Genomic DNA, 60,948 nt, shown 5'->3' with positions numbered 1-60,948 from the left:
CAAGCTCCACGTGAGGAGATTGTCCGTATTATGTGGGAAGATTATATTAAAGACTAGTATACTACAATTTATGTTCAATTTTTTTTTATTGAATTAAAGTTAGATGAAACAATTACTTAAGTGGAGAACAAATAACTTTGTAATAATTTATTATGCGATTTATTTGGTAAGATTGAATAAATAATTGGGGCTATTTTAATAGTTTTACAATTTATGAGATTCTTATGTTTATAAGAAAATATACAACACAAAAATTCTATAACGCATGTCCAAACAAAACTTTAACTTCATCTCATAATTTTATATTATGATATCATATCATGATTTCATACCGCATGGTCAAACGGGCCCTAAATTTCTAGGAATATATGTGAGACTTTTATAACGATTAGCTAAGAAAAAATAAAGTTTAAAGCCATGATTATGAAAGTGAAAGATGCAACTGTTCAATTAGCCATTGTCCTATGCAAGGATACTTATAAGTATGAGGACATGACTCTAAATAAGAAAATTATGATACGGAGCTTGAGTCATAATTTGCTCTTCTTCGCATACTTGATTTTGATGTGCTTTCTTGATCAAAAATCAATTAAAAATAATTTTTCTATCTTTACAAGGTAAAAACAAGGTTGTGTACACATCACCCTCATCAAAACCCCACTCATGAAATTATATTCCATACTTTATTGTTGTTGTATATTCCAAATACTAGTGGAATTTCTAGATCCATGTATTGTATAGCTGATTTCCTTTCAACAAGACTTCTTTCGTTTCTATTTTTGTATTCTACATCGTATGAAACTAAAATTCCACCAAGTATGCAACCTCAAAGATGAAGCAAACCTAATAAATTTTCTTTAAGCAACTACAGAGACAAACCCAAAATGACTCATTAAACTGCAAAGATCTATGTTTATTTCATACTTTGCAATGCTCCAACACAAGTACAAACCCTTGAATGGCACATAAGCTCTTTTATGCTTTATATACCTTCAATAGCATCCAAACAATCACCCCATAACAAAAAAACTGAGCTATAAACACAAGTAAAGAACCTATGCATGCCTATCCCAATCAAAAATTTACATAGCCACGGTTACAAACTCCTAAATGTTATGAGAAAATCAAGTATGATGGTAAAGAGTTCCAAACTTTTTTCTGATGTTCACCATGGATAAAAACATTCTATCTGTGCAATATATCCAATCTGAGAGTCTGATTCAATATTATCGCCAAACAGTCTCATTTGCATCGGTAAATATGGCATTATGATGTTCGATTAAGCATTGAATGGCATCAATAGCACCCAAGTCGATTGGCTGTCCATCATCCAAGGGGATGGGAGAAGATGCATCAGCATTTTCATCTTCATCTGGATGCAAAAACAATCACAGGTGAAAAATGGAGCAAGATTTTTTAGCAGTTGTTATAAGTTGCAAATAACAATCTCAAAATGCAATGATTTTACTCCAAGTAACTAATGTAAATAGAACATACTCCCAGATATTACCGTTGAAAGAAAAATATGTCTCAATAAACATAACTAACTCAACCTGTTACTAGTTCTGGCTTAATTGTTTTTGCAGAGAACCAAGGAATTCAAAGCAATTCTTTACCTACTCCTAGTTTACATTAACAAATGTAAGAAGTGGAAACCTCCACTAGCACAAAATCTCCATCCAAAAGAGAAATGAGAAGGAACATAAAACAACATATTCTACCCTGGGTGTCTTCAGAAAACACAAATCTTTTGGAAATAGCCGTTCAACGGGCTACACATACTCCAATAGAGAATGTACACTAAAAATTAAGGTCTCAGTTGCAGTAGTAGAAATATTTCATTGAAATGCAAAACAAGCTAAAATAGCAGTTATAGCACACAACTTAAGTTAATCTTTGCATAACTTCTTTCTACAATTCATTCTAGCCGAACAATTTATTATGTTTCTGATACACATCTAATAATACAGATACATGTTTCAATATTAACTTCCATACTTTCTCAAAATTTTCTTACATTTATCTTTTTTTTTTCAAAATTTTGAGTCAATATATAGCCTATTTGAAGTCTTTACGTACTTGTATCATATCTACCTACTTATATAATTCATCATTACTAATGTGAGAGATCTTTCTCCCATCACCAGCAATCTCCAGGTGTGGGCCTGCAGTTCCACTTTTGAACTTCACACATGGTACTTTAATATGTCAACTGGTTTCTTACCAAATAAAACAGGGTCACTAGTCACAATACATTGTTTTAAACTTTCTAAGTCTGTCTGTAACAGAAGAAAGAGATTCAACGTGCTAATGTTCAAAATTTATTTGGATACTGAGGTATCCATTCACCCCTCATTTAATATGATTTGTGTTAAAAATTATAAAGATGAATGAAATATTATACTGCCCACTAGAAAACAGAAAGGAATAAACAAAAACACAGACCTTCAAGCATCTCCCATGCACTAGAGTTAGAGTTGGAGTCCATATGTTTCTTAGAAGAAGATTTTGCTGAATGGTTCCAGAACTGGTCATACTGGTGTGGACTCTGTCCTCTTTGCCAAATAAGGATTGGAGCCATTTCCGTTGCAAGAGTTCTAGCATCCATCTGCCAGGAAGAAAGTGTGAGAAGCATATAAACCACAGTGAAGAAAAGAATTCGCACATTTGTACAAGATAAAGGCTCATAAGGAGCAAGATTTTTGGATCTCAATCATCTGGTGATAAGGAAAAAAAGAACTCGCATTTTTTTATTGATGAAGATTTATTCGTAACAAGTTTGTTAGATCTCAATCAAGTGGGCAAAAAGAAATAAAACAAAATTCAGAATATGCAAAGGCTTATCATAGAAACTAGGCACCTCAATTAGCGAGTTCAAAACCCAAGTGTTAAAAATTGTATCACGTTTTACAATTCCCCACCACACAATTTCTTCATCTTAGAAGAAGGCGAAGTTTCCATGAACATCAACTCCAAAAACCAAGAGGATGACAAGTACACTAAGACAATTTCAAATCCAAAGATCTGCACATATCCAGATCGACACAGAGAGAGAGGTGGGTGCTAATTTTGTTCATTCAGAAAGGGAATAAGCTTGCCTTGTTAACCAGAGATTTCTGGCTTACGCGGAGTAGCAGCGCAGTGATCAATTCCAGTGTCATGTAGTTGACAGTTGGAATCTTCTTTAAGGTATTCTTCATTGCGTGTATGCTTGAGCGAGCATCTCTTATTTCATTATAAAGCTCGAAGGTTGTCAATGGCTCAGGTAGACTTGCAAGGTAGCACTTCATCAGAGCTGCAATATCTACTGGATTTACCCCCTCAGGTATTGGTGCATTTTGATCTACAACACAAATGAGCAAACTAAAGAGTAAATAGATTGATCCCTTGACAAATAAAATATGTTTGAGATTAGAAACTGAATACCTTGATTGTAGTAAGAAACCAATTGATGTATGACCTTTTTATCCCCTTCAGCCTTGAATAGCTCAGGTGAATTCAGCCCTAGACCAAAAGTAGGCTCCCATAACATCATTTAGATGTGTCTGCGAAAATTTACATAACAGTGATGACTAATGACAGTTTGCTGTATGTATTGGTACATCTCTCACCTGATAAGACAAGATAATCTGCACATTTCACCATGATAAAAGGAACGGATCTAGTTGATTGCTGCCTCTGCACAAGGATATCGATGGGGACTCCAAACACTGGATAAACCAAGATATGTCACTATAGCCAGAAAAAAATGTCTCCTGAGAGATTTGTGGAAGCAAATAATCATATGGCTCATTCCATATTCATAACTGTTGAACTGATTTCTACAACTCATGGACATGGTGTAGAAGTGCTAAAGAAGTGTGACAAAGTATAACAGACATCTGCTATTACACCGTCCTTTATTCTTCAATGAACTAAAAAAGAATCCAGTAAAAGAGTGGCAAGGACAAATTAAGCAGAAGAAGTTTCGGAGTTGTTGGATACCAACAAAAGCCATCCCATTCCCCCCCCCTCCCCCCCCCTCCCCCCCCACCCCCCAAAAAAAATGAGGAACACAAATCCTTATAAGAAAGTAATGCAATGATCAAGAGAGAAGAAACTTTACCATCAGTGCTGGCAACTCCCTGCATTTCAAATAAAAAAGATAAGATACTTTAAACTCCAAGCCATAGAGAAATTTGAGAGGAAAAAGGAAAAGAGTGAGAATTATCATGCACCTTCTGCCACCGCTCGATATCAGTCAGCAAAGTCTTGCTTTTCTGTGCAGTTTTCTTTGCCACCTGGAACAAAAAATTATTGCATGTGTGTCTAGTTCAGACTAAAACTGCTTTGCAAAAGATTCAAAAATATCATATCATGTGTACTTTAGGTTTTTAACTACTGGTATCATAAGATCAACATTCCTCATCCATTCCTCATTTTCTTCCCTCAAAGATATACAACAACAATTCCATTAAAGTGCCAAACATGGGAACTATACCCTGTATATTTTGAAACCAAATTTGTTGTCTTAATTAGGTATTTGATTGTGTGGTTTCATATTAGACTGGACTTTAGAAAACATTGCCAGCACTTAATGATCACTATGAAGATCGTAGCTGTATGACTTCTTCCATTCACTAGTGACTAGACACCTAACATTTACAAAGACAAAAAGTTGACCTACCATCAAACGATTCAAACCTACACTGAAAACCAAGGTGAACACCTTTCACAACCTAAATAGAAGTCCTCGTTGAGTAAAAGCAGATACTTCTCTGTATCCCTATTTACAACTCCAACAGAACAGACTGTAAATAAGATTTGATTGATATATAATAGCTCTTTTACTAGGAAATACTACAAGGACAGAATCTCATTGGAGATCTATGCATAAAGAATCAAAGAGGTCAAGCCAATAACTATAACAGTAGAAAAATAAACTCTTCTATTTAACTTCCCTTGGCTTAGTTGATGACCTCAAATTTCAAAATACAAAATTTCATACTCTCCTAAACCCAAATCTCTCCATTTATGAATTGGCGGGGTGGGGAGTGGAGGAGAGGGTCAATAGTAACTGTCCTAGATCCAAATCTTGTAACATCAAAATCTGCTAGTGATGGATGAGCTTTGAACAGAAGTCACATAGTAAAAGCTTCATGATTCTGTTTCTAGTAAGAAGGTTTAGTACAATTTCCCCTTATGTTTTAATTGAATCACAAAACCTTCTGCTATTTAAGGATAGGCTCATGAACCCCATCAGTATCTAACTAAAGCACAACAGTCACTTCTGAATGCCTCACAACTCTAGTGGCCATCCCGATTCCCGAGTGATACGTTGACATCACCTAGTGTTCTATAACAAAGTAAAGGCTAGAAAAAACCACAATGGTTTCTATTATGGGTATGGCTAAATCAAGAATACGGGATATGTTGATTATTCACAATTGGGAAATCTTCCACAAAACTGCTGATGTTTGTAATACCTCCTCAACTTTTGTCTTTCCAACAGCAACCTTATCTTTTGTCTCCAAAAACCCCTTCCTCAAGAAGAAGCTGGTTGTAGCAGCCGCAGAGATAAAGCGCTCCTGCATGGCATGTCTTGTTGATGGCTGCTGTAGGAGCGACCATCGACTTTTGACTACTGATCCAACTTTCTCAGCAACCTCGCCAACATTTCCCTTTGCATCTTTCGCAACTTCACCAACAAATGATCCTGCAGACTGCCCAGCTTCTTTCAACTTCACCCCTGCATCAAAGATTCAGTTATCAAACATACAAAATCAAAGTAAAGGTAGAAACCAAAAATTGGATTTCCAAATGAGTTACCCGAAGATTGAAAGAATCCATTAGCTTTCTCTTGCCACTGAGGCGAAATTACTGAAGGCATTGAAGTTGCAACAAGTAGTATATTGACAGTAAACGGTATCAAATCACCTAAAAATAAAGACAAACAACTACAGGTGTTAATAAAGTTTTTATATCACCAAATGCTTTAGCTCCATTTCGACAACTATACAATTTCGTAACAATTCCAGCCAACACCATTTGCATCAGAAACAACAAATTAACAAGAAAACACTAGTGAAAAAAAAAATCCAAAATCAAATTATTTCTGTTAACCAAATCAAAGTTGGATTTATAAAACAGTACTTCCATGAGAAAAATAAGCAATTGTTTCCAAAATCCAGATATCATCACTTTGACGAAAAATTAAAAACTCCACCATCGGATCAATACAGAAAGTTATAAGCCTAATCCGCAGATTCAAAACATGATAGCTCCGATAAATTCCTAAATCATTACAGAATTGAGAAGAAATAAATGCAGTCAGTTTCAATTACTAAACCTACTCCCGAAATTAACGATAATTTAACTCAATTCCAAAAATTAACAAACAGAGAAACCGAAAAAACTGCAACAGGGAAGATTGATGACCCGAAAACAATAATCGGGTTAGGGTTTTACCTTTGATCAACGGTGAAAACCTTTGGAAAAAGAATCGTTGAAGAAGAAAAAGAAAATGAGAGGCCGATGGAGAAAAATAGAGTAGGAATATTATTATTAATTTTAATTAATACAAATACTAATAATGAGTTTATTTTGTGATGATTATTGGGTCAACTTTTTTATGCTTTTGATAGCCAATAAAAAGGAATTACGTGGATTTATTTTCAGACAAAAAGCTATTTTTTCTACTACTCTCGTTTCTGTACGCTTCCAACGGACATAACGGCTATGTGCCTCTTCCGCTATTTTCGTAAAACTAATATTGCCACACACAAAAAAAAACATTATACTAGTACTGTTTTTTACGTACACTATGTATTATCCATTTTAATGTAAATTCATAATATAAATTCAAAGGAAAAAAATATTATATACTAAAAACGTAAAACTAAAGATTGATAATTTAGAGGGTAAAATATATTCTCTTCATCCAATAATAGTTGTACACTATACTATTTTGGGTTGTCCAACTATATTTAACCACTTTATCAAATCAATGAATAATTTTACATTTAGTTTCTAATTTATCATTATCATTAATTATAGTTATTTTCCTATTACATTTTTCAAAACATTGTATTTATTATATTCAAAGGGTGATATAGTAAAATTAACCTTCTAGTTATAGTTTTTTAAGAAGTGTGCAATATCAATAATAGACAAATATTATTGGATAGATGGAGTATATATATATATATATATATATATATATATATATATTTGACTGGTTGAAGAGCCATCCAAATGTTATAGGCATAGTTAATGATTTTTTCTATAATAAATAAAAATATAATATAATTTTACTTAGTACATTTGAATACATAGTTCAATGATCCTTTGAGTAATTAACTTTAATTTTTTTTTTGTATTCTTTAAAATATATTCATTGTTCGAGTTCACACCAAAATTTGAATGTTAGCAACTCTTACGCTTCATATATATGTGATATTTATTGTGAATAAGGTTATGAATAATGATGTTATGTTGAAATTTATTGTTATACAACAATAACATGTTTAGTGAAATTTCACAAATAAAGTTTGGAGAGCAGATTTTATCACTATCTCGTGAAAATATATATGTTATTTTCGAAAGACCTTCAGCACCTCAAATACAACAATTTCAAATACAAAATAAATATAGAAAGTCATAAAAAAATGCAAAGTTACCAACAACAAAATAATACATTAATCAAACGACTTTGTTTGGTAGACGTGAGAACAAAAACGAAAAAAGGTGGAGTGGAGTTTAGATTTCTATTTGACGTGTCAAATGCATTTTTTTGCAAGTTATGATGAAATTTTAGAAGTAAATTCTTTATATGATTTTTTTAATGGTTAATAAATATAGCAAGAAATTGCATTCAGTAATAAACAGGTGCAAGGAGATCATATTTACCCCATAAATCACAATCTTCTGGTAGTACCCTTTTTTTAAAAATAGAACAAATAGTACGACTCAAATGTTTATGTCTATATAGAGTAAAAATTTGGAAAAACGATACTACGTAGGAAAAACGGTTGTTCTTCTTAGCTTCTAAATCATGATTAACTAAACTACATAAATGCATTTTTTTATATTTATAATTTAATCCGTGGATACATTATCAAGAGATACTTTAAAAAATCCATTCATTTTTACTTGTGCATTTTGAAATTTGCACGTTCCTTAAAAATTGATATGAGTCTTTTTTATATTATTCATATTAATTAATGTTTAGTATTAGATCTTAAAAATATTTTTAAAATACTAAATATAATGCTAAAAACAAATTAATAAAAAGAATTAAATATGTTAAAAATGATTAGTATTATTTTTCTTTTTGAAATGATGAACTAGTAAAATGAACAAAGTGTGCAATTTAGTAATTTTTCAATATTGGACAGACAGAAATGAGGTATGAAAATCAGTCTTTTGGAAAAAGTGGATCTTAAGGCATCATGGGCAACACGTTTAATTTTACTATTGACCAATAATTTTGCATTAATGCTCATCGACCATGCGCTAAGTATAATTAATTAAGAAATTTTTTGAAAAGAAGAAGATATATTACATTACATTACATTACAATATATTAGAAGAGAGAGTATCAGACAGTTGCAACTTTTCAACAATTGGCAAATAGGGGTATTCTTGTCATTCTAATTTTCCATCTGGAAGTGATAACCCAGGCAGGGAAATTATTGCCATTTCAACTTGTCAAAGGCTGCATTGTCTGTGCACGTGTCTTTCTCTCTATATAATTCATCAAACACGTACTCTTCTTCAATTGAGCTATAATTTTGAAGGCTTTGGCCTCATCTCCATTTTGTTTTCTCTGCCATACTTTTTGTTTCTGCTTTTGCAACAATAACCACACAGTTATTTTTTTATTTTTTTTTGTTTAGTTTGGTTTTAGAAATTTTAAAAACCGATAAGATTTGTTTAATTTTAATTTTAATCAAAATAATCGATCCAAATCGAACTACGAACATCCCTACGCATATGTAACTGTTTATAAAAAGCGAGATTAATATTATTATTATTATTATTATGAGAAATAAGGTTAGATACATGCTATAACTTTTCAACAATTGGCAAATAGGGGTATTTTTGTCATTCTGCTTTCCTATTTGAAAGTGATAAGGCAGGCAGGGAAATTATTATCATTTCAACTTGTCAAAGGATGCATTGTCTTGCACGTGTCTTGATCTTTATACATTCATCAAACACCTACTCTTCTTCAATTGACGTATAATTTTGAAGGAATTGGCCTTATCTCCATTTTCTTTTCTCTGCTATGCTATATACTTTTTGTTTCTGCTTTTGCAACAATAATTAAATCGACGGTTATTTTTTTGTTTGGTTTGGTTTCGTTTTAGAATTTTAAAAAATCCAATAGATTGATTTAATTTTAATTTTAATTTTAATTAATAACCGATTCAAATCGAACCACGAACATATGTAACTCTTTATAAAAAGCAAGATTAATATTAATATAATATGAGAAATAAGGTTAGATACATACTATAACATGCGTTAACAAATATATATATATATATATATAGCCTTCCAACATCTCTGCTATTGGTCATTCAATTGCCAAGGATATTTTTGTCATTCTGATTTCTGAAAGTCATAAGGTCAATAGGGGTATTATTGTCATTTCAGCTTCTTAAAGGTTGCCTTTTTGTATATTATTATTGCTCTCTGTAAATTCTTCAGACACGTACTCTTCTATAATTCAGCAATAATTTTTAAGACTTTGGCGGTCACCTCCATTTTCTTTTTTCTGCTTTTTGTTTCTGCTGTAACTTTTTACTTTCTTGTATATACCAAAAAAAGGGAAAATTGTTATGTGTTTTGTATAATATAGAAGAAAAGCTTGCCGTTCTGTCGAAGTTGCTTTGTTTATACTGCTGTTATCAGGTCTGCAATTTCAAGTTGTTGTTTTTTCCTTTTTCAATTAAATTTCCATATTTGTTTCTGCTAAAATTAGGTTGGATTATAAATTTCGTGTGGTTAACTTCTATGCTATACCGAATTATGTTTTTGGAATTTCAAGTTTGTTTGATTTTATTTGGGGCCTGCTAATTTTTGCAAGCTCTTGAAATTACAGCTGAATCGAACTTTAACATTTTGCCTCTGCATGCGTTGCATCGACCAATCCCTTTTCATTGATTAAGCTTATGTGTTAGTGTATATGTTTGTGTCTGAGTTGTTGATGGGTTTTGGATGAATTGATATTATTCATTGGATTTGGTTTATGTTTCCTGGATCTTAATATGTTGAAAAAAATGAAAAAAAATTGCTACGTTTATGATGGAACTTTGATTGCGTACTCTTCTATAGTTGGACTGTGTATATGCTGGAATGAGGATTTTTCTTACTGTTAAATCACAGAGAATGATGGAATTTCGATTTTTTAGGAATGAAGCTTGTATTTTTAATGTTGATTTTGGACATGATTTTCTACTATTTTTAATAGTTCTCCTGTAACTACATAAATGGAACAAAATAACCAATTATTTAATTACAGTTCCATACCTCTTTATTTTGTTAGTTCGTGTAAGCATTTAAGTGCTTCTGTTTTGTCTTTTTATAGTTCGCAGAGAGACTTACTTATTTTGTTTTCTTTTTTTTGCATATCAATGACCAATTTTAATACTTTAGAAAACTGTTACAAAAATTTCATTCTTTGGTAAAAATGGTATTGGTAATAGAAGAGAAGTGAACTTAGTTTCTGGATTTGCTGGTAAAAAAAGGCATAGACAGATTGGATATTCTTGATGATGATATGTAGGTGAGTGTATTTATTGTTCTTGATGCTGATCATAGTTTCTTGAACTTCAAATCTGTTATCACTTTGCATAAGGATAAATAAGAAGATCAAGAAAAATGAGATATAATTGGTAATTACTATTAGATAGTGGCTACACAGTCATATGTTGTGAATAACCTGAAATCATTACTAGAAAATAGGTCTGTTGCAACACAAGAAAATTCATTGCCATAGACTCAAAGAGTGTTGCAATTGCATTATGGCAACGGAAGATGGTGTGTTGCATATAAGTCTGTTGCAATATGTCTATAGTAACGGTTTTCTGGCAACAGTTGCAAACCATTGCAATACACTATGTATAGCAACATTTATTCTTTAGTGTAGGCCGACATTATTCTATGGTTGCTGCAATGGCTGCGAACCGTTGCAAACGATATATCGCAACAACTTTATTGTACAGCTCGATCTAAGCTATTACAACGGTTCTGCTAAACTATTGCATCAATGTTATTAAGCTATTGCAATAGACTTTTTTAATGGTTATTGCAGGCTATTGTAGGCACTGTGTATATTCTTTATTTTTGAAATAAACTATAATACAATGATAGAAAATATTAAATCAATATGTACTTCAACTAGTAGCATCCATATATCAAAGATAAAAACACATGATCTTGATTTACAATTCAAGAGTTAACATACATGATGTTCACAAAAATTAAGCCCAAACATAAAAATAGTCCTATAATGTCCAAGAGTTGGCATTCATTTAAGTTCACAAAAATTAGGCCAAAAAGTAAAAATAGTGCTAGAATGTTTGTAGATATGTAGATAAACCAATTCTCTTTAAGTAACGTCTTCACTGCTTTCATCCCCGCTTTGCTCATTTTGTTCACCTACAATTTCAAAGGGGTTAACAATTAGGAAAGAGGAAGTTCAAAAATGAAAAGGAAAAATAAGACACACAACTCCTAATTTTTACTCTTTCTGGACATAACCTATACTACCACATCACTTTTTTAAAAAAAGAAAAATGCAAAGTTACTGATATTGTAGTTTGGAAGGGAGCAGAGAATTACAATAATGTGGACTTACCAAAGGAGGACAAACTGTTTAAGAACAACGAGTAGATTAAAGATATAAGGGGCCATGATGAAAATAACTCACAGGAAACCAATGTTGACACCCAATTTTGGCTCTCCACATCTAACAATAATAATAATAATAAAATATGTGTTATGAAATTTTATAGGAATACAAAAAAAATAAAAATTAATTATTTATTTGACTTGATAAATTTATTTCTTAAATGTTATTTCTTATAAAATATTATATTACCACTTACTTTCTCATTTTTTAAATAAATGTTGTTCTTCTTAAGAATTGAATCTATTGTGGTTCAAATATAATTCCTTTTGTCGCAATAGATATTTTTCGTACATTTATTAAAATTTGAAAGCTTAGTTAATGGATGATTTACTAATTTATATTAATTTAATTTTAAGAGTGACTAATTTTATCAAATAAGCTAATCTTGCAAAATAATTATCACTTATGGCTATTTAATAAAGAAAGTAGTTATAATTTAAATGAATTTAATTTGAGCAAATTTGGCAATCCAAGTCTTATTAAACCGGCCAATCCATGTATGACACGTAGGCAAGCACATGGATTGTGCTTCTTTAGATTCGATCTCAGCCTTACAATCTAATCTAATGGCCTTAATTAATTCATTCTTTTACTATTTTATATATATATATTATTTTTTAATTCTTTATTTTTACCAACCGTCCGATCAAATGATCGGACGGCCCAAATTAAATCCCAAAAATTCATCTTTTCCAAATAGTACAACCCATCATCCGCATACTTTTCTTTTTCCAGAACCTCCTCCTTCCCCATACGTTTCTCTTCCCAAAAAATGGCCCCTCTCCCATCAAACTCTTATCCTCTCCTCTCCCATCGATCTCTCTCCTCTGCCATCGTTTCCGCCTACAGACCACCGGAAAATGGCAATTTCCGGTGGTCATCAATATATCTCCCCACGTCGTCCATCAATCACAGCCCCCTTCTCTATCAACTTTACATCTTTTCCGATTTATATTGACCCAAAGAAGGCCTAGAAGTCTCGACCATCATCATTGCTCCGCCTGAAAAGTGGGGGATGCGAAGAACCATCGGATTTTTGGTTCGTCTTACCCTTAATCTTATGAGTATGAGAGTGGAATCCTCTCCCAAAATCGCCTATAAAAGGCAGGCGTTTTCCAATTCGGAAAGGATTAAAAGAAAAACGTCCAAAGTAATCCACAAAAGGGGAGAAAAAATTGGATCAATCCAAAAACCGAGCAACAATAAAAAGATATAAGAATTTAAATAGAGGTTCAAAAGGCGTCTGAAAAAAAAAAGATTCACACTTCTCTGTTTTTGTTTTTTTTTTAACTTCGAGTTTGAGTTTGAACTTTGAATCTTGACAACAAAGTCTTAGTTTGCTGCTCAACAAAAGGTGAAATCCTTTCTCTCATTTATTTTTGTCTTCCTTTATTGTCATATAATATAGTCATGTGAAGGGATGTTATGTTGGGTGTAATCTGTTCTATTTTATTTATGTATTATTAATATTCACCTCTTTGTTTCTCCAAGAATTGAAAATGAGGAATAATATGATTTCATCTCGTCTTTGTTTGAACCTATAGTTGTTTTGCATCCTGAGATATATTTGATATGTAGTATACAATTTTGAAAGTCCAAGCCAAGTTCACTGCCATGCCATATCAAACTAAAAGTAAAATTATAATTTACTTTCATATGGAAAAGGATGCTCTAGCTTATATAATAAAAAATGTCAAAATCTTTGACTTTCAGCTTAAAGTTAGTATTTTTCAAATCTGTCTATGTATAAAGTTTAATCAAATATTTTCGTGTCATCTCTTAATGCAGTGATACTAAAAATAAAGTGCTCATTTTCTCCTTTTAAATAGATATACGAATGTTTTCATTGGTATTTTCTAGTTCCTCGCGCTCTTCTTGCCTATTTTCCTGAAGATAGATTCCAAACAAAATCACATATGATATTCATGTGATATGATCATATTAAATGTTAAGTAACAATCATACTTGTTTAGATATCTAAAGAACTACTCATACATTGTTAAAGTAAAATAATCATATGTCTTGCAACTCGTAATACGTGTTCTCTTTGATGTTCTGATCATATACAAAATATTTTTCCTTATGTGAGAAAATTAGGACATTTTGTTATTTTGACGTTTCTCTTTAGAGGTTGCAGCCAATGTATCTTTTTCATCAATATGTACATAATTTTATATTTTAGATTGATTTTGGTCATTATTTTTTATGGTTACTAGTCTGCTGGGATTTTAATATCCTTCACATTATCACAAAGTTAGTAAATTCTTGTTATATTTTATTTGAATCCTTTGAGAAACCAATCATGGAATTATCTAGTTGGAGAGTTCTATGAAGTATCTTTTTCTTTTCCTCTCTAGGTTGAATTTATGTGTTGAATCTCGAAATTGCGTAGGCAAAGCATGACATTTATTCTATTGGGACCCGATTAAGCTATTTATTTTCTTAGAATTGAGTAAGGCATGTTTATATGTATTCTGTTTTAATAGGATTGATTTAAGAGTGTGTTCTGCCATTCATCCCCCACCCCTCAAGTGTTTGTTTGCAATTATTTTCTTACTCTTAAAGTTTAAAATTTTTGGGTCAAGATAACTAGAGAGAGTATTTGATATTCATTTCGACATATACTTTATTACATAGTTTTTGTATCCTTACCATTTTCTTTCTTACGTTTCATGTACAACCGGAGAGCCGGAGTTTCTACTTTGAAACTCGTTATTGGCATAAGATATTAGGCCAACAGCAAATTAGGATCATCGCAATGCTTGGAGCCTCGCAAATTAGGAGTCCAATATTTCTTAGTCCTCCCCTTTTGAGTCTTAATTATATTGTTTGGATATATTGGCTAATCTTTGCTTACAAGTTTTAATATATTATTTGTCTTTTATTTCGAAGCTTATTTCACATGAACTAACATTATTTGTTTATGAATTTAGTTGAGACCCCTTTAGAGTAAACGATGCAAAAAAATATTTTCTTAAAAATGGGTTAGCATTTTTACTTAAAACATTCCTTGGGGCCTTTTAAGTTGAAAAGAGGCCTATAGTTTAAGAATTTTCCAAACAAAGTTTCAAAGGTTAAAATAATACTAGTGTTTCAAAATTGGGGAAAAGAAGTGTATATCGACTTAGTCACTTAAGGAATAGGAAAACTTATTGTCTAAAACCCTCTTTGAAATTTTAAAAGGGTGAAATAATTTTCATTTAGGTATCTAAGTAGGAAAAAATAAAAATTCATGAGTTGGGACTTCCAAATGAATTTAGAGATACATAAAGGTTAAAAATAATATTCATTTAGGCCTACTCATCGCTTAGGACCTTCAAATATTTTGCAACTAGTTTAAAGGCTAAGAAAAATTACATTTAGAAATTAACTTAAGGCAAATATATTAATCTTTAGATATACATTTTTTTAAAGAAAATAAGTAGGGAAGTAGGCTTATATATTTAACGAAACAAATGTAACTATAGAATAAGTTTCAATAGTTAGGCCTATTTTTACTCTTTACATCACCCCTTTATAAAATGTATTGACTATACTTACTTTTTTATCAAACATTGCTAATAACATTTTAATCTTTTTAACATGCTATTTCAAATTTTAGATATGCAAACAGGTTCAAATACAAGGTACACATATATATGTCATACACATAAAGGTATATATTTTATATTTTCTCTACATAATCAATTATATTTTATCTACTATTCCGAATGTTACTTATTTATTTTATAAATTTATTCCTACACTTTACACATTATTTTACCAAATACAATTTATCGTCAACTTATCCCTACATGTAAAAAGAATGATAAACATTCATATGTTTTGAACAACTTATATGTATATATTACACTTCATAATAAATATATTTAAGATCACAAGCCTTTATATGATATTTTGACATTTAGTATCATTTATTTTATTTTATTTTAGAAAATTCCAATTTGTATATTTTCATTCAAATTACACATCACATATTACTACGTATTCACACCCAACTACTATCTTATTTTCATTTCATGTCTTAGATAAGACGACAGGTTCTCGCAAATTCAACATCTACATATTTTTAGGATAATTTTACAACTATATATATTTTTACACACAAATTTATCATACATTTAAGTACATTTATTTATTTATTTCTACAATATGATAAAATACTACTATTAAAGCTATTTTATAAGACTAATATATGTCGTACCTTGTATTGTACTCTTTTCTTAAATATAATAAAATTTACTTATCATTGATTTTAAAACAAATAAATAAACACGTTTTCCTAATTATATTTTCCTAAATTAAGTTTAAGGACTATCTTCGGATAGGCTCTGAGGGGTGCTTAACACCTTCCCCTCGAGTAACCAAAACCCTTACTCAGAATCTCACTGGTTTCGCATATCAAAATAGAGTTTACATTTACATATTTAAAAAATGGTTTTCCTAATATTTTCCTTAAAATTTAGGTGGCGACTCTAAAACAAACAAAAGCAATTTTTCCAAAATCAGAGTGTCAGCCATATTATGTTGTGAACTGTTTTGGCCGGTTCGAAATAGGGTGCGACAACCAAGACTCTAAGTGATAGTACTAACATAGAGAAGCTTTAACTGTTCATGAGGATGAGCCAAACCTATCAGGAAACAACTTGAAAAATATAGCTATAACAGTGTACACAGATGAGGACAATTTAGCAGCCAGTAAACACTTAGAAGAATTAGCACTAGGTGAAGAAGCTGAGAGGGAACAACTAAGTCAGAAACAAATCAGTTAGCTGACTACATTACAAGCATTGCACTTGAACAAGACAACTCAATCCATTACCACAGTTTTCAAGCTCTCCCCACCAAAGGACGGAAGACATTAAATTCCGATAAATCAGAAATTACAATCCTCAAAATCAGAACTAGAAAGATGACACAGTCATAAACATGATATTTGTTCATCAAAATAGAACAGTTAAACACAAGAGACAACAACAAATAGGGGCTACATGAAGAGGCAATACAACAAGAACAAAGTCGGTCACTATACATCAGAAACAAACGATGAATCAAAAGGGAAAAACCAACAAATAGGGTCAATATATTTTTACTAGAAACCAACAACACCTAAAATCAACCCAGATCTTGAGCACACCTTTTAAAACCTTCTTAATCAATTGATGTTTTAAGTTTAGTTCAATACTCCTAAACTATGCAAACAACAGTAACACTAATCTCGATAATATCAACTTCGATAAAAATAAAAAGATGATCGCAGTTGCACCAACAATAATACAAGAAGATTGCAAGTGTAGTAGCACAAGAAAAAAAAGTAGAAGCAGATTAACATAATAGGCCATAAATGAAGATGAACCAAACAAGAAACTGCAAAAGCAGTAGTAGAAGAAAATGAAGAAGAAGGAGGAGGATTCTGACCTTGATTGTTGCGACTGGTAGATGAACGATGGATTGGCCGAATATTTGTTTCTCGTGTTGACGAAACATCAATTAATGTTGCCAAAACATCAAGTAATGTTGCCAAAACATTAACATCAATTGGTAGGCCTGAACGTTGAAGTTTTGTTATGACATCTTCTACAATTTCTTGTCTCATCATGGTCTTTTGTTGGTCAAATTGTTCCTTCCGTTCCTCAATTTTTTCCTCCATTCTCAGCATTTTGTCTTCCATTTTTTTCAGGAGGTCATTTGTTGCATTTGATGAGGCTTCAAAATTTCCCACTTTCCCTTTCAAAGTAGTTTTTCTAACCCCTCTTCCATATAATCTCAAACGTCTTGGATGTTCTGATCCCATGACAGAAGCAAATGCATCAATTGTCTCATTACCATCTTCATTTTGTTGCATTTCAATATTCTCCATCTCAACCTATAATGCAATTTTATTATTAAAAAACAAGAGAATTCAAGTACACATATAAAGAGTAAATATGAAAAAACAAATTCAAATCAAACAAATTAGATAGAAATCTCACAATTTTACTAGCTGTATCTTCATCTGTATCCTTGTATGATCGATTGGGCTTTCTTTTTCTTGTAACCACAAAAAATTCCTTAGGTGATAGAGTATCATTAGTTTCCCTCTCTTTTTCTTGTACACATTAAAAGTGGATATCAAACATCTTCTTTAAAATGCAACATGTTTTTATTCAATGTTACGCGGGAGCTCATACCAAATCATTGCGAACTAAAGCAAATCTTTTCTTGCCAACAGTATGTGGATTCTTCAACTTTTTCAGATTCTCACTGTTGGCTTTTGACATTTTCTACAAATAGAAGAGAAGTTCCACAATGATCAAGTGATTTTTATAGAAGAGGAAGGCTTTTTGCCAGTGACTAGTGATCCGTAAAAAAGATGAGAGCTCAGTGGTCTCGCAGAAAGAAGAGACACTACAGTGATCACTTACAAAAGAAAAGAACTCTTTATATAGCTTAAAATATTTTGAAAATGAAGAGCAAAAATAACCACCAAATCAGCTAATCACAATATTCTCTTACTAAAAGAGAAGTAACTCAATCCATAAGGAATAAAATTCGACCAAGAAACATGTATTACAAGTTGTTCTCGGATCCAACAAGGACAGAAGGGAAATGATAATATAAATCCCAACTTACCATAATTGAACCACTACCAAAGTTGTCATATAATTAAACCAAGTAGCAAGGATGGAAAGAAAACAATCGTTTAAGAAAAATATTATATACTCAGAAGTATCAATTTAATAGTGGGATAAAGGTTCAATTACCATATTTAAGCAAGTACTATGACTGCCACAATTAATTATGGGAGTGATAAACTAGAATCAATCACAATATAGAAGTAAATCAGTAACTTTCTTTAATTAATCTAAAATAAAATTGTAAAGAAGTTGGACCCATGAAACACTAAAATGAAGGAGATTTTTTTATCTTTTCCTAAGATCGATGAGTCAAATAACTCTTATTTCGTATTACCAACTAGTAAGACTTGCCTAAAATTTTTCTGAGTTCCAATATTTAAGAAGTTCCTTAAATTGAGATGTTGGAACATCATCAGGCTTTTTTTCCATCCGAATTTGATCATTAGCGTAGGCATCAAAGTGGTGTGTTTTCAAATCAAACTTACGCCTTCTCCAAGCTTCTTGAATTGTTTTTAAAGTCCATCTATTTTTGATTTCTGGAATATCATATTTCTCCTGAAAATTTGGACATTGAGTTAGTGCAATAAATGTTAAATATATTTAACTTAACAGAGAATTGAAAACTTCAAACCTTGGTATAATCCCACAAATCCTGTTTTGTGTCAAACAACTTTCAATTTTCTATATCAAGAGGATAAAGGGTCGCATTCCTAGCAAGTGTACCGAGGAAGCTGCTCAACTCTATCACGACATCATTACTAGGACCAACTGGTTGACCAGCTTTATTCAGTACAATCAGTTTATGATCATGCCTTCCATGTACAAATAACATCTTTGTTTGACCTCTTTGTCTTTTTTTAGTGGAAGAGTCTACAATAATACACAAATAAAGATAACCCTTCCAAAGTAGTATTGTAATTTGATTTTATAATTAAAAAAGAAAAGTAATATTATAAATAAAATATGGATGTTCTTCACATTGTTCATTTACTTTAAGAGCAGTAGAATTCAATTGAAGTTGTTCTTCTACTGGTTGCACTACATTGTTAGTTGAGTCAGCTTGTATACGAACTCATGCCTCTGGATTGTGTGATTCTAGCACATCTTGTTCTTCTATTACATATGTTAGACGCTAATGCTTTTCGATCAGTAGATCCTTTCTTCTTCTAGCTAGCAACAACTTATTTTGATTCGCCAAAGATGTGAGTGTTCCAGCTGGAAAGTTTCTCTTGTTTCTTTATTCCTTATTCTTGAAGACTCTCGCTGTTTCATGACTACCAAGTATTGCCTGCTATAAAAATAGAGATATAAAGATAAGGAGTTAGACATCCCAACATAATCAAGAAGATAAAACAGAATCAGTGAAAAGAAGATTGCAATCGCAATAAGACGAACTAGTAAAAAGGAAAAAGGGTGAAGCAGAAATCAGAATCACCACTTCTTGCTACCTGATTCACATAGGCTTTCTAAAGAAAAATCACTCATATAGTTTCAGCAAATGAAGCACTAAAGCAAACTCTAATAATATTTAGATAACCCAAAAAGACAGAAGTACACAATAATAATAAAATAGGCAAAATCAACATTCTTTCAATTGACTTTGAAACCAATAGTACATATAAGAAAATGAAATAGGGATATATAAGAAAAATCCCTTTGTCAATCATCAGCCACCATCCAATCCCAATCGACGTCATCAAAGTCCTCATCTTCTTCTGATGTGTCCATATCTTCTTCCATATATTCTGAATGTTGATCATGAGTTGACATATCAATGACATCACCAGCTACATCTTCTCTTGACCATCTGAGATCAACATCAACATCAGGTATTCCGTTTAATGGTCCAATGTCATTGTCTGGCTCCCCAAAAAATGTGTCTCCAATATTAGGGCAATTCTCTTCTTCTAAATCAAATAAATCAACATGAACTTTGGTCCTTGCATAATAAACATCTTTCTCAATTGGATCCTCTACATAGAAAACTTGATGCACTTGCTATGCAAGTACAAATGGATCTTTAGTACTGCATAACTTGTTGAAGTATACCCGAGTTAATCCATATTCGTCTACTTCATTACGAAACCAATCACATTTAAACAACACAACACTAAAGCAACCCCAATAATCAATCTCTTGAATAACTCCATAATAGACAACTTTTCCATCAATGGGGTTTTGGTCTCTAGCACTAGCAAAACTATAAGTCGTTGCTAATAAAGTCACTCCATAGTTCTGGGTCTTACCTTGACTATCTCGTTTCATTGTATGAAATCGATATCCATTGATGAAATATGCTGTATATCTTTTTGCCGCAGTATTAGGCCCTTTAGCGAGTTGTCGTAAATGTTCAGGCACTTCAACAGATTTAACTTTCTCCTTAAACCAGTTGCCAAATTCCTGACTATGATTTTGTGCTCTAATCCATGCATTTGATCTACTATGATTGTCAATTACAGTCTTATGTTCCCTACAAGCAAGCATGTTTCAAAGTTCTTATCATATAAAAATTATTGAAGTTTATAATAAAAGTGACAGATCTTACATGATAAAGGTCTCCATTTTTTCATCTCCGATATTAAACAATACATATCGATGTATATCAACACATAACTGGAGATCCATGTGAAAATTATTGCCTTTGGTTTTTTTCTCCCTTCCAATCGGATGGCCAAATTTAGGGAATATAGGTGACAAATTATCTCCCTCTGTTTCAATTCCCTGCTCATCCTCTAATTGGTATCGACTAAATTTTGTTTTCACCCCAACATGTAGGTATCTAGAAGATAAATTCACGTGCTCTAGTGCTACGAATCCCTCTAGTATTGATGCTTCTAGATGAAATCGATTACGAACAAGCCCCTTGAAGAGACATAGGTTTCTTTCAGTGGAATACATCCAACGAAGATGTGTCGGACCCCCAAGCTTAATTTCATTTACTAAATGGATGGGCAAATGTACCATTATATCAAAAAAAGATAGAGGGGAAATCTTTTCAATGTCACATATAATCTCATTGATCTCAGACTGCATTGTATCAAGATCTGCTCGCCTTATCACCTTGCTACTTATGACTTTAAAGAAGTTCCCCAACCGAATCAAAGCCATAGAAACTTTTTTGGGCAACACTTTTCTAACAACAATTTGGAGCAAGTAATGCATTATGAAATGAGCATCATGACTCTTGTAACCTGATATTTTAATCTCATCCACTTCCACACATCTTGATATATTTGAAACACAACCTTTCGGTAATTTGGCATTTTTAAGAACACTGCAAAATAACTTCTTTTCTGTTGGTTTCATGGAGAAATAGGCTTTAGCCAAATGAACTTTTCCATTATCATCTTGTACTGGTTGAAGCTCCTTTTGTATCCCCATTTCTTGCAAGTCATATCGAGAATTTACATGGTCTTTTGACTTTCCAGTTACATCCAACAAAGTCCCGAGCAAACTGTCACAAATATTTTTTTTTAATGTGCATCACATCAAGATTGTGCCTCAGTTTGTTATGTTCCCAGTATGGCAATTCAAAAAAGATGGATATTTTTTTCCATGGACCCTCACTATCACGACCCTTCCTTTTTTGGCCCTTTCCGAAAACATTATTGAATTCACGCTGCTCTTCTAATACTCTTGTGCCTGATAAGGGAGTAGGTGCAGATTTGTGATCTTCTTTACCATCAAATGATTTCTTATCTCTTCGAAATGGATGATCAGGAAGTAAGAATGCCCGATGACCCATGTAACACATCTTACGACTATGCTTGAGATATTGAGAGCATGTCCCATGATTACAAGTTGGGCATGCCTTTCTTCCTTTTGTGCTCTAACCAGAAAGCATTGCATAGGCTGGAAAATCACTAATTGTCCACAATAAGGCTGCACGCAATTGAAAAGTTTGGTTAGAATCAGCATCATATGTTTCCATCCTAGTTTCCCACAATTCTTTCAATTCTGCATTAGTGGTTGAAAGTAGACATCAATATCCTTTCCTGGCGACGATGGACCTGGAATGATCATAGATAATATCATATACTCTAGTTTCATGCAAATCCACTGTGATAAATTATAATTCGTTAACATAACAGGCCATGTGCTATGGGAAATACTCATGGTTCGAAACGGGTTGAAACCATCACTTGAAAGACCCAATCTAACATTACGAGGATCTCTAGCAAAATCTTCGTGCAAGGAATCAAAATTCTTCCAAGCTTCCCCGTCAGCCGCATGCCTTATGTTGCCATCTTTAGGTCGTTTAGTATCATGCCATTTCATATTTGCAGCTGTTTCAGGACACATGAATATTCTCTGAAGCCTAGGTTTTAAGGGAAGGTACCTTAAAACCTTTGCAGGAATTTTGGAGCTTTCATTAGTCAAGGGATCATTAACAGTCTTCCATCTAGACGTGCCACAAACAGAGCAATTATTTTCCTTCCAAAATAACATGCAATCATTAGGACATGCATGCATTTTTTCATAATCAAGACCCAAATCTTTAATCACATTTTTTGCTTTATGGAACGACTTAGGTATATGAGCAAATGGAAATGCCTCTCTTAACAAGTCTAGCATGTCTCCAAAGGCCACATTACTCAAACCATGAATGCATTTGAACAAGAATAATCTAATGGTGAAATTCAGTTTAGAGAAATTCTCACACCCATGATATAACTCTTGTTTACCTTCCTCCAGCAATTTAAAAAATTTCTTTGCATCTTCGGATGGCCCCTCTCTCACTCCCTCAAGCCTCAAGTCACCTGCAACATCTCTAAAAGTATCGTGAAGTAGGCCATCAATATTGTCACGCATGTTGGAACCTTCCTTATTATTATGATCTAGATTATTTCTCGAGGAAAAACTTTCCCCATGAAAAATCCATTTGGTATACCCTTGCACAAACCCATAAACAACCAAGTGATCCTCTACCACATTTCGATGATGCCACTTACAATTAGCACACTTTTTGCAAGGACACAATATTTCATCTCCTTTGGAAGCTCGTTCAAAAGTTGTATCAAGAAAGTTATTCACACCACTGATATACTCATTGGTGGATCTTCGGAGACCCATCCAACTTTTATCTCCACTATCCATTTAATATTGAATATCCTATATGACACCAAAATCAAATTACCAAGATAAGAAATAAAAGAGAAGATTCTGAATAGCACACCAACAGATTTGGTTCCCTTAAAAACTTACATTCAACAGATTTTGATCAGTGGCTCTATTTTATTTTATTTAACAACATAAATGAAATGTCTTTTTTCCTTGAACTATTTGTTATACATAATCAGCTATCTACTTAACAATACCTATTTTACCTAGAATTTCAATTAGTTAAAAGAGAAATGATGTAAAAGATTTAAAATCTAAAAACTCAATCTTAAGATAATAAGACATGACAGTAAAGTGAAACGATTTTGACAAATCTAAACACTTAAAAGATGTAATGGATTTCATATAAAAAATACAAAATTTCATATTATTTTGTCAAAGACAACAACCTCACTCAAGAAACTAAGTAGCACACAATTGCAAGACTCCCCATTAAGAGGTTGAGTTAATGTTCAAAACCTTATGCCTAGCTCAACCAGACCCAATATCTACTCAATCAGTTCTAGAATCAGCAATGGTCACAAAATAGAACATGAATCAGAAAAAAAGAGTAATAGGAAAGTCACATAAAAGGGAAATCTTATCCAACACTCTAAACTTACTATACATGTACAACATTTAGAGAGAACATATATGGAGAAAGAATCACCTAGAAATGATTATAAACAACACAAAAAGAAGAGTAAAAACCAAGATTCACACACACATCAATGGAAATGAGAATAGACTAAAAAGAAACTGACTACAAAATTAAGAGACAAGGGAATATTACCTCTTTTTAAGCAGTGAATGGCTCACTACATGAAGACTTTACTAGTTATAACCTTTTAAATTAAAGATAAGCATAATTAAGCTAACTAGGCAAATTTGAGTTAACAAGTTGAGGGTGTTGTATCTCTAATTAAAGACTTCTAAATAAATTTAAAGGTAAAAGAAAAACATAAAAGGACAACAAAACCAAAGTCACTAACCTCACTCAAGAAACTAAGCAGCTCAATCGTAAAACTTCAAATTTATAAGAAAAGACAAGGAGCAGCCTTAGAGAACTTGGATGTATGGTTAAATGTAGACATGCATATCTAAATCTAGGAGCAGACTTAGGGTGGTTGAGTTAACACTCAAAGCCTTATTTTGTGCTCAACTACACCAAGGATCTACTCAATGTATTCCAAAAGCAAAAATGATCTTAAAACAGAAAATACAATATTTATCACAAAAAGAATATTAAAGGAGAAAACAAAGAACTACTCAATACCTAAAGTTTTATTCGGTGCTCAAAGAATAAAGAGGTTGGTTTCATAATCAAAACTTTATTCTATGATCAACTAGACGCTAGGTCTGCTCAATGTATTCCTGAACTAGTAATGCTAGTTAAAAGCACCTGGTAACCCTAATGACAATCATTAAAAAAGCTACGACCTCAGACTTCTGTTTTCATTTCAAGAAGAATACACACCACCACTACACAACTATGTTCAGAAGAAACGCTTTCTTGCATTGGTACACTGGGGAATGAATGGACGAGATGGAGTTCACTGAGGCAGAAAGTAACATGAATGATCTAGTTTCTGAAGCTCTTAACTCATAACAGAGAAAATTGATCATGAAATATTTTTTACAATAAAGCATAAAGTGAAATTTTTTCCAACATTCTAAACTTACAATACAGACCTTAAATTTGAAAAGCACAGTTATATGAAATGATTTAACTAAAAAATGAATAAGCAACAATGAACAGAGATTAGTAAACGTAAAATATCTAACATACACACAGATATACATCAAAGTAAAATAAGAGAAACAGGAACATTACCTTTTTTTAAGCAGTGAGCTGAGCTTGATGACCAACTTGTAGTTTGTCCACTAAAAAATTTAGATAAGAAGGAAGAAAGTATAAAATTAGAGCTTGAAAATTGTACTCAAAAAAGAGAAACAAAATCCCTTAATGTTCGATTTCAATGACTTTTGGAGTTGAAAAATACTTCAGTTCATTTTATTCTTAGAAATCGTTTGTCCTGTTCAAAAACTTGAGGTTTTTCGATAGATAAGAATTATCATGTAGAATGAAGAATCGAAACTTATCTTTCATAACATTAATTCTTCCTAAACTGAGAATTTCCATCTAAACATTTTTGCAAAGATTTCTCAATCTTCACCAAAATTGAGATACACACTCTAATGCACAATAAAATTACATTATAAACATAAACTCTAGCAAAGAACATCTACTTCACAGAAACCCATTTGTCTATTTTCAAATCTTTTTCAAGAACCCTTCTAATAAATTTCTAACTTTAAAGAAGATGGAATACGACATACATGTAGCTGCAGAAACGTAAAACCCACGAAGAAGAAGACCCAAAAGCTGCAGATTCCTACAAGGAAAATCAAAGAAGAAGGATTAAAGGAAAATGCTACTTTTGTTCTTCAGAGAGAAAGGAGAAAGTCGATACCTACGAGGATGAAAAGTCTGAATAAACAAATTAACCTAGTGATATTTTACCTTTTATTTTTGTTTTTACAATTAATAAAAAAAAAACTCTTTTGGCGGGTGTAGTAAAATTAGTGGAGGGAAATAATTGAGGGAAAATAATTGAGGGAAAGAGTTTGGCGGAACCGTTGCCATAGAGTACCTAAGGCGACAATTTGTAGGAATCGTTGCAATAAAAGATACTATGGCAACGGTTGTCGCAATAAAGCAACGATTTACTTCTTAAAGTGTTTCATTAGGTCCATTTGTCTATTGCAAAGGTTATAACCGTTGTGAATTACTGTCTATTGCAACACATATTTAGTTGTTGCTAAATAATTGTTGCTACATGCATGTTTTCTAGTAGTGAATTAGCTGTATATATCAAATGCACAAACTTCTAACTCGCTTAAGTGGATAGGGAAAGAATTCACAAACAATAGGAGTTGAGGGTAGTTTGCAGATCATGTTGATCATGCAGACTGAAATTTATCCCACCGCGTCTAAGTTTTCCACTTTCCCTTTTGACTGAAATTGCAGAACAAAGTCCAATATTTGTATAATGATACACTTGAGATTTCTTCTGTGTCAACTTTTATTGCTGCTACATTTTATTGCACACTTGAGATTTAATTGTTATTACTGTTACATATCAGAGGATTTACAGTGTCAATAATGTTCAAGTTTGAACAAATTAATAATGTAGAATAATAGGGATGAGGAAGTGATCAAGTTTTTTTAATTCAAAATAATAATAACAAAAAAATAAATAAGAGCGGCGATTTGCAAACAACCCCGAGAGGGACGCCTCATACACCTAGATTTTAAAAATGCGACTTCTGTGGGAATATGATAAAACGTCGTCATGTTGCATGATTCATTGAATGTTCCAATAGGCCTGCATCAACTCTCACCAGGTTTATGTTGTTGTTTGGGAAAAAACTTTGTTTTTAATTATTGTACAAAGTCTATATATTGGTAGCTAATAGTTTGACTCCTTCTTTTGGTCTGCCCTTTTTGGAATCTTCTTCGTTCTTGCTTTGTGTTTGTGCGGTTGTATAGGCTTCTACCTACAAGGTAATGCTTTCCCTGCCAAAAATAAATTTATGTCAGCATTACATGCATTTACAACTTTATAATATGAATACGTCTTGCTGATATATTTATTATTCCGTGTGATTATTAATAACTGATAGAAACATACAATTGAAATGCCGAATAAAAAAAAAAAAAAGCACATCCACACTCTGACAAAGCAGAGGGCAGTAAAAAACCTCGACGTCATGACTTATATAAAGTGAAGCGCCCTACCAAAAAAGAAGTTGTCTTGCCGAGAACCCAAACCAATCAAACTGGATTGAGCAGACAACATTTCATTGCTGACTCAACCATCTCTACATCTTCCCTCACGCAACTACATTCTGCTGAACAACATCCTATTCAGCAAGAAGATTGCTTATATCGATTTGAATTAGGTCAGAAAATTATATTGATATTTCTTTAGAAAAATATATTATATAGATATATGCTAAATACATGTACATGACAGGCTCAACATCAACTGCTACTGAACATTGTAAGGAAAACACTATAATGACACAAACATCTATAAATTACCATATATTAAAACCCGTTCAAAAATGTAATTTTTGTGGTGCAAAAATATTTGAATATGAATCAGTGGGTTTATGTTGCGCCAAAGGTGCTATTAAACTAATTTCTCACCAACTTCCATCAGACTTGCAAAATCTTTACTTACAACATAACGAGAAATCAAAGCTTTTCTGAACTTATATAAGAACCTACAATAACATGTTTGCATTCACATCTCTTGGAGTAAACTACGATAAAGATTTAGCGAAAAGAAATAAAGGCATTTATACATTTAGAGTTCAAGGTAAGATGTACCATTTTATAGATAATCTAATACCAAGTGGTGAAAAAATGAAAAATCTTCAGCTATACTATTTTGACAGCGAAAATGAATTGAAAAATTGAATGGTATGTTCTGATAAACTAAATCAACAAATTGTCAAAATTTTAATGGAAATATTACAAGTTAATCCGTATTCTATATTCTTAAAATCTTTAATAAATATTCCACAACTATCTGATTTCTATATTGCTCTTAAATCTGATGCTGGTCTAAATCAACGTTTATATAACTTACCAACTGCATCAGAGGTTGCAGGAATATGGTTAGAACAAAATATTAACAACCATGTTTCCACACCTCATATCAGAATATATACTAAAAGTATACAAGTCAATTAGTACATTATTATTATGGATGTTATGATTCATTACAATATCCATTATTGTTTCCTCATGGTGAAAATGGTTGGCACTGTGGTATTAAAAAAATTAAACCTCTAAGTCCTCATTTGACTACACAAACACACTGTAAAAATGAACAACTACCAAATGTTAACAATATGGCCTCGATTGATGGATTTTTAAATTTAGAAGATGAAATTATGCAAAAAGGTAAACAAAAAAGAGAAACTGTTTCTTGTCGTGAATATTATTGCTATAAACTTCAAATGAGAGATGATGAAAGCATAATTCTGCATTCGAGTAGATTATTCCAACAATATGTAGTAGATGAATGGATCAAAATCGAAACTCAAAGACTTGATTTTACTTATTTTAACCAAGACTTCATAAGAACTGATGTATTAGGAGGGCTTCTGGATGTTCTACGCCGTGGCGAAAGAGATGCTTCCCAAGTAGGTAGAAATAGAATAATACCTCCCAGTTTTACCGGTGGTCCTAGAGATATGTGTCATCGATACATGGATGCTATGACTTTAGTTCAGTGTTTCGAAAAGCCTGATCTGTTTTTAACTATCACTTATAATCCCTCTTGGCCTGAGATTAAAGAAAATCTACTACCAATTGATCAAGCACAAAATAGACCTGATCTAATTTGTAGAGTATTTCGAGCAAAGTTAGAGGAATTAAAAAAAATAAATTGACTGTGCATATATTTGGTATAGTTGTTGCATATATGTACACAACAGAATTTCAAAAGCGAGGTCTTCCTCATGCTCATTTTCTTATTATACTTGAAGAAAAATACAAAATATTAACACCTGAAGCATATGATCAATTTGTTTGCGCTGAGCTACCAAATCCCAAAAGAAATCCTCATTTTTTTGAACTTGTTCGTTTACACATGATACATGGTCCCTGTGGTACATTAAACCCAGCATGCCCTTGTATGAAAAAAAAGGTTATTGCAAATTCAAATATCCAAAAAACTTTTGTGCACAAACAACTAAAGGCAAAAGTTCATATCCAATCTATAGAAGACGAAATACAGGACAATCTGTAAAAATTGGAAGTCATCTTCTTGATAACTCATGGGTGGTTCCTTACAATCCTTATCTGCTCAGCAAATTCAATTGTCATATAAATGCTGAGATTTGTTCTGACATTAAAATTGTAAAATATATTTATAAGTATATATGCAAAGGACACGATAAAATTGCATTTAATTTACACACCGGTAACGCAAATATAGATATTAATGAAATAAAAGAATATCAATCAGCTAGATGGGTATCCCCACCTGAAGCTACATGGCGTATATATGCTTTTCCTATTAGTGAAATGAACCCATGTGTATACCATCTTCAACTTCATCTTGATGGACAACAACTTGTATCTTTAAAAGAACAGACAATATTGATAAAGTTATAAATAATCCTATGATAAAAAAACTATGTTGACTGAATTTTTTGCAATGAACAAAGTCAATAAAGAAGCTATCACTTTAAATTTATTATATAGAGAATTTCCAGAATTTTTTGTATGGTCAACTTCATATAGAATGTGGACACGTCGCAAACAAAGAAATGCGATTGGTCATGTCTTAATCTCACCCAACTGAGGGAGAAAGATATTATCTTAGGCTGCTTTTAATGAATGTAAGAGCACCTAAATCATATGAAGATTTGTTCACTTTCAATGGAGAATATTGTAGTGCATTCAGAGAATCAGCAGAGAAAAGAGGATTGTTACTTTGTGACAACAATTTAACAGAAAGTATGTCTGAAGCGGCGACTTATCAAATGCCATCTAGCGTAAGACATTTATTTGGTGTGTTGCTAGCTTACTGTAATCCAAATAATCGTAAAGAGTTATGGAAAAAAATTGAAAATTCAATGTCTAAATATTTCAACAAATACCCAGGTCTATCTTCAAAAGAAGTTCGTTATAAAGTACTAAATCATATTAATTAATAATATTCTTTATTCAATGCACCGTGATATTAATGAATTTGACCTAATTCCATAAATCATAAAACCTTCTGCAATGGCTAAAGAGGCTAAAGATGTACTTTCCCAAAGAAATATAATTGTTAGTGAAAAAAGATTTGCTATTACAAAGGCAATTAATTAGAGACCAACAAATAGCCTACAATACAATTCTGAATAGAGTTTTTTCGAATAAACCAGGGGCTTTCTTTATTGATGGCCCAGGTGGAACCGGTAAAACTTTTTTGTATCGTGTGTTGCTGTCTACTGTGAGACATCGAGGATTTGTTGCTTTAGCAACAACAAGTTTCGGTGTTGCAGCCTCGCTTCTTCTAGGAGGTCGAACAACACATTCCCATTTTAAATTACCTATAGAAATTGATGGAAATTTTAGTTGCAATATAAGTAAACAAAGTTCATTAGCGTCTTTAATTCGAGATGCAAAATTAATAGTATGGGATGAAATTTCAATGGCAAAAAAAGAAATGATTGAGGCACTAGACTTGCTTCTGAAAGATTTAATGGAAACAAATATTCTATTTGGTGGAAAAGTTATTGTATTTAGTGGCGATTTTAGGCAAACTCTGCCTGTTGTTCGTGGTGGTAAAAGAGAAGATTTTGTTTCTGCAAGCTTACTTTGCTCTAAAATTTGGAATGAACTTGAAAAACTACAACTGTCCGAAAATATGCGAGCAAAAATAGATCCTGCCTTCAGCCAATATTTGATGAGAATTGGCCATGGAAAAGAAAAAATAAATAGCCAGGGAAAAATTGAAATTCCGCGTTCTTTTGTTCTTCCTTTTACTGATGAAAAGGATTCCTTAAATATTTTATTCAAACTTGTTTATCCCAATCTATATACATCTGCTTCAAATATTTCTTTCATTACTTCCCGCGCTATTCTAACAACCAAACACGATTTTGTTGACGAAATAAATGACATGTTGATTATGCAATCTCCATCTAATATTAAAGTATATATTGTTGTTGATGAAACTCTAGACCCAAAAGATCAAAGCGAATATGAAGACTTTATGCATACTTTAAACCCTCCAAGATTGCCTCCTTACAAATTATCTTTAAAAAAACATTGTCCAATTATATTACTAAGAAATCTATTGTGTAATAGAACACGATTAACATCCGATGACTTTAAATCAAATATTATCAGTGCCACAATTTCTAATGGCGATTTCAAAGATACTCATGTATTTATTCCAAGAATACCACTATTAACATCACAAGATGAAAAGATACCCTTTCAATTTAAGAGAACACAATTTCCAATACGCTTATGCTACGCTATGACTATTAACAAAGCTCAAGGTCAAACACTAGATTTTGTTGGAATTTATCTGAGAGAACCTGTTTTTTCTCATGGTCAACTATATGTTGCCTTATTAAGAGCTAAAAGTTTTAACTGTGTTAAAGTATTAATAAGACCGCCAACAGTTGAGGATAAAAATGATTGTTATACATATAATATAGTTTATGACGAAATTATCGCAAAAGCTTTTCTCTAAATTGATACTGCAGCAATTTACGGTAAAAATCTCCCCTTATTTCCTTTGACAATTTTACCTTTCAATCATTTTATATTATGTTATGCAATTTTGTTACTATCTATATTCTATTTGCTCATATTCTTATTATGCACTAACAACATCACAATATTAGAATCGCAGATCATCTCATGGCAGAAAGATTAACCATAAATGTCGTTACCAGCGAAACCAAAGAATGGACAGTTAAGGTGCAAGTCGTTGATAAGGGCCGACCTAGAGATAACCTGCAAAAACCAATAAGTATCAACTCATGATTCTTCAAGATTAAGAGGTATGGCATTGCTTTCATCACATCCACTTAGATTTTCCTTAATCTTCTTTATCTAGAACTCAATCGTCACTTAAATTAGCTTCGCAATTACATTTATCCATGCCTAAGACATTTGTCATTCTCCATTGGTCTTCTCACTGTCTTCTTTTATAGCTCTGTTATTTTTAGCTCACTCACTTTTTCATGAGTAAAGCAAACACAAGCTCTATTAGTTGTCAAAAATCATAGCCTGCAGCCAAAATGGAAATACAATTCAAGTAGAATCCTCTCATTATTCCTGCAGACAATACTAACACTTCAGATTTGACAATTTGTTTGAAAATGCTCTTTGCCTTCTGAAGACTTCATTTACTTTTACTACCACTTAATATATACCTTCATGTTGCTGGCATACCTCGATGTTTTTCAATCATAAGGTCATACAGTGAGATGAAATGAGTTTAATTTTACTAACAACAGATACATTACTCTTTAAACTTCGTTCATTTACTTTCAACTTCAGACCCCACTAATCGGATCAAATAAGGTATATGATTTTGTCGTCGTCAAATTAGTAATGTTTTGCTCCATTTTGAACATTCTTATTTTTTAATTTATTCATATGATGTCTCTTATATTGTGTTCCACAAGGTCCGATTCAAGAGCTAAGACATCTATTTCAAAATTTCTTAAACAAGACAGACACAAAGCTTGAATTTCATAAATAAAATTTTCAAGCTTTAAACTTATTTTATTACACTTTTGAGATGCATCTTCATTCCAATTAATATGGAATGATGTTAGAAAGCTAAATGCATTGTCAACTATATAAAGCTCTCAACATGTAAAGTCATTGTTGAGAATTCAAATAATAGCATCCACAGCTAAAACAAATAAAAACAATATGTTTAGTTGTTGAAAACAACTTTACCTGTTAGCACTTGGATTATTATTTTTGCCTTTAAAGCAGTGGAAAACAACTTTATCACAAGCTTGGAATGAGACTATTATCTTGACTCGCTTTTGGTGGGCATTGTAGTGAACAACTTTTGATTGTTACTGGAATAACTATTCCATTGTAGTGGAAATTGTAAGAAATAATTTCTCTTTATATGAGATCATGTTTATTCCAAATTGAGCTTCTAAATTACTATCTGCCATCTTTTATAGAATTAAATAATTTCATTGATTCTTAAGTTCTTATATAATTGACCATACTTGATACCAATCGTCATTAAGTGCATAATTATTTATTGCATTATCTGATCTCTTTTTTAATGTGTTTAATTTTTATAATAACTTTTGTGCTCAGTTTTAGAAGAAGAATTTGTGTTCTTCAAATTGTTTACTTGATCCAAAGTGTATTGGTTGAGTCTCATGATTTATGGTACTCTATTCATCCTAGATATTTCAAATCATTCCGCAGAATTCTCCTTAACATTGTCGTGCATTTGGCATAAACAAAAGACATGAGGTTACATAATTTGTATCACTAATGATCTTTACAGAAAAGTCATTAGTCCAGAAGAGCCAAAATTTATTATTAATGTTAGAGTAAAATCCCTGCAGCAGTCTCATGTAGTAATCTACTTGACTTGCTTGGACAAAAAGTTCTTGGAGACTAATAAAAGTAATATTTTAATTATTTTTGATAGTTATGAGCCTTCCAAAAACTGTCAAAATTATTGCACTCCTTGTGTTCCATCAGATTGTATTTATAACTCGAAACTAGGAGCGTTAGACCTTTTCATATCTCTTTAACTTCCTTTTTATCTCTCTACATATATAGGAGTATCTTTATGAGTTAAAGATATTCATTTATTGATGTACATTCTTAGCAAAATTCACCAAATCTTGAATGATTTACCTCTGTTCCCCAAGTAATTTAAATGGTATTTATGTAGAAACCAACAACTGCTTTGTATAGCTTAGCCATTTATGTAGTATTTTTGCTCAACAGTACTAGCCTCAATGAATATTATGTTTGTTCACACTTATTTGTACTTGCAAACAAATAAAGTTCAATAATAGTGTTGCCATGATTAATCATCTGAATACAGCAATAGTCCCTTTCTTTATCTGCAACACTTCTGCCTGCTACCACCCCTTCCCAGAAATTTTATTATGTGTCATAAATTGACTATCTTCAGACGATATTTGTCCAATGTGTAGCATGCCCCTTTTATGCATCTTTAAGCTATATTCATTGCTGGCACACACATTTTGAAGTTAAAACTTTAAAATTTAAGTTTTGGAAATAACCATGCTTTCTACTTGGAAAAAATTCAACTTCTGCAACTAAAAAAAAAATCTTACAAATTTTAAATTAAACACAATTTTGCTGGCCACAAAATATTATAATATGTGAGATTTAACTGACTCGATTGTAGTTTCTGTTTTCCATAGGAAACACAAGTCCAAGGAATTATGTATGGCAGCGATATGAAGAGTTATACTGAATTGTTTCTTCCATACCATACCTATTTGATATCAGTTGCAAGTGTTACCGAATCAAACCATGCATATGGAATTCCAATCAACACTTTCCTTTGGACAATTGACAAATGCACTCTCATTGAACCAATAGAAGAAGTTGAGCCACCAAAAGATTCACTGCCACCACCAACACGGCTTACTCTTACAATGTTCGACAGCTTCCACCATCAACCTGAAGGATTAGAATTTGGTATTACAAAAGTTAACAACTTATACTTCTCATTAACTATAATTGTCTAACAACCTCAATTCTTTTCTAATTTATACACTACTTTTCTCCAAGATGTCCTTGCCATTGTGGTTAACGTCGCCTTGCCAACATGTGCAGCTAATGGATCAAGAATTGATTATAATGGATAATCAGTAAGTATACATTTATTATCATTTTCAGTTTTTTTGTTCTTCTTTTGAAACTTTTATAACAAATTAACTCCCTTACAAATTCATCCTGACGGCTCTTCTAAAAGAAAAGTCACTCTTAATCAAACCTTTTTACATTTGAATGAACAATACAGAAGGTAAGCTTTAATGAAAAACAACATTGAATTCTCCATATGCTCACGTCTCAAACTCTAATGGAATCAACTTTTAATATATTTTTTCTCCTCTATTGTAAGATGAACAGTAGCTCTCTTCTCTTTCTATTAGAACACCACCATAAGTTTTTCTCCCTTTTTCCTTTTTATTGTCCAGTCTTCTCAGGCATCAAACTGTTAATTTAAGTTAAATTCATTAACTAAGTTATTGAAAAAAAAACTAATCTTTAGGCTGAAAAAATTGATTTGAGTTGCATTTGTAAAGTAATTGTTCAAAAAAAAAAAGACAAATCTTCAGGCTGAAAAAATTGTTTTGAGTTGCATCTGTGAAGTGACTATTGGGTAAAAACCTTAATCTTCTGGCTTAAAAAACTATTTGAATTACATTTCTAAAGTAACTATTTGAAAAATACTTATCTTTACGCTGATTGCATACGAAATGATCTCTCTGCCAGCTCATATATAAGTATGTTCCTTAGCTAAATAGATAAAAATTGTCTTTCTTTCGGTTAATGTCATTTATGAGCTCTTTCATTTTGCACTATGGTTGTATTATGCTTACATTCTTCCAGTTCTCCTCCTCCAATGGCTTTTTACCTCATTCAATTTGATTGCAATATTATCCTCTTTGTAAAAAAACAATACAACAGCTGCAATCTTTTTTCATTCTTTTTACCCCAGGAAGAAACCCAAAAAGCTTACACTTTGGGAAAGCTTCATTGATCATGTTGGAATATATATTGCGGAACAACTTAATCAATATCCAATCGCCCTGACCAGAAAAATTGCAAAATCAAAATCATATGCAGGTAAACTCACACACTAATATCATGTTCTTACAAATATCAAAGCACTTAACTTACATTCAACCATTCCAATAGACAGGATTAACAAGCAAGTTTGCCACAACAATTCAAATCAATCCTCCATACCCACAGGTTGCTGCACTCAGAAAATGGTATTTACTTCCACAAAAATTAACTACCAACAAATACATATGCATATCCATAAACTCACATTTACTTGTTTAAATTTATATTCCTAGGGCCACATCAAATAAACAATTGTTGATCGCATACACCAAAAAGAGTATAACTTCAACGGGTTCTCTTCAGCTTATTCCTTTTGAAGATGAGATCATATCAATTGTCGATGCACATCAACATCTTCCGGTAAGAACAAATGCAAATTCCACAGATCATCATGTTGTATGTTTCTTCACACTTTCCCACAATCTTCCAGGGCCAAATAGTTTGCATACAAGCTGAATTTTCGCTATTGGATGAAAATCAACAATTTTATATTTTAGCCTGTTCAACATGCAAACAAATCTTTACTAGGCTTCGTTCACAGAGGAGATTCTATTGTGCAACTTGCCGCCGTTTCGCAAATCTTATTCCAAGGCATAACAATCACTAAGATATCTTTAACAAAACTTCAAGCAGTGCATGTTCAATAAAAAAAGATTTTTTCTCTATTACTATCCACATTTATTATCATGACTAACCTGCTGACAAATATCTTCTATTTCTAAACCATTCAATTCTATTTTTCACTTACTATAGAAGTTTATCTGCACCCTAAATTCCTCTTTTTGCCTTTCCACCTAAATGCATTTTTATATGCTTTACTTCCCGACTAACAACTTTAAATCATCCTCTTATCTACTCTTACAACAGATGCCAATTTAACATCACCATCACAGACAACAGTGGTTCAGCAACAGCACTAATCGCAGACGAAGCTGCTGAAACAATGTTGCATCTCACTTCAGAAGAAATCTACGACATTCGCTGCACTAAGGTATATATTACAGCTAATTAAAATAAATACAATATAAATGCCTATTGTTAACTAATCTTTTCTCATCCATCAAAATTCAAACGCCTCCCAGAAACAAATGTTGCCTCTTGCAAATGTGACGAGACAATTAACTGGAAAGACATTCACCATTCAAGTCAAAAAGTCATTTGCTAAAACTATGGATGGAACTCCTGCAAAATTAATTATCTTGTCGTATGTGGAAAAAGAAAACATCATCAGTGCACCATCATCACCAGCTCCAATGAACACAGCAGCAAGCAGCAAAAGGAAAACTGGAAAAGACAAGGAAGAAGCTACTTCCCATCGCAGGCATGCTCCAGAGCCCAAAACTCCCCCTCCAAAACACTATAACAAGGTATATAAACTTCTACATAAAACTATGCCATTTTAACTTTTCAGAACTCCTACTTCCTACTTTCAAAACTTCAACTAACAGCTGCATTTTAATTTTTTTATCATTGAAAAACCATGCCACCTGCGTTTTGCAATATGGATGGAGCCATTTTCTATCGCTGCAGCAACCATATCCATAACAAATAGCTTTCCTTTTGCCTATGTAAATAAAATATACATACCTATATTATAGAACTTGGCTCCAACACCTAATATATAATTTTGGTTGTGTCACAGTTGTTATACCTCCCTTGAAATGTTCACGGGACACCCACTTCTAATATTATTAAATAAGAATGTTTTTGAAAAGTAGAAGATATATTTATTTGATATATGTGGCAGCAAGTATATACCTATTTATTAAGTAGGCACTTTTTAATTTATTTTTTTCCATCAGTATGCATTATTGATGACTTGAAATTTTGACTAAGCATTTAATTATCGAAAGCCTCTTTATTTACAATTAAATTAAGTTTCGAATTTGATGAACTTTTATTTGTATAAATTTTGAATTTCAAAGGTACACTATTCTCAGGTTTCACTTGCATAATTTTAGAAATTGTCTAGTTATAATTTTCCCTAATTTTATTTTTATTTTAAGTTGTAAAATTGTATTTCGTCGAAATTTACAACTTAAACTTAATTAAATAAATTTAGGTTGCTACGTTCAAATCATATTTTTAGTGAGATACATTGAATGGGATCCTATTATTGTAAAACAAGCACACTTTTTTTTTGGAATTGTTATTACTCTTGCTTCCAGTGTATTAAAAGGTGGGGGCGTGAGGCGAGGCATTTTATACAGTACGGGGCGAGGCGTAAGCCCCAAAACACGGAGCATAAGTCCCATGGATCTACGGGGCATAGTCTTATGTATTCAATTTTATAGTTTTATTACTAATAAAATAAGCAAAAGTAAACCTTTCAATGATTTTACAAATAAATATTTATAAATAACCTATAATATATAGAAATTATATTATGATTTTTATTTGAGATAAGTATTAATAATCAATAATGAAGAAAAAAAGTATTATAATTACTATTCGAGAAATGTCATTACACCAATAATTAAAAAATATGATTTAAAGCAAAAAAAGGTTTTAAAAAATAAATTTAAAACACTCGGGCCTACGTTTTTACGTCCAGGACTTACGTTTTTATGCTCGAGGCTTACGCCTCAAATTTTAGAACTTACTTCTTATGGATCTACGCCTTTAATTTACACTCCGGAGCATTTTTGATACGCTCCACCCAAGGCCGGCTCTTGCATACAAAATTTGAGGCATATGCCTTAGGCCCCCAATTTTGGGGGGCCTCAAATTATTAAATAATTTTTTTGTTAATTTTTTTACATAAAATTATATTATTTTGTTCTCCTTAACCCCATTCAAATAGAAAAAAAATCAATTTTTTTCGCTAACACTCATATTATTTATCTGTTTGAACTCTTTTTTTTCATATCTTTGATAAGGTAGACTAATAGACTGTCAAAAATATGAATCAATAGTCGAAAAGTGTCGAACAAAGTAAATTACAATTTTTTTTTATTTCTTCTTAAATTTTCAAGCAATACAACAAACATAGTAAGTAGGATATACCAAGTTATCAACTTCTTGAATCAAATTCTATGATTTTAACTCTTGTTTTTATTTAAAGTTTGTCAACTTATTACTAAGAATTATGTTAACAATTCATATAGTAATGGCCCCAGTAAAAGAGTGTTTTCTAATGTTGAATTGATAAAATCTTACCTAAAACTAATAATAATAAAGATATTTGAAGAAATCATATATAAAGAAATTTTAAGCAAATATTTACATCTAAAAAGTTAGAAAAATAATTTGTAAATAAATACATATGAAGTTTATTTAGATTTTAGGCTTCTAATTGAAATCTAAAAGTTAGAAAAATAATTTTTAAATAAATATTTATGAAGTTTATTTAGATTTTAGGCCTCTAATTGAAATTTTGCTTTAGATCTCTAATTACTTTGAGTCGCCCCTGGCTCCACCCCGAGACACGCCCCAAAAACGTTTTTGAAAACATGGTTGCTTCTTTATCACATAAGTTTTTTATATTAATTATATATTTGCCTAATTGTTTCTTGCTTTTGTAGAAATACATCAATGAATCTCTTTTCTTTGACCAATTTCTTAGAAGAGCCACTAAAAAGCTTCCTCCACCCTTTTTTTTTAATGAATGATCTCATGGATTTATCTTCTCCATCAACATTGTCTCGATAATCAAACTCGTCAAATTTAAAAAACTTTTGAGTATATGCTTTCTTTCTTAATTTTGTAGTTACTTTCTAACTTTATGTAGACATTTTATAATACACTTTGTTGTATTTTTAAAATTTTCAATCAAATTTTATTTTACACGATTGATTTCACATATGATTATTTTTTCATAAAAATTGAATGTGACTTATAGTGTTATGAGGACCTTCAAATAATTATATTTTCATCCCAGATCCCTTTTGATTGCCTTTGGATAAATTTTCTACCATTTCTAATTCTGAATTATTTTAAATTTTTTTTGCAAGCAATTATAATTTCTGAATAATAATACTCAACAAGAACAAAATAGTGGACAGGTCCTCTGTTATTTTAGTTTTAAATAAAAAATAATATACAAAAAAATTTCATGCAATTACAATTGAGGTAAATAATGATATACAACAAATATATATATGAGTTCTATCACTATGGCCATAACTCATATGGCTTCTAAGAAAATATTTATCTTTGCTAATTATTTTTTTACGAGTGTTACATTACATTTACATTGATCGTTATAAAAGTTAAAACATCATGAGTCGTGAAACAACGACAAGTGTCTGATACTCTCATTTACTTGTACATTTCCTACAAAAATAAAAATAAAAACTAAAAAGTATAAAATATTGAATTTTCAGCACCAATCTCAAAGGGTCTGTTTGGAAAGTCACCTGGTAATTGGAATTGGTGTAATTACTAGGGTAGTAATTACCAGCCTTGTAATTACACTGTCTAGTAATTACACTGCCATGTTTGGTTGTTATGTAATTACATATGTTCTGTTTGGATGCACAATTGCAATCATAAAATTATATTAAATTTTAAAATAAAAATTAATTATTTAAAATTTATACTAGACAAATAAGAAACTTTATAAATGACATTAAATTAAATATCTAAGATATGTATTCTTTTTTGAAAATATATTAATAATAAACATATTTTCTTTAACTAATATTATGAAAAAATAATTGATTTATATTTTTTCAATTAATATATTTCAATTGAATTGATAGTAAAAACTAAAAGTATGAAGTTTCAATTGAACATCGTGAAATGCATGTTTGATAAAAACATTAATATATAAATAAAATGTCAAATTATTAAATGTTTCACAAAAATATAATCTATCAAGTCTAATTAAAAAATGACGTGCAGTGTGAATTCAATATTACTAAAACAAATGAAACTGAAAATATAACATAAGTTATAAATTCAAAACAAAAAATTTAACATAATACTTTAATAGCAAATTTCAACATAGCATGCATAGATATGATTTTTTTTTTCTTAAAAATGAAAACGTAAGTCTATAACCTTACTTAACAATAAATTTTATTTTAATTAAAAATTAGAATACTAATAAAATTATGCTAATAAGAAAATAAGCATGACATAAAGAAATAGATAATACGAAAAAATTGCATAAAATCACGTAAAGTAAAATTGAGAACAAGAAGAAGATGAAATATAATAATATAAAAAAAATAAACTTTTACATATTTTTAGAATAATAATAAAAAAAAACTTAAAATAATAGAAGTAAAAAAAATTAAAACAAAAAAATAAAAATAGAAATAAAAAAAATTAAAAAGTAATCAGCTGGTAATTACACCATGAATTACCAACAATTCACAGCCTCTTCCTATGAATTGTAGAGTGTAATTACCCCGGCCAATTATACCAATTACTTACTGATCAAGTAATTATCTGTCCAATCAAATAAAACAAATAATGTAATTACACTCAATTACACTAAATCCAATTACCAGGATGACCTTCCAACCGCCCTAATAGTTTCTAAACACAACAATTCAACTCAAAAAAAGTCAACTCAATCAAAGACATTTATTTAATGGATAATTTTTCGTCTATATCTGTTAAGTACTAAAGAGATGGAATAAACGAGTAAAAAAAGCAATAGAAAACAAAAATAGACAGAGAAATAAAAGGAATTTTTTTTATCTATTTTCTTTCTCAAGAGAAGTAATAAAAGAGTAAATAAATCAGTACAAAAAAATAATAAAGAAGAAAAAAAAGGCTACCTGTACAATGTTCGATTGATTTTGCGTGAGTGTGTTTTTTTTAGTGCTTCAAATTTATTTTCTGTATGAGTTGTTTTTTTTTTTTGTATCTTTTAACTAGAAATCTAATAAGTAGATTTCTATATATGTTGTTATCGTTTTCATATTAGTTGTTATATTTTTTTTTTATCGCAATCTTTTATTTTTATATTTACTTTGATTTGTTATACTCGAGTCAAGAGTCCTCCAAATATAGCATGTCTACTTATACAAGGTAATGAGAAGATCTAGTATATATGTACTCTGTTCTCGTGCGATTTTATTGGTGTATGTTGTAGTTATTGTATTTATCGATTCTCTTCCAAATGGCCTTTGACTCAATTTTTTTTCTTTCTAATTTACGAATCCTATGTAAGATAGATGTCTAAAGGGATAATTAATTGATATATTTTTTATGAACATACCTCACAAAGATACGTCTCGGAAATATCACGAATTAAATAATAGGACCTAGAGGATCATATCCCATGGAGAAGTTTAGATATGGAGCCAGAAGTATCTGGATTAGAATTTTAATTTTTTAAAATAATTGGGTTCTAAATTAATAATATGTATAAATTTTAAAAATAAATACAATTTTGGAATCAAAACAACCTAGTTGACTCTCTAACTCTGTCCGACCCGTCTATAGTTGTTTATAATATATTTTGTTTTCATTTTAGCGGTCAACTTAGGTAACGAGCTTCCAGCTAATGAGCAAATCGTACTAAATATATCGCTGCAACGCGTCCCGCGCTTATCTCATCGTTCCTATTTTTCTTTGCTTTTAATTTGACCTTGTTATTTAGTTGCATGACAACATGCCCTATGTTTAGTTTACCTACAATGAGGGAGGATAAATAATTTCCTTTCTAGTTTTTTCTTTTTTTTGGGGGGAGGAATGAGATTCAAGTGAAGGACGGAGGGTCTCAACTCACATTTCAGATTTCGAGATTCAAACAAATTTTTCATATATCTTTTAATTATTTTAAATTATCAGTTATTGTAACTTATAATATTTTTTACATAATTTACAATATAAATTTCATTTTAAAAAATTTGAACCGAACTTCAAATGTTTGACTCTTGAAAAACAAAATGTGTCGCATAAATTGAGACATATGTAATATTAATTACACTATAGGGAAAGCTTTTAGAAACGTTCCTAAGTAGTATAATATGTGCTTGCTATTGAAAAAAAAGAAGTTAGATCATGAAATTTTACATGCGCATCTTTGCATTATTTTCCTCCAAAACAACAATAGTATGGTTCGAGCCTAGGAATAAAGAAATACTCGGTAGAAAGCCTTTTTTATGCACGAATCTGAATTAGTCAGGTTAAAAGATACTGAATATAAGATAATTAAAGGAAAAAAAGAAAAGAAGAAGAGGTCACTGTGTTTTGCATAAATATCAAATTAGCCACTTTTTATGAATGGGAAACTAATAGGTGCCACTACTATTGAGTACATTGACAGAAAGACCATAAAAAATCAACCTAAAGAAGTATAATTCCCCTAGATACAGGGTATTGAACTGTAAATCTTTTTTCAAATTACAAACCAAAACTTACAATTCATATCCAACATGAAATATGTTTAACTTATAGTAGTATATTGGAATTGCTTGAGAAGCAAATGAGTGGCAATAGCTTTTTAAGTAGTGTAACCCTTGTCATTGTCTTGCTCATCAAAAACAAATCTCTTCCAAAACCAATGATCCCTCCATATGCTTTCCATATTTTCAATTGGCAAATTCCTTGTCTCTGGCAAGAAAAAGTAGACAAATACAGTCATGATTACAACCCATGCCCCAAAGAAGAAGAAAATCCCTGATTTTAGATGGCAGAGCATAGCCAAGAAAGTCTGAGCAATTATAAAAGTGAATATTAACCCCACAGCCACTGTTATGCTTTGTCCTGCTGACCTTATTTCTAATGGAAATATTTCACTTGGAACTAACCATCCTAATGGACCCCATGACAAACTAAAACCTGCAACATAAATGCATATCAACACCAAAACCAATAGCCCATACCCCTTGCTCAACACCCCATGATCTCCTAACTTAACTGCCATTATTATCCCTATCAATATTTGTGATACAAACATTTGGATTCCCCCAAAACTGAACATAGCCCTTCGCCCCACCCTGTCAACTATCAACAATGCTAAGAAAGTCGCGCTGGTGCCTACCACACCTGTCACCACAGCAGACATAAGTGATGCACTCGCACCTAGGCCTATTGTTTGAAACAGAATTGGAGCGTAGAAGGAGATCACGTTGATCCCAGTCACCTGTTGGAAGAATGGTATTAATATTGACATAACAAGTTGTGGCCTGTATTTCCGTTTAATGATTTGCTTAAAAGGATGCTTGACGGCTTTTGACTTGTCACTTGCTTTGATGAGATCGTCTAGTTCTACTTGCACATCGGCTGTACCACGTACACGTTGTAGAATCTTCTTAGCTTTTTGATGATCATTTCCATGTTGAATTAGGCTGTTTGCGGTTTCTGGGAGAAAAAATGCTCCTATTGTTAGAAATGTAGCAGGAGCTGCAGCCATTGCTAAGGAAATTCTCCATCCCCAACCACCTTTAATCTTTTGAACACCGTAGTTAAGAAGGCTAGCAAATAGTACTCCAATTCCTACACATAATTGGAACGCGATATTGAAAGATCCCCTGTACTTAGCAGGTGCCATTTCTGAAAGGTATAAAGGGACTGCCTGCAGCCATAATTCAGACATATGTTATGAAATATGTACACAGCTAAAAGTAGTACTACAATTTATGAAAAAAACGCGTTAATAGGAGGAGGAAGTGTACCTGATTTGCAAAACCAACACCTACACCTAGCAGGATTCGACCAAGTAATAACATGTAGATATTGGATGCTGCACCTCCAAGGGCAGAACCGATGAGAAATGCTATTCCACCGATTATAATTGATGGTCTACGACCATATGTACGAGTGACTGGTGAGGCCAAGAAGGAAGCAATAAGACCAGCAATGTATAAAGAGGAAGTGAAAGAGGTCAGTAGTTGGCTGTCAAATACACAGTAGTTGCTTATTTCAGCTACATGTGTCATCTTAGTGAACACTTCTGGGAAGAATTTATTCAGAAACGGTGCCATAGAGATCACTCCTCCTGTAAAACACATGAGTAAAAGTTAGCAACTACAAATTTGAGAAATATGTAAACATATTCTGTTGAGGAAACATTTGAAAGAACCTGAAATTCCGATATCATAACCAAAGATGATTCCTCCGGTGGCAGCAACGATGGATGATAACACCACAAACCACGTAATCCTTCCATTGTAATCCGCGGAACCCTCACTTGTTGGGACAATACCAACTGCCATTTCTTCTCTACAAGTTCAAATTAAACTGTGTAGAGTGAAATTTGCAAGTATGAATTGTAAGGTCTGACTTATGTAACATGAACTTATAGGAGTAAGATATATAATAAGCTATACATCATGACTAATGCACAGCTACAAAATCAACATGGCTAAATAAATTAATTTGGTCAATGCCTTGCAATTGGATGGCGTATCTACTACTCTTTAATTATTTGGACTTTAGTGTCATATATATAACAATTAATTATAAGTTGAACTAGTCATATTTTTGGGCTTCTTATCTTGTTGTCACACTTTCCTGTATTATGGCCAGTCTTGGCAATTTTCTCCTAATTAAGTGGATTCACGTTACATGTTCTCTTGTTTACATGTTTTAATTTCGTCAATACATCGGATCAATATACAATTCTTGATTGATCATGAGAATATCTACAATTTCTCGGAATCAATGCAGACTGTGGTACCAATAGGACGAAAAACAAATGCCCTGTAGCACGTTACGATACATATATTGAGCAGTTGACTAAGTAGATATTTTCACTTGTGACTAGCAAGCCCAGTACTGGACCCCAAGACAAACAAAGTAAATGCAAATCAAGATCAATCAAAACTGGTAAACTGTACCACTTGTTCAGCCCAGTCACACCACATATGGTCCCTTAATTTAATTAAGCAATAAGCACCATAATTGCTCCAACCAACATTTGAATTCCTCCAAATTGAATCAGTAATTAATCTCTGCCGGACTCAGTCTATAATATATATATATATAGTAATGACGAGAAAAAAAAAGATTGCATCAGCTCTAACAACTCCCATAACCACTCACTATCACCTAACCCAATTGTTCTAAACAGTAGTATTAATTAATTTTACATGGAAATTAATTAGTTTTGGATTGCTATTAACAAGACAAGTTGAGGTTTTGTATAATATCTTTAAATAGGTGTTATTTGACGTGAATTTCATTAATGAGGTCATATAGTATAACTTTGACATATTCTATTCCCTGGATTCTTGGCAGCCTTCTCTTAGCCTTTTACATGATCATTGTCAAAATGTTGGTGTCATTATTACTCTTTTGTTGATCTTCGTAATTAATTTTTAATAAATTAATGATGTTTAGTAAGTAGTTTTTTAAAAATCCATATATAGAAATTAGAAAATTAAGAGTAACTCTGATAGCAAGTCGTATAATTGTTGAACGCAATGAGGGTCAATAACACTTAATATTTCTTTTTAAAATACATAGCCAAATTTTATATTTTTACTTGTCACTGATCTTCATGTTTTTATCCTATGTCTAAACAATTATTATATTTTATTATTTCGTTCTTTGAAAGTATTTTATTTTTATTCATGAGTGTTTTAATTATATATAATACTAATAGCTAGTTTATCAAATTTTTTTCTTTTAGGGAAGTAAATTGAATGTGTGATAGTCATATATTTCAGAAACTGTGATTCTTATTGTTTGAGAGTTAAGATTTTAGAGTTAATTTGCATCTTATAATAACTTCTTTTAGGAAAAATTATAAGGATATTGTGTTTAAGGCTTTAATTATAGTATAAAATATTTTTTTTTATTTACAAAACTAAGTTTTTAATTACAAATATAATATTTAAAGACAATACACTTTTTTTTTTTATTAGTGTGCTTATTTTTTGGGACTCATATGTTTCTCTCTCGTATTACTCTCTCATCTCTTTCATTCATCTCTTCCATTGTTAGTATCTAGGTTAAAACCTCCATTCTTGATAATATTTTTGGCTCTTTTCTATTCTTGCTTTTTTTTTTAAAAAAAACATCTCTAATTCAAGAACAAAAATTGTTTTGGTTATTATTTTTTATGATGAAAATTTTCATGGACTTTACTTCTAGAAAGTGTCTTAGGTCAAAGATTTGACACAATATTAATAGCCTTATCGTATGTTCTAAATTTTGTTTTGAGTTGAATGCATTCACTTTATGTCCCTATAAGTGATATATGTTTTAGTGTATGTATTTTGATGGATGGTGTGGTTAAATTATTGGAGATCTATTGATTCAAAATTGTGATATGTTATACTGCATATGTTTTGGTGGATGGTGTGGCTAAATTTTTGGTGGTATGTAGGTTTAGAACTATAAGAAAAATTGAGATAATCTCTTTTGAACAAACTAAGAAAAAATTAAGATAAATAAATTAAAAATAAATAGAGTACCAAATAGATAGAGAAACCCACTTTTTTCTTGTTATTTAGCAATTTTTCCCACCGAGAAATAGATCGAGGATAGGTAGAATTTAAAAAGAAAATGGTGAAATTTCAAATTGGCACAAAGAAAATGATAAAAATAAATACAGAATCCGTAAAAACAATGGAAGTTCAATAATAAAACCCTAATGTTTTTACTTAAGAATATATGATTCCTCCCGAGTGAAATTGTTGGGGAGAAGAAATAAGTATAACTAAATAATATGACTAATTGTAACTTTGCGATCAGATTAATTAAATGTGTTACAGTTGATAAAATAAATTAGTCCAATCTTTATTATAATATTTTAATTTGAAAACAAACTAATATAAGAATTAGATTATTAAAAAGACATTTCCAATAATTAAAAAGGCGTTTTCAAATAATTTATATATTTAAAAATTATATACAAAATACTATAAATCACAATAAGTAATAACTTAAATTATTTTAAAACGTATTTACAAAATTACGATTCAAGAGGAACTTATGTTAACTTTCAAAATTTTATTTGTATCACATAAATTAAAATAAAAAGAGTGACATATATTAGGCTCGTAAAATAGACTTATATATATACACTAGCTACGGAAATTCCGTATTGTGCATGGGATCAATATTAGTTCACAAATTTATTTTTTTAAGTGATATTAATTAAATAATATGAAATCATCTCATTTTTGAGCGTAGAAGTTCATGATTAAAATATTTTTCATCATCGATTATTGATTTTTTTACTGACGTTCAAAATAATGAAGCTATAACTAAAGAAAGTTAAAGCGGGTCCCATAATTTTGAAAAAATTATACACTAATTAAATTAAAATAGAACAAAAGAAATAATTTTTAAATTTTTTTCCAAAAAATCTCTTATTGAAGCAGGCACGTCGACGTAAATATGTCTGCTTCAACTTGAAACTCTCTCTTCTATAATAAGAGTATATACATATTCCATTCCCTGGATTCTTCGCAGCCTTCTCTTAGCCTTTTACATGATCATTGTCAAAATGTTGGTGTCATTATTACTCTTTTGTTGATCTTCATAATCAATTTTAAATAAATTAATGATATTTAGTAAGTAGTTTTCTAAAAATTCATATATAAAAATTAGAAAAATTGAGAGTAACTCTGATAGCAAGTCGTATTACTATTGAACGCATTGAAAGTCAATAACACTTAGTATTTCTTTTTAAAATATATAGCCAAATTTTATATCTCTAGTTGTCACTGATCTTCGTGATTTTATCACATGTCTAAACAATTATTATATTTTATTATTTCGTTCTTTGAAAGTATTTTATTTTTATTCCTGAATGAGTGTTTAATTTATATATAATACTAACGGCTAGTTTATTGATTTTTTTTTCTTTTAGGAAGATGAATTGCATGTATGATAGTCATATATTTAAAAATTTGTGATTCTTATTGTTTGAGAGTTAAGAATATGTTAGTGTTAATTTCCATCTCATAATGACTTTTATATCATTATTGCATTATTTCTACTTGCAAAATGATGTTAGACTTTTGTTTTCTTTAGTTTCTATAATCATGATTTAATTTTAAAAAAATGATTAATATAACTTTTTGGGGGATAGTAATACTTTAATCATTAGTTTTTAATCAATATTAATAGTTTATTATTTATTTTTTTATCATGGTGGAATATTTTATTCACGTGGAATGTCATGTGTCAAGGCTTTTTCAAATAAAAGAGAGAGTGCATTACACACACGAGGTGTGTTTCTCAAACTAATAAGTAATAAGTGATAGTTTAGGTATGAAACTCACACTCTCAATAGTTGAAGTATCAAACTAAAAAAAAAAGAGATAGTTTAAGTATGTTTTTGATACTTATCTCAATAAAAAAATAAAAATTCATGACATTTATGCCTCGCTCCATATTAAGTAAAATATCCTGCCTCATGTCCCCTACCTCTAAAATATTGTTCCCTTCTATCATGTTACTTTAACTTGCAAAATTTTTATTTCTATTTTGAACAAATTTTTGATAGCATGTTGGGGATTCTATTGACTTGTACTCCAAATTTTGTAACTCCATATGTTGCTATGAATTTTGACGAGTCTATTGAGAGTCTATCGTTATTGTTCTATTTCCGTCAATCACAAGGGTACCATGACTGATTTAATTGAGTTAGACATGGTAGACTTTGATGTCATTCTTGGTATGGACTGACTTCATGCCTGTTATGCCTCAATTGATTGTAGGACTCGAGTAGTAAAGTTTCAGTTTCCAAATGAGCCAGTCTTAGAATGGAAAAGCAGTTCAGCAGTGCCTAAGGGTCGTTTCATTTCGTACCTTAAGGCAAGGAAGTTAGTTTCGAAGGGTTGTATTTATCACTTAGTCCTAATTAATGACTCAAGTGTTGAGGTAACTCCTATTCAATCAGTTCCAGTAGTAAAAGAGTTTCTAGATAATCTTTCTGAAGTCCCTCCTAAGAGAGAAATAGTCTTCGGTATAGACCTTCTTCCAGATACTCATCCTATATCTATTCAGTCATACAGAATGACACCAACAGAGTTGAAAGAGTTGTTAAAGGATCTTTTAGATAAGGGATTTATTTGACCAAGTGTCTCGCCTTGGGGTGCTCCGGTTTTGTTTGTGAGAAAGAAAGATGGTTCCCTTAAGATGTGTATAGATTACCGTCAGTTGAATAAGGTTACCATCAAGAATAAGTATCCTCTCCCGAGAATCAATGATCTTTTCGATTAGCTTCAGGGTGCTTCCTGTTTCTCGAAAATTGACCTCAGATCAGGCTACCACCAGTTGAGAGTAAGGGAATGTGATATTCCCAAGACAACATTCATGACCCGTTATGGTCATTATGAGTTTAAGGTCATGTCATTCGGTTTGACCAATGTACCTGCAGCGTTCATGGACCTTACGAATAGGGTCTTCAAGCCTTATTTAGATATGTTTGTTATTGTCTTCGTTGATGACATACTAATCTATTCAAGGAATGAAGAAGGTCATGCTAGTCATCTCAGAATAGTTCTTCAGACTTTGAAAGATAATGAGTTGTATGCCAAGTTCTCTAAGTGTGAGTTTTGGCTTGAGTCTGTGGCATTCTTAGGCCATATTGTGTCTGGAGAGGGAATTAAAGTTAATACTCAAAAAATTGAGGCAGTGCAGAATTGGCCTAGACCCACATCTCCAACTGATATTAGGAGTTTCTTGGGTTTGGCTGGCTATTATAGAAGGTTTTTAGAGGGTTTCTCATCTATTTCGTCAACTTTGACGAAGTTGACTCAGAAAACAGTGAAATTTGAATGGTTTGAAGCTTGTGAGAAAAGCTTTCAGGAATTGAAAAAGAGGTTGACTATTGCCCAGTGTTGACCTTACCAGAAGGTACTTAAGGTTTTGTGGTGTATTGTGATGCATTTAGAGTTGGCTTGGATTGTGTTTTAATGCAGAATTGCAAAGTTATAGCTTATGCCTCCAGACAGTTAAAGGTTCTTGAAAAGAACTATCCAACCCATGACTTAGAGTTGGCTGTTGTAGTATTCGCTTTGAAGTTATGACATCATTATTTATATGGTGTTCATGTTGATATATTCACTGATTATAAGAGCCTTCAATATGTGTTCACTCAGAAAGAGCTTAATCTCAGTTAAATGAGGTGGTTAGAATTACTCAAGGATTATGACATGAGTATTCTTTCCCACCCAGGTAAATGTGGCTGCTGATGCTTTAAGCAGGTTATCTATGGGTAGTACCGCCCATGTTGATGAAGAAAAAAAAGATTTAGCAAAGGATGCGCATAGACTTGCACGCTTAGGAGTCCGACTTATGGATTCCACAGAAGAAGGAATAGTGGTGACGAATGGGGCTGAATCATCACTAGTGTCAGAAGTGAAAGAAAAGCAAGACCAAGATCCCATTTTGCTAGACTTAAAGGCAAATAGTATTAGCTTTCGAACAAGGGGGAGATGGTGTATTGAGATATCAAGGTAGATTGTGTGTACCTATGGTGGATGGACTCCAAGAGAAGATCATAGATGAAGCTCATAGCTCCAGATATTCCATTCATCCGGGTTCCACAAAGATGTATCGCGATTTGAGAGAAGTGTATTGGTGGAATGGCATAAAGAAGTGCATTGCAGAGTTTGTTGCTAAGTGTGCAAATTGCTAACAAGTGAAAGTAGAGCACCAAAGGCTCGGTGGTTTGGCTCAAAATATAGAACTTCCGGAATGGAAGTGGGAGATGATAAATATGGATTTCATCACAGGCTTGCCAAGGTCTCGCAGACAACATGATTCTATTTGGGTGATTGTCGACAGAATGACAAAATCAGTCCACTTTTTACCGGTAAAGACTACCCATTCAATAGAGAATTATGTCAGGTTATATATTCAGGAGGTGGTAAGACTTCATGGGGTTCCAAACTCCATTATTTCAGATAGAGGTGCACAATTTACTGCACAATTCTGAAAATCTTTTCAGAAAGGTTTTGGTTCAAAGGTGAACTTAAGTACTACCTTTCATCCTCAGACAGATGGGCAAGCAGAGCGTACCATTCAAACATTAGAAGATATGTTGAGGGCATGTGTGATTGATTTCAAATGTAATTGGGATGATCACCTACCTTTAATTGAGTTTGCTTACAACAAACAGTTACCACTCTAGTATCCAAATGGCTCCATATGAAGCCCTTTATGTAAGAAGATGCATATCTCATATTGGATGGTTTGAAATTGGTGAAGCATGGTTGATAGGACCAGATTTAATCCATCAAGTTATGGAGAAGGTTAAAGTGATTCAAGAGAGGTTGAAAACGACACAGAGTTGTCAGAAATCCTACACTGATGTTAGGAGAAGGGCGTTAGAGTTTGAAGTAGATGATTGGGTATAGTCAAAGGTTTCACCCATGAAGGGTGTTATGAGGTTTGGTAAAAAGGGAAAACTTAATCCCTGGTATATTAGGCCTTATCGAATATCCAAACGGATGAGTAATGTAGCTTATGAGTTGGAGCTACCACAAGAGCTAGCAACAGTTCATCCAGTGTTTCACATCTCCATGTTGAAGACGTGCATGGGCGATCCTTTATTGATCATACCAACTTAAAATATTGAGATCAAGGATAGCTTGTCTTATGAGAAGATTCCGGTCTAGATTCTAGATCGCCAAGTTCGCAAGTTAAGGACAAAAGAGGTTGCATCAGTCAAAGTCCTTTGGAGGAACCAATTTGTTGAGGAAGCTACTTGGAAAGCTGGGGAGGATATGAAGAAGAGATATCCACATCTCTTTGAATCCAGAGAAAATGCAGACCAAGGTACTAATTTTCTTCTTAGTACTCACTAAATTATGAGTGAGCATGTTGTTTGTTGCATTTGCTAGTTAGGTGTTGAACTAGATGTCACCACCCTTAGCCTAGTAAGAGTAATCTCATTTGAGGATGAATTTTCCCAAGGGGGGAGATATTGTAACATCTCACAACTTGAAATAGCTAGAAAGAAGCTAAGAAATTGAAATAATCATTTTAGGAAAGTATAAGGAAATCTGGAAATTGTAAGTAAGTTAGAGTTGAGATTTTGGTCAACTTCAATCGGCCATAACTCCTAGCTCAGGATGAGTTAGGTGTAGTTTCAGATATGGTTGGAAAGCTCTTGGAATTATCTTTCCAACACTGCCAAGTTTGCACGATTCTGAGTTCGGATGAGTGAATTACGTCCTTTGGAAGTTGGGCAGTTCGAATAAAGAAATGCCCAATCCGGATTTTTAAAGGGTAGTTTGGTCTTTTCCTTACCCAATTAATTAAATCCGTTGTTAGTAAAATAATTGGGATCAAGACTGAGTTAGTTCAGTTTAGGCTTTTGAAAATTAGAGTTAGGATTCTTGGAGAAAGAACGCAAGAGAAATGAGAAGAAGAAAAGCAAGATTCGCCAAAGAATTGATCCTACAAGGTATGTGAATCTCCCATAGCGTTGGGTTCATTCACCCACGCGCCAAACATGTTTAGTTCAGCGCAGTTCGTCCTAAAAGAGTTTGAATGTTGATGTTCTTGACATGAATTCTTGAATTTGAATGTTGTTCTTGAATTGGGTTGAATTGTTGAGTTTCTGAGATCTTTACGTTGTGTTTTAGAGTTACCTTGAGTTAGGTTCTTGAGTACATACGTTGGGTATCAGGATCTAAAATGAATTTGAGGAAAATATTTGGGTTTAGGAGAATTGGGGCTGGAAAACGAAGAAGGAAAAAGTCGAGCAGACTTCGTCAAACAAGTCCGCATCGCGGACTTGTTCCCTCAGTGAACAAAAATTGACTCCGCGTCGCGGACAAGATGCGGACTCCTTTGTCTCAAAATTTAATTTCGCAAGTATTTATTTAGAAACATCTCTGCGTCGCGGACTTGTTCCAAGATGGTGATTTCGTAACTTTTCTCAAGTTTAGCTATTCGTAATCATTCCTAAACATCATGAGGTCTTTCCAAACACAAATCATAATCCTTGAATCCATAATTCAATTCAAGGATCAGTTAAGAGTAAAGTCAAGAGCCGTTAAGATCAAAGTCAAGAAAATTCAGGAGTCAAGTTAAGATAAGTTCTTAAAGTTTTCAAAAAGTCTTTCACAAATGTTTTAACTTTGTTTTAAGACTTAAGTTTTGAGTTCAGTAAGGAGTAAAGTTGAAGTTCTTTCTTTCAAAGAAGCATATGGGGACTAAGTATTTCCCCAAAGAGATTTAAAATGTTTTTCACATTTAAATAAGAACGGAAACTGAGATTTCTAGAGAGCCTTCGGGCTAGTTTTCAGAAAGGAGTAATAGCTTTCTAAATGAAGCAAGAAGGGAAACTGAGATTTCCATGATAGCCTTTGAGCTAAGTTTTTGAGCACTAATCTCAAATCAGAGAAGAAATATGTTTTTTTTAAAACATAAGAGCTAGTATATTTTGGGAGTAGTATTGAGCACCGAATTGGGGACGAGCATGAGTTTAGATAACTTACGTCACCATAAAACCATGAGCCACCATGGGTAGAAAAGGGTCATACTTTTTATATGAATCCTTTTCGAAATAGACTAGTGGATCCATTAGGCAGTTCAGGTTCTATACCTTTGGCCGGGTATAGGATGCGCTGGCAGCGTGAGGTAGATCACTGTATCATCACTATAGCTCTTATGTGATAGTGGTCGGTTAGAGAAACTCCCACAGAAGTATTGTATTTTTATATACATCAATTTATTTGTATTTTTACATACATCTCAGAGTTATTTGTATCTTTGCATACACACAGAGTTAATATAATGTTTTTAAACAACTTTTCTTTATATTGCACTTGTTTTTAAACTGCTTTATATTGAAATGAGTTCAGTCGTGTTGAGTTGAGTTGATTGAGCCAGGTAAGTTCTTCAGTTTCTCTCAGATTCTTTCTAGCCTATGTTATTTTAGCATTCCAACTCGCATACTCGTACATTCATTTCATTTGTATCGTGTAAGACTTGAGTTGCCATTTTGGCTAAGATATTATTTCTTTAAGTTATAGACATGAATATTGTCTTCTGCTAAGTTAAGTAAGCCAGACCAAGGGTTCTCTTGGGGCCAACAATGGTCTTCGAGTGCCGGCAACGTCCAGGGTGTAGGCTCGGGGTGTGACAATTAGTCGACATTTATCTCTTTCGATGCAACAACAAGATCTTTTTTGTAACAAGTGGTTTTCTTGGTTGGTTAATTGATCACATTTTATTCATGAAATGGCTTGGATTGGTATTAGTCTGGATACGGCAAAATCATTCTATTAGATCTAAGAAGTACATTCGATCTAATAAGTACCTTGTGTTAGAATTGAGAAATTCTATTTTATTAAACTACCCCAAACAGTTATAATTATAAACAAATAAAAGGGAAAATGAAAGGGAGACTCCAAAACCTACACTAACACCCTTCTACGGATCAGTGCTCAGCTTATTATTCGTAAAGGCAACATGTTTTGTCGTTTTATGCTCAAGTCAACTTCCATCATCTTCGTTTAAAGGGCCTAACTACCCCTACCCCACCTTCTCATGTGTAACGTCCTAGAAAGTGCTTAGCGTTATTGCTTGATGTCCAAAAGGCATTGGACTACTATTAGAGAGGTTTAGACTAAAAGAAAATATGTGTTTCCTAATTAGGCCCTCTCAACACCAAGCAAAACAAATTGGATGAACATTTAACACAAAAATCTCATATTGACCTCTATATTTTAATTAACATGCTAGCAACCACAAGTAATTGTGGAAAAAAGAATCCATGTGAAGTGTGTGAGCATACAACATACAAACAATCAACATAACAATACTTACTTAGTTTAGAGAGGGCATAAAAAGTTAATACATAATGCAGATTTTATTTTGATTATTAGACAAATTAATCAAGGTAGATCAGTTTAAATAAACTCAAATAAGGGCAGAGATATTTGAAAGCAGTGGCAGATTTAGTTGCTAATTAATCTCAACAGGACAAATTTAAAACATGCTGGGAATTAATTACTTTTATTTTAAGTGGCAAAGCAGTTGATTAAATGCAGAAATTAATTACTTTGAGCAGATTTTAATATAGGACAGATTATTTAAAGCAGATTTTAACATGCTGGAAATAGTTAATTGATTTATTTTGACTGGCAGAAAATAATTGCGTTGCAAAAATTATTTAACAGTGAGCATAAAATATGCAGCAAATTTATTTCAGTCATTTAACATGTTGAAAGTTATTTAACATGATTAACATTGATCTTATTAGTTAAATCCTATAGACATGGTTTCTAAGTGAACATGCTGAAATTATTACCAATTCTATAGGCATGATATCTAAGAGTGAAAACACAAATTATTACAAATAGAGTTTGTTATTGCAGATTAATTTTAACTTATGAGCAAGATATCTATATGTTGGCCTTATGAGAATTTAACATTTCGAAATAACCATAATGTCTAATCAATTGCTAATTTAATTAACCCTAAAACAATTTAACTAATTAACTACATGCTGACAGTTTTAATCTGGTCTTAAACATGATTTCCTAAGTCATATATGTGCAACAACAAATTAGTGGAAGCCGATGAACATAACATACATAGAAAATTAGTTGAAGTCTTATAGACATGAATTCTATAGTGTAACAAAATTATTAAGACACTGAAATTATTAAAATTGATTGATTAGCATATTTCACTTATTTATTGAATCCTAGGCACGACTTCTAAGTGATAAGACATGCTGAAAAGTTATCAACACCCAATTAATTAACATGATGAAATATCAAGAACGAGACAAGGTATAAACATGTAAGAGTCTTTATAATCATATATTATTTTAAAAAACACTCTGACAGTTGTATAAAATTGATTTTTTAGCATGATGATAATAACACTAAGTCCAAATAATTAATTAACATAGTCATATATCTACATTACACACATGTAATAAAATATAAATAAAGGCAATTAGCACATTGTTCCCCTCCTCTTAGATGATTCCCCAAATTATTTCATATATAGAGTGTTAAAGTTATACAAAATTATTACAAAATCGAATCAATAATCAAAAGGTGAATATCAAAATAAGATAAAATAAAGCTCCAATCCGCTATCTCTTCCTATGGCGACTCTTCGTATCTTGAACTTTATATTCAACCCTGCCACACCAAAAGAGCTACTATTGACACACATAAATATATAAAAGCAAAGTTATATAATAAGATTAAGTATATGAGTAGAATCAAAGAGTATTCAAGACACACAAAAATTAGACAAGTCATAGAATCCAATAAGATCACACACTGAAAAGAAGGGATGAGCAAACTAACCCGGATGCTTTCTTTTATGCGTTTTACACATACAATAATGCGAACAATGCACAAATAAAGATTAAACTAATGAAAGGAACTAACCAGTTACGTAGAGTTATTTATCAGCAATGAAGTATTTAGCAAGGTTTTTCAATCCAAACAGTAACACAACAAGAAAGAATGGTCAAAGTTTACCAGAAATCTTCTTCTTTTAAAGAAGAAAGAGTATTTTTGATTGTTCAAGTAATTTCTTTTTCTGATTGTTAAGGTCGATAGTGAGAAAGAGGGCAACTCTATATAGCAAATAAGAGGGCACAATAAAGGAAAAGAAATAAAGAAGATTCAATTAAATTATACTTCTTATTTAAGAGGAAGCCGAATCAGTCCACACTTCTTTAATTAGCAAAAAAATACCAAATATAATCAAGTCAGAAATTAAGTTTGCTCCCAACTTAATCAAGGCAAGATAAATCAATTTAATATTAATCAATAAAATGAACATGTTAAATCACTCAACCTTTTACCAACTATCGAATATGCTTACCATATAAGATCTGTCTACTTTTTTACCTAAGGCAAGAAAGTTTGATTAGTAACCGCCCACAAGTTAAATAATATATTATCAAGCAAAGCAATAATTATTTAAGGAAACAAAATAATGCAGTTTCAAATCAACTACCACAATATTAGCAAAAACTTTATTTTTTACCAAAGGAGGGGGTGATTCTAAACCGTAAACGAAATCAAACTTAACAAGAGATAATTCTTTCAACACTAATTAAGGAGAAATCAATTAGAGCTGAGGAAATTCCATATATAGAAATAAGAAAATTAAGGAGAAATCTTTTTTTGATCTTTATAATCAATTTTTAATAAATTAATGATGTTTAGTAGTTTTTTTTTAAAAATCCATATATACAAATAAGAAAATTGAAAGTAACTCAAATAGCAAGTCGTATTATTGCTTAACTGTACGATTGAAGAACGCAATGAGAGTCAATAACACTTAATATTCTTAATATTTCTTTTTAAAATACATAGTCAAATTTTATATCTTTACTTGCCACTGATCTTCATGTTTTTATCATATCTCTAAACAATTATTAAGTTTTATTATTTTATTCTTTGAAAGTATTTTATTTTTATTCCTGAATGAGTGTTTTAATTATATATAATACCAATGGCTAGTTTATTGTTTTTTTTTCCTATTAGGAAGATGAATTGCATGTATGATAGTCATATATTTAAGAAACTGTGATTCTTATTGTTTGAGAGTTAAGAATGTGTTAGTGTTAATTTGCATCTCATATTAACTTTTTTTTTAACTAAGAAATTTTCATTAATAATAAAAGAACCTTCGAAGAAAAGAGTACAAGCAAGGGGGGCTAGACCTTACCTTACCGATCCTATTGCAATAATAAAACTCTACTACTTAACAAGCATGAAGAAAAAAAAAGCTAGAGAAAACTAGGTATTCTATGATCATCGTAGAGTTTATAGTATCCTCTATAATAATATTACAAATGAAGATACTTAAGTAATGCAAGAATATAAAAGTCAAGAATAAGATTGAGTTATTAGCCTCAAACTTCAATTTATATATGTATGAACTAGAAAAGATAGTTTGCCCGTCAAAAGTAACTTGAGGTAGTTTCTTCTTATCTTCTTCTTCAACTCTGTCCAAAAACACTTGATAGTTCATCAATTCTTCTTGGATTTATTGGATCTTGTTAAAGTTGTTGACACTGTCATATGATTTTGTTTTGCTAGTTGCATTGGTAGGTGCCTTGGAACAAACTCCTCAGTCACCTTATCATCCCAACTATGTTGCCTTCCATGTGCCTTCTTTTTTATTTTGGTTGCTTCCACTTCTTTGTTGCCTTGGTGAGAGATCCCCTTCCTTGGCCACCTTATCAAAGCATATGTCCAATATTTCTTCCTCATCATCCCCATCGGACATGTTTATTCCTAAGTCAATATCAGAAGCTGCAGTTGGACTAATTCCCGAGACTATAACTTCTTGATCATGACTCTTAGCCAATACTCCAATATCTTTGGTGTTCATGGCCAAACTCTTTTTAAAGCTATCAACTGTCATTGCCATAGATGGATTTGTCTTACTTGTAGGCACAAATTCGGATGTTTGAGGGCTTAACTTACTTATAGGAGGTGAAGTAATGTTTTCCTCTTCCTCAACTAAATCTGTCATTTACAAACACTCATTTCTTTTTGTTTTTCTTAGAAACATTCAAACCGTTTTTAGCTTCCTCTGGATTCGAAACAACCATGATAGGTGTATTTGGACTGATTTTTTACCAGATATCCCCTCTGTAACAATGAACTCATTTTCATGTGTCAAAACAACTTGTTGATCAACATGATCCCTATTCTTGTTCAAATCTCTAGGAACAAGACCCAAATTGTTAACGTCTTTGTCAAACTGGGCAGAATTTTATGTGTGCTGAAGTACACCAGTAGCAGGGTGGGATTTGCCTAAACTATTCCCAAATTCAGTAGATAATTCATTTGTACCCTGTATCCTTTCTTGCTTCCAACATTTTCATCTCGCAACACGTCGAATTGAGTACATTCAATTATGATGTTACTTTTATCAAGCTCAACCTCTGTAGAATTGTTTTGGTGCAAAATCTGATTGTTTGAGGACTTAGAAACACCATTTTTTTATGTGAGACCAAAGTCCACTCGTTATTGGAGTTTCCTGCAATGGAGTTGTCTTATTTAGCCGCAACTACATTAGGCGAACCCAACACTCCATCTTTCCCAACAACCCACCTAGCGGCCTCAATTGATTTGCCTATGTTCTCTAGATTATCTTCATTATTCAAGTTAAAAGTTGTAGCATCTTCAAAACTATTTGCAACAGCTCGATCAACAATAGTATCCCTGACAACCCCCAAATTATTTCGATAATCTCTTCCTTCACCAGAATTATCATCAGGGACCAACTGTTGTTGTTCTTCTTTGTTACTTTTGCTCTTAAATTTAGCATTTATAAGCTCTCTTGCATCACCTTGATATTGCTCCACATTCGTACCTCTATCCGTTGCATCATTCTGATTTTTAGCACCGACCTTGCCGAGAAGCACACGACAACTATTTTCATCATGCCCTTGTAGTTTACAGTGTATACAATACCTTGGGAGATTATCTTAAACAAACTCTTGATAATGCTCAATATTTGTCCACGAAGAATAACTTTATTTTTTTTGGATACTTATCCAGTAGATCTAGAATGACCTTAACTCTAGCAGTACTTGGCCTGGTACGTTCCTGAGTGGCTTTATCTATAACAACTAGTTTCCCAACGGCTGAAGCAATTGATAAAAGTGATTTGTTGGCAAAAAGATTTGGTGACAGATCTGGAAAAGATATCCATGTCAATGCTTTCAATGTTTCTTCCTTAGGATTGAACCATATAGTCCAAAGAAACGTTCTAACCTAATCTATTACCGGATTTCCAACTACACACTTAAACTTTACGGGGGTCCTATCACCCCCCTGAAATTTTTAAAATCGAAATTATTGTACCCCTAAAAAGCCATAATCACATTTATGTTGATGGGTGAAACTCACGCGATTGACACATTGAAATTCCATTAAAAAAAGTTTTTCTTCAATTTTTTCATTATTCTTTACTCTTTTCTTCTATTTTTTCACCATCTCTCCAAACCCAAAAATATTTTCACAATTTTCTCCATTACTATAAACATCAAAGGTCTACCAATCACTACAATCTTGAAAAGGAGAAGGTCCACAATGATTTTG

At 32.0% G+C, this 60,948-nt stretch overlaps 3 protein-coding genes across 3 annotated transcripts; all 3 read right to left on the bottom strand.

The window, feature by feature from the left end:
• Positions 1 to 892: 892 nt before the first annotated feature.
• Positions 893 to 6,481, bottom strand: LOC125823131 (uncharacterized Rho GTPase-activating protein At5g61530). Its single transcript, XM_049502553.1, has 10 exons — positions 6,448 to 6,481; positions 5,809 to 5,916; positions 5,466 to 5,728; positions 4,218 to 4,280; positions 4,106 to 4,124; positions 3,612 to 3,710; positions 3,427 to 3,504; positions 3,099 to 3,343; positions 2,446 to 2,608; positions 893 to 1,372 (listed from the first exon to the last, which is right to left on the bottom strand). Exons 2-10 carry the CDS (start codon positions 5,867 to 5,869, stop codon positions 1,227 to 1,229), a joined length of 1,137 nt encoding a protein of 378 aa, XP_049358510.1. The 5' UTR covers positions 5,870 to 5,916; positions 6,448 to 6,481; the 3' UTR covers positions 893 to 1,226.
• Positions 6,482 to 22,467: 15,986 nt separating this feature from the next.
• LOC125823109 (uncharacterized) lies at positions 22,468 to 23,613 on the bottom strand. Its single transcript, XM_049502532.1, has one exon. It carries the CDS (start codon positions 23,611 to 23,613, stop codon positions 22,468 to 22,470), a length of 1,146 nt encoding a protein of 381 aa, XP_049358489.1.
• A 19,548-nt stretch (positions 23,614 to 43,161) lies between these two features.
• Positions 43,162 to 45,315, bottom strand: LOC125823178 (hexose carrier protein HEX6-like). Its single transcript, XM_049502597.1, has 3 exons — positions 45,015 to 45,315; positions 44,608 to 44,930; positions 43,162 to 44,507 (listed from the first exon to the last, which is right to left on the bottom strand). The coding sequence occupies exons 1-3, from the start codon at positions 45,145 to 45,147 to the stop codon at positions 43,434 to 43,436; spliced, it is 1,530 nt and encodes a 509-aa protein (XP_049358554.1). The 5' UTR covers positions 45,148 to 45,315; the 3' UTR covers positions 43,162 to 43,433.
• Between the last annotated feature and the right edge of the window lie 15,633 nt (positions 45,316 to 60,948).

This window comes from Solanum verrucosum, unplaced genomic scaffold (genome assembly GCF_900185275.1).
Source record: "Solanum verrucosum unplaced genomic scaffold, falcon-dt-bn FXZP01000199.1, whole genome shotgun sequence".
NCBI classification, from domain to species: domain Eukaryota; kingdom Viridiplantae; phylum Streptophyta; class Magnoliopsida; order Solanales; family Solanaceae; genus Solanum; species Solanum verrucosum.
The sequence above is the reverse complement of the archived record's forward strand: the minus strand, read 5'-3'. Positions and strand labels throughout refer to the sequence as shown.

What these genes read in the sequence shown, in the direction of transcription:
- LOC125823131 (XM_049502553.1), bottom strand. Translation starts at nt 5,869, where the DNA reads ATGCCTTCAGTAATTTCGCCTCAGTGGCAAGAGAAAGCTAATGGATTC. An exon ending in GAAAGACAAAAGTTGAGGAG is followed by an intron (nt 4,281 to 5,465) that starts GTATTACAAACA and finishes TTTTTGTTCCAG; the next exon opens with GTGGCAAAGAAAACTGCACA. An exon ending in AGATTATCTTGTCTTATCAG is followed by an intron (nt 3,505 to 3,611) that starts GTGAGAGATGTA and finishes CTTTTGGTCTAG; the next exon opens with GGCTGAATTCACCTGAGCTA.
- LOC125823109 (XM_049502532.1), bottom strand. Translation starts at nt 23,613, where the DNA reads ATGGATAGTGGAGATAAAAGTTGGATGGGTCTCCGAAGATCCACCAAT.
- LOC125823178 (XM_049502597.1), bottom strand. Translation starts at nt 45,147, where the DNA reads ATGGCAGTTGGTATTGTCCCAACAAGTGAGGGTTCCGCGGATTACAAT. An exon ending in TTATGATATCGGAATTTCAG is followed by an intron (nt 44,931 to 45,014) that starts GTTCTTTCAAAT and finishes TGTGTTTTACAG; the next exon opens with GAGGAGTGATCTCTATGGCA. An exon ending in GTGTTGGTTTTGCAAATCAG is followed by an intron (nt 44,508 to 44,607) that starts GTACACTTCCTC and finishes TTATGGCTGCAG; the next exon opens with GCAGTCCCTTTATACCTTTC.